We start from the raw sequence: 71606 nt of genomic DNA, 5'->3' as shown, positions 1-71606 counted from the left end.
TCAATAAAATGATCTCTTTCACTCAAACAGATTTTTGCCTACAATCTGGAAGGAAGGAGCAACCCCAGTAGAGAAGTAAAATATACTACCCGTCCAGCTAGGCCTGGATGCCCTAATAAACCACACGTAGTGGGAACGATCCATGCCCGCCAAGTGACAATTGGATGGGGTAAATAATGCTTCTCTGTGGAAACTTTGTTCTCTCTATACTAGTATTTACTATTGAGAAAACGTCTTCCTTCACTTTCACTAAGCAAATAGTCTCATTTGCAAGGGAACTACTCTGCCCTACAAGTGAGTTTACTTGTAACCCCTATAATGTCTTTATAATTTAATATAGAATTTCCTATTGATGGCTTAACTATTCACAAGTGAGCAAATTGTTGAAGTTTATATCAGTCTGTGGAAAACCATCATCCAAGTAAGATGTATTTATATCCAAAATAAGGACCATGGATAGAAGTATGTGTAACAGGTGAATGTCAACTTAACCAGAATTTATATTTATACAAATTTATTACCTATAAACAAGGTAAATGTTAATTATTCACTATATGCTTTTTATTTTAGTTCCTTCATCAAAATTTGGAAATGGTTTCTAAATGCTTGATGGTTGATAATGCATGTATATAGATTCTATTATGTTTAGGCATTATTATTATAGAGATAGTAATATAACAATTTTTGAAAAGTTATAATTTATGAGATAAAATTTTTATGAACATTTATGATTGAAAGTATCACTTAAATTTATTTCTTCTGTTAGATTTACCAAAAGATAATGGTGAAATGAAAATTTCAAGTTACAGTTTAGAAGTTTGTGAAAATTCAGATGCTGGTAAGTCAACACAAATTTTAAAAGATTTTATTTTGAAATAATCTTATAATCATGTAGAATTTTTTCAAAATATAATTCACAGGTCCAGTACAAATATTTCACTTGGATTCACCAAATAGAGGTGTCTCGTGTGAACATGGGACAATTACCAGTACAAGAAAATCTAGTTTAATCCACACTTATAAACCAAAACCCAGAACATATTTGGATTCCTTTGGATTTTAATAAGAAATTACTATTTACTGGTCACTTACAATTTTTCTTTAACTATTCTGGAAAGAAATTATTTAACAATTATAAAAATATTATTGGGTTGGGTCTGGAGAGATGCTCAGTGATTAAGAGTACTGACTGCTAATGCAGAGGTCATGTGTTCAATCCCCAAGTCTCACAACCATCTGTAATGTGATCTCGTGTTTCTGAAGACAGTGAGTATACTCAGATACATAAAACAAATAAATCTTTAAAAATACTATTGGATCCACTTATTTCCCAAACTGGTTGTTTCTTAGCATACATATGATATACAGATTGCATATATATATATATATATATATATATATATATATATATATATATATATAATTTATACCATGCATACATTAACTATTATGGTGACCTACAACATTTATACATGATTGATGAAGGAATTGAACCAAATTTCTCTTCTTCCTTCAGGGAATCTCTGGAAAATAATCTACAGTGGCACACTGCAGGAATTCCTGTACGATGACCTCCAACCAGGCACCACTTATAAACTTAGGGTCTTTTGCACTTCACCTGCGGGCCAAAGCCGTGTAAGAAACCACAAAGCAAAGTTCTCCAATGGAGAATTGAACTAAAGTGTCCTATCAGTAAATGTTTTCTGACGCTGATCTTGAATTTAGTACAGTAGTAACAACACCTTGTGTTTCTCTCAGCCTTCAGATGTATTGACAATTCAGACACCTGCTCTTCCTCCTGAGTCTTGCAGTTCGCAGCCCTTACATAGTAAAAGCAAGGGAAGGGATGCCAACCTTCTTGGTGAGTAAGGCTTCCTTATATGACTGACAACTGTCCCTAAACTTCCTATCCTGTGACTTTTGATTGGTGCGCATATGTTAATGTTAGCAAGTAGGGTTTCCTGTTAGAACAGAATTGAATAATTCTGAGCACACCAATCATTGGTAATTGACAACCCAACATTTTAATGTCAAAGTCAAGTTATGAAGTTACTTGACACAGTTTTAAAGAGTTGTCTTAACTCACTGTACAATATGTTTTATTGTTTTAAAGAAACACTGCTAAATCCTAGGGACTCCGTATGTAACCAAATGATGGTATTTGTGTTTAGTATTCACAAAACACTGGGTTACATCACTAGTACCAACCTAGATTTGAGGAGAAAAGGGAAACTGAGTAGATTTTACATATTTTGTAGACAATCGTTCTGTTAATGGGAAGTCTGAAGCACCTGTGCGAGGCAAAAAAGCAAAAGGTACTCATCATGACAAAAAGGAGTGCCCCAGCTCTGAAAAGACATGTGCAGTAAGTAAATTGATTTGTGAATACCAATAGTTTCTGGTTAAAAATATAAAACAGAAGTAGAAAAATATACTATGCAGGGATCAGGAAACGTTGATATATACAGAGAAAGGAGTCAGTGGGGCACATCCAGGCCCTGAACATCTAGGCCAACCCACAGATAGACCATTCTATTCCTCAGGGTGACAAAGTTTTTGTCTCAGAGATACCCTTGGCACTGGATGGTAGCATCCCCTTTGGACAATATGAATGCTTCAAGGAGGAGAGGGGAAAGCCTCTCACTGGTTATGGTGGTGACCATTGGTGTAAGGAAACTGCCGTTATCTAGGAGACAGAGTGAATGATGCTATATGTAAGTAGGTATAGAGACTCAGGGTAAATGAACACTGCAGTAGGACCCTGGCAAGTGCCATCTGCCTGCTTAAGGAGAAGGAAGTTTGCCTCTTCCTCTCAGAGAAGGGAAGCAGTTGAGATTCTCATGACATCCCTCATCAATGGGATTCAAACAGTGGGGTGTCTTTGAGGGAGCTACCCTCAATGAACCAATCCAGGGTCCCAGGAATTGGGGTGGAATTGAGCTGGTGGGAAACCTCAAGGGAGTCATCTACTGTCTCTGAGTAATGGTCAGATGTGTGTTTGTCACAAGAAGGGAGTTGTCTGTAGCTAGGAGCAGAGCGTCAGGGATATGGGAGGGAAGGGCTGTCTAGAGCCTGCAGGGTAGAAAACATATCAGACAAGACTGGAGGCAACAGACGAAATAGAGGAGAGGACAGGAAAAAACAACGTAGTAGGGATAGATTGAAGGCTGTGACGCACGACAGGAACAGGCTTTGCCTGAAGTTAGAAACATAAGGTGCCAGCTCTGATAGTTGCCATGAGTTCCTTTAGACAAAGACTACAGGCAGGAGGTAATCAGAGCAGTTGGGCTAGAATGCCTAAGGCCTGCTTGCAAGCACTGAAGAGGTAAAGGTGAAAGGCACTTAGAAAAGAAAGCACCCTTGAGATCGAACAGAGTGAAGTCAGTTTTTGAGGGGTCTGTGAGGTATGAAGGCAGTCAGAGTAAGAGGCCTGGGTTCATCTCCACTAAGAAGAATGTATAGAAATCACTAATTTCCGGATGAAAACAGCATTATTTTTACAAACAGAGAATAATTTTACATATATAAATGTGTACAAATGAAACTAGTCCTCAAAAGTTAAAAGTTCTAAACCTGAGCCTAGGTGATATAAATAACCCTGAAGTGATAAAGGAAATTAATTCTATATATTAAAAACACTCAGGGAGTTGGGGATTTAGCTCAGCGGTAGAGCGCTTGCCTAGCAAGCGCAAAGCCCTGGGTTCGGTCCCCAGCTCCGGAAAATAGAAAAGGAAAAAAAAAAACACTCAGAAATTCCAGGCCCCAAAAGGATTCACTAGAGAATTCTACAAATCATTTAATGATAAATTAACAGTGAGTTTAACAGTCTTCCTTTCCAGAGAATAGACACTAAAATAAAACCAGAAACCAAGGCAAGCAAAATGGCATGTACACGGAGTCTCGACTACTACTCAAGGTTGAAATTCTAGGATCCCTAACACTCAGAGGATTTGCTCCAACCTGAGGAACAGAGCAAGAAGCTCTGTCTTTAAACTTTTACTTCTCTACCGTCAAAACAGGATGAAAGTGAACTTAAAGGCTGGAGGATTATACTTGTGAAGTACGTGTGTGTGTGTGTGTGTGTGTGTGTGTGTGTGTGTGTGTGTGTGTGTGTCACAAAGGAATAGCACCTAAAAGTATAAACACCTCTCCAAACTCAACAGTGAATTGAAACATCGTTAGGAAATGGGTAAAGATTAGTGAGCAAAGAGAATATACAGATGGCAAATGAGTGCAAGAAAAGAGGGTCAGCAACATTGACTATTAGGGAAATGCACCAGGAAACACCTTTCCATCTCTTTCAGACCGCCTAAGCTAAGGAGTAATTAATGGTCCAACGAGTGCTGCCTGAGACATGAGGAAATCGATGTTACCAATGTGTTACCAATGAAAAGTATAGCCCTTCCCAAAGAGAGCACAGTAGCATCTAACGTTTACTTGTAGGACATAAAACTAAATGTAGCTCATACATCCTTCAACAAATGTGTGGTTAAATAAACTATGATACACCTACACTATGACACACTGTTCAGTAATAAAAGTGAATAAATTATTAGTATACACAATTGCTGAAAGCTCTCCACACCATTGGCATAACTGGAAACTGAGCCTGCATCGAAGTTTATCTGTAGCACTTTTTAATTTATATACTATTCTGAAAATGTCAAAATTGTAGTAATGATGGCTAACAATTAGTGGTTTCCAGAGGTGAGGAGATGGACAGTATAGGAATATTCTGTGGCTATAAGAGAAAGACACAGGAACCTGTAAGGAAAACTTCTTAAAATTGAGGATTGGGGATTTAGTACAGTGGTAGAGCGCTTGCCTAGCAAGCGCAAGGCCCTGGGTTCGGTCCCCAGCTCTGAAAAAAAGAAAAAAAATTGAAGTAGTCCTAGTCACTGGATAAAACTTAAATACTCACACAAGGGAGTGCACACAATTCTGACTAACACGAGTGGGTTTTATCAATGGCGATTTCCTGGTTGTGGTGTTGGTCTATACATATTGAAAACATTGTCTCCAGAAGAAAATAGGTACAGAATATATATATATATATATATATATATATATATATATATATATATATATATAAAACTATAATGTCAAACAACATGATAATGAATGCTTTCCCAAGGAAACTGAAATTGATTAACTGGATGGTATCGAAACAGAGATAGAAACTCAAGCATGAAGACTAATAGTGAACAGCTTAGTGTAGTGGTAGGTGACATTTTAGAGGTATAGTTTTCCAAAAATATCCACATCAACACCCTCAACTTTCTTTCCCTGGTGTGCTCACTTCTCATTCCTAAAAATGCAGCTTGCGAGTCTCACCTTTTATTCCTGCAGCATAGAAACAAAAGGTTAGAATATGAGTCTAAGACTCATGGTTTCCCTATGCCACAAAATGGTCCATGCACAGAAAATGGTTGAAGTGAATTGCTAACAAAGCATGTGTTTTTCAGGCTGTAAATATAGTTGGGGTTGGAATGTTTGGAGGAACTGCAAAAGTGACAACACCTGGAACGGTACCAGCAATGGTTCCAATGTTACAAGAAGTTGAAAACAAAGTGCCTGCCAAGCAGTCATCAACTTGCATAGCTATCCGGTGGGAGGAGCCAGACTGCCATGGCTCTCAGATCACTGGATATAACATTGAATATGGAGATAAAAAAATCGTGACTGTCAAAAGGGTAACCGAGTATGTTCTGAAAAATCTACAACCTAATACTACATACCGGTAAGTCACTATATCTTATTTTGGGTACATGAAGAGAGTGTTGAGAATTTTGAACACATACACATTTGTGTATTTCATACACTTCAGATGCCTTTTGAAAAGAGTTCTACTTAATTGGTGAGAGTTGATAGCAACAAGAGCCCATGTCTGCTTGCCATCAATATTCTCAATAGTAATTACTTCTTGGAAATCTGTCTTGTACTCAGTACCATCATCATTCTAATATAAATAGAGTGGGTTGGCGTATATGAAGAAAATAATTTTATTTACTAAATATCAACTCATACGTTTTACTTTTACCACTAGAATCAGAATTCAAGCTATCAATCATTATGGACTAAGCCCTTTTAGCCCATCAATAAGATGCAAAACCAAACCACTGCCACCAGAGCCTCCACAGCTTAATTGTGTGGTCTACGGACACCAGAGTCTCAGACTCAAATGGGGCACAGTCTCCAGCAAAAAGTCACGTGCGATCTTTATCAGCTACAACTTACTAATGGAAGACCGATCTGGCAGGTAAATACACTTCCCAATTAAAATCTACTGCAGTAGAAAGAAGATTAAACTGTTATATCCTGTCGGGCATGCTAGATCTCTCTTTCTCTGTCTCTGTCTCTCTCTCTGTCTCTGTCTCTCTCTCAATCTCTCTCTGTCTCTGTCTCTCGCTCTGTGTCTCGCTGTCTCTGTCTCTCTGTCTCTGTCTCTGTCTCTGTCTCTCTCTCTCTCACACACACACACACACACACACACACACATGCTACCATATTGATTTCTATTGGCCTTTTTGTTGTTCAATACTGGCTTAATTAGACTTCTCTGGGCTTCAGTGATGACTATAACACTGCCCCCGATCTTTATCTTCTTTCTCTCAGGTTTTCTGTCATTTACCGTGGGACAGATGTGACTCACAAAGTGCAAAAACTGACTGAATATACACAATACAAGTTTAAAATCCAGGCGTGTAATGAAGCCGGGGAAGGACCAGAGTCTGACATCTACACTTTCACTACAACCAAGTCCCCACCAACTGCACTTAAAGGTAAATGGAATACACACAGTAGCCATTTTACTGGTGCTTCTACAGAACATACATTGAATTGAGACGTAATTAGAAAATAGGAGATTAAGAGAGGAGACCCGGTTCAGAAAGACACAGGCTACATGTACTGTCTTATGAAAACTCTTCCTTCTGAACTTTTATATCAATGTGTTTAGGTGACAGTAATTCTTGGTAGAGGCCAGGACACTAGAAATCATAAGGTAGAAGATAGGCTCTCAGGAAGGGGTACTGAGGGCATCAAACACATACTATGGAAGGGGGAAGGTTGGAGGTGGAGACGTCCCAGTAGCATGAGAGAGTAGGAAGCTGGATGAACAGCAAATTAGGAAATTAATCAATTCTAAAAGGGCATGAGAAGGCCATGAGGAAACCTGTTATTTTGTTTGCTGACTAAAAATTAAATCTCATGGCTGGAGGGTTGGATCAGTGGTTAAGAACACTGGGTGCTCTTCCAGAAGACCAGGGTTTGATTCCCAGTGCCTGCCTACTTGGAAGATCACCAGTGTCTTAATTCCAGTTCCAGGGGACCTATTTACCCTTCTGGCCTCCATAGATTCGTGGCACAAAGGTGGTGCAGACATTACCTTTCATGCATACGAAACACCCACACATGTGAAATAAACAGTTTAAAATTTTAAAAATTAAATCTTACAATAAAACTAGAAGTATTTTTTTAAAAATTCACTACTAGGAAAATTCCACAAAAATATGCTTAACTGGGGATTTAAAGGGCAATGTAAGATTCTTGAAGATTTCAGCCCTGGTAGTGGTGGGGCATGCCGTTAATCCCATCACTCTGGGAGCCAGTCTCATCTACAGAGTGAGTTCAAGACTGCCAGGGCTTCACAGAGAATCCATGCCTTGGGAACCATAAAAAATGGTTTAATAAAACTCCCACAATCAGTATTTTTAAATATCTTAGAGATCATCTACTTTCACCATTACACTTTTAAAAGTAAGACATGGAGCTGAAGCAATGTCTCAGACTTTAAAAGCACTTGTTCCTCTTTCAGAGGACCTGGGTTCGATTCCCATACCCACTTGCTGGTTCAAAAATATGCATTCATTATTCCAGTTCCAGGTCATCTCCTGCCCTCTCTGACCTCTGGGAACACCAGCATACACACTGCTACCCATAGATATCTGCAGGCAAACACACATAAAATAGAATTAATGATTCCAATAAAGCTTTAGAAAAAGTGTGAGACATTGAGTCCCACAGATGGGAGACACTCTGAGGAGTAAAGTGCGATATGTATCACACTAACAATGAGTACGAGTCTGCAGTTCTCAGAACCTTGGACTTGAGGATTGCTTTTCCATTTCCCAGTTGGGATGTCTGCTTGATCCTGTCTTTCCTCATGAGTCGACTCATTGTTTATATTTACTCCTTGTGTATTAATGTTTCCCTTCATTTACAACTGTGAGAGGGTGACAGATCCCCTGTAACTGGAGTTACAGACAGTTCTAAGCTGACATATGGATCCTGCGAATTAAACCTCGGTTCTCAGAAAGAGGAGCCAGTGCCTTAACTTTGGACTCATCTCTCTAGGCCCCAAGTTCAACACTGATATGAAATCATTCCTCTTTAGTATCCTGCTAACTGAAACACATTCAATTTAAATAATCGTGCTTAGATGACAATAATGCCTTCTTCTGTTCTGACTACCGTCCCTATATGTTTAAGTTCCTTTTTCTTAAAATATATAGAATAGGGGCTGGAGAGATGGCTCAGCGGTTAAGAGCACTGACTGCTCTTCCAGAGGTCCTGAGTTCAATTCCCAGCAACCACATGGTGGCTCACAACCATCTGTAAAGAGATCCGATGCCCTCTTCTGGTGTATCTGAAGACAGCTACAGTGTACTTATATATAATAAATTAATAAATCTTTAAAAAATATATATATATAGAATAACATCATGAAATAAATTATCCGCTCCTTTCTGTCTCACATAATTGCTGAACCCCTACAATAATGCTTTTATTAATACAAAAACACTTCTAAATGTACAATGTACTATATAAATACAATGCAGATTATTCTAGAATTAAAGAGGCACTATTAAACTTTGTATAACTTAAATAGAAAAGCACTATTAAGTTATAACTTTGTTAAGGATCTTCTACAATTATGGTGCTTCATGGTATAACAAAATTATTTCCAATAATAATTATAGTTTATAGGGTGTGCTAGTACATGCCTTTAAAGTCCGCAAAAGATGGGCAAAGGCAGGTGAATATCTGTGACTTCAAGGCTGGTCTGGTCATCACAGCGAGTTCCTGGCCAGGCACTACAACATAGTGAGACATTCGCTCAAAATACATAAATATCTTTCTAAAGTATGTCTATGTACTTTATATATTAGGTCTAATTGTTATTGTAATGATTGTGTGATTGCATGAGTCTTTTTGCAATGTATTCGAAATCATTTAAGAAAAAAATAGAGCCTTCTAAAATGTAATATTTTCCCCAGCACCCAAAGTACATCCACTGAATAACAACTGTTGTGAGATCAAATGGGAGACTTTGGAACCAATTAAAGGTGATCCCATTGTGTACTGTCTTCAAGTCAATACCGGAAAAAAGGCTCATCAGGTATATTGTCTCAAATTTAGTCTTTAACATTTTGCCAGGCATGGCAGTACTTTTCTTTATCCTCAGCACTTGTTGCGTATAGGCAGGAGGATACAGACAGCTTTTCTTGACTACCTAGCAAGTCTGAAGGTAGAGACCTTGCCTTAATAAAATGCCAGGTTGCTGGAGGACCTGCCTTTGATCCGAGGATTTGAGAGGCAGAGGCAGGTGGACCTTGGATTTGAGGCCAGCCTGGCCTAAGGAGTGAGGAGTTATAGGATAATCAGGATTAAGAAATTGAATTATAGTTCTATGTCCGGTTGAGGGTTGCCCTTTTGGCAGAGAGTAAGTCATTTCTAAAGGTGTTCAACTAAATCTTATCCCAAATTCCATCTCATCCATAAAATGTATGTCTTTATTTGGAGACAACTAACTTACTTATTTCATTGAATTATGCAGTATCTCTTGCTTGATTCCTACTAGCCTTAACCCATGGTTCACATATATAATGTATTTAAGCTTTAAAAGTTGTAGGGTTTGCTCTGCTTTGTTGAATAAAATTATCTAAGCAATATTGAATCCCCTCCGAACATTAGAAATATTGAGTTAAATTTTTCTTTATAATGAACATATTCATGATATAATTTTCATTTTGCTTGTTATAAAATTCTATCTACTTTGAATTGAAAAGGAAACCATAATTTTCATTTGATCCTTTTTCCCTAGATTTACAAAGGACCGAACACTTCCTTTTCCTTTTCAAACTATGATGCAAATTCACGCTACCGCTTCAAGGTCTGTGCAGGACGCCAATATGAAACCTCCAATGGTCTCCAAGAGCTGTGGGGGCCATATAGCCCCAGTGCTCTGTTCTCGACCTATAAGCATCACTCAGGGCATGGCAAAGGCAGTGGGGGTAAAGGAAAAGGCAACCACAGTGAGAAAGGGGAAAAGTGCAAGGTAGGGTTTGCACTTATTGCTGTTTTGTGTGCTGTTGCAATTCAGTTCTTCTCATTCATCTAGTCTATGATTAGGAAAAAAGAAAGCAAACTATATCACATTTAGAAATCTTAGAGACATCTTAATGCTCACGTGTATACTTAATGCTTATAGTTAGAAAGTAGATACATCTCAATGATTAATCATATACTTAATGCTTATTGATGCAAAGTAGTAGCAGAAAACAAACAAAACAGAAACCAAAATATTTTTAAAAAAGCACAAAAACCGCTATATTCACTTTACAAGCTTTTATGACAGTAGAGAGATTTCTAAGGAAACATGTACCTTCAATTTTACCATTTCCATTGTTCTCTCAACAAACATTGCCTTGTTATATAAAACTCAGTTATTTGTGGAAAACACTTTCTGCCTTCATTTTCAAGTTAATATTTTCAAAGAAAATTAGGACTATGAAATGACAACACTATTTTGAAACTATTTTAGAACAAAATAAGAAAGATCACTTCAATCTGTCCTGTTAACGCCCACATGAAGTAATAAAAATGTATCTACCAAACTTCTTGTGTATGCTTATTTGTTTAAAATAATACATTCAGCCATTGTTTTCTACTCTGATAAAGACTTGGGGAGTTTGTTAGGATTCACTAAAGAACAAACCTTGCAAAATATATATTCGTGCACACACACACACACATACACACAGAATGCCTAGGAGCATATGTGGTCTGGATAGTCCAACACTGATTGTCTCCTGACAAAAACGTCAAGAACTATTAGTTCATCCGCAGGGCAGATGTCTCAGCACTCTCAGTCTGGTGCGCGTGTCCCTGAGGATTCCAAGAGAGCTGCTGGATTTCTGATTGCATTGGAATCATGAAGAAGTTGAATTTAATATCAGATAGCAACAGGATAGATAAACTTGCCAGAAAGAGTAAGAGAAGGCAGGCAAAAGAAAACAACACTTCCTTGTCCTGTGTCCTTTGGTGTAATCTGCCACCAGAAGGTTTGGGCAAAAGCTAGGATAGGTCTACCTGCTTGAAATAATCTAATTAAGAAAATGTTTCCCGGGAGTACCCAGCACCTTGGGTTTTACTTGACTCAAGATGCAGTCATTGTGACGACCAAGATTAGCCTTCATGCATTGTAGTGGGGAAATAGTACTTTATAGCACTTTGCTGTAATAGAAAGTAGGCAAAATGGAAAGGAAAATGTAGAGAATAATTCTATACCATTGTAAGCTCTTTAAAACACCCTGTCCTGGCTACCTCCCCATTGCTATTGTCAAACGTTGTAGACATGCACAATCATATGCATTCATATAGACACAGAGTGTTATCTTTGTTTTCTCTTACCATAAATGGATTCGCATCCACTTCTAGTTAGACACAAGCATCTCACCACCGTTCCCACAGTTCACCCTCCATGAACTTTTCTCAGAATAGGTCAAGAAACTTACAGTCCTCACTGAAAATGTTTAAGATGCTATTTCCTATTTCAGTGGTTTTAACACTGTATGTCTTAAATTCATAATGAAGGTATCAGTGTATCTGGTTTTATGTGGAGGTACTTGATCTACTTGGACTTGTGTACAGCAAACCCATAGCCAACATCAAACTAAATGGAGAGAAACTTGAAGCAATCGCACTAAAATCAGGGACTAGACAAGCCTGCCCACTCTTTCGCTACCTATTCAATATAGTACTCAAAGTCCTAGCCACAGCAATCAGACAAAAAAATGAGGTCAAAGAGATACCAATTGGAAAGGAAGAAGTCAAAATACCACTATTTGCAGATGATATGATAATATAGTTAAGTGACCCCAAAAATTCCACCATAGTACTACTAGCCCTGATGAACAACTTCAACAGAGTGGCTGGTTGTCCTCTGTGCTGGGAATGCCTTAGCTGCTACTCAAACTGACAAGTTGGACTGCTTTTTACTACTGCCTTGTTGCCAGCTATCTGAGTGTGAGGATGCAAGCCGAGGGTGCTGGCTGTCCCATATCACAGGCATGGCGGGTGGCAGCCCAGACTGAACCAGAGCCTCACTTGGACATGAGCCAATGTAATAAAAGCCTACCTTGCCTAAAAAAAAGGAGTGGCTAGATATAAACTTAAATCATAGAAACCGGGGTTGGGGATTTAGCTCAGTGGTAGAGCGCTTGCCTAGCAAGCGCAAGGCCCTGGGTTCGGTCCCCAGCTCCGAAGAAAAAGAAAAAAAAATCATAGAAACCAGTAGCCTTCTTCTACTCAAAGGAAAAATAGGCTGAGTAAGAAATTAGGAAAACGACACTCTTGACAATAGTCACAAATAACATAAAACACCTCGGTGTGTCTCTAACCAAGCAAATGAAAGATATATATGACAAGAACTTCAAGTCTCTGAAGAAATAAATTGAAGATCTCAGAAAATGGAAAGATCTCCCATGCTCATGGTTTGGCAGAATTGATACTGTAAAAATGGCCATCTTTCTGAAAGCAATCCACAGATTCAATGAAATTCCACTCAAAATTCCAAGTCATTTCTTCACAGAGTTAGAATAACAGAAAAAATCCTGAAAGCAAAAACTATTCTCAACAAAAAGAACTTCTGGGAGAATCACCACCCCAAGCTCAAGTAGTATTACAGAGGAATAGTGATTTTAAAAAACCGCATGGTATTGGTACAGAGACAGGCAGGTAGATCAGTGGAATAGAATTGAAGACCCAGAAATGAACCCAAACAGCTATGGTCACTTGATCTTTGACAAAGGAGCTAAAACCTTCCAGTGTAAAAAAAGATAGCATTTTCAACAAATGGTGCTGGTTCAACTGTAGGTCAGCATGTAGAAGAATGCAGATCGATCCATTCTTATTGCCCTGTACAAAGCTTAAGTCCAAATGGATCAAGGACCTCCACATCAAACCAGATACACTCAAACTAATAGAAGAAAAAGTGGGGAAGAATCCCGAACACATGGGCACTGGAGAAAATTTCCTGAACAAAACACCAATGGCTTATGCTCTAAGATCAAGAATCGACAAATGGGATCTCATAAAACTGCAAAGCTTCTGTAAGGCAAAGGACACTGTGGTTAGGACAAAATGACAACCAAAAGATTGGGGAAAGATCTTTACAAATCCTAAAACAAATAGAGGGCTTATATTCAAAATATACAAAGAACTCAAGAAGTTAGACCGCAGGGAGACAAATAACCCTATTAAAAAATGGGGTTCAACCCGCGGATCCCAGCCTGCAGCAGCTCTCTGCTCCCAAACCCCATGGGAGAGAGACCTCACCGCCTGGTCAGGTGGGCACTCCTGAGGCTGCAGAGCGGAAGAGACCACCAACACTGCCCACCCCTGCCCACATCCCCGGCCCAAGAGGAAACTGTATACGGCCTCTGGGTTCCCGTAGAGGAGGGCCCAAAAGCAGCAGGACCGCTGCGCCTGAGACACCGCCAGAACCTGAAGAGAGCTACTGGATAAACATTCTCTGCACCCAAATCCCGTGGGAGGGAGAGCTAAACTTTCAGAGAGGCAGACATGCCAGGGAAACCAGAAGAGATGGCACTCTGCACACAAATCTGACGCCAGAGGAAAACACCCCACGAGCAAACATGAGCCTCGGGACCACAGGTAAGACCAAGTTTTCTGCAGCAAGTGAACTGCCTGGTGAACTCCAGACACAGGCCCACAGGAACAGCTGAAGACATGTAGGTGGGAAAAACTACACGCCCGAAAGCAGAACACTCAGTCCCCATAACTGGCTGAAAGAAAACAGGAAAACAGGTCTACAGCACTCCTGACACACAGGCTTATAGGACAGTCTAGCCACTGTCAGAAATAGCAGAACAAAGTAACACTAGAGATAATCTGATGGTGAGAGGCAAGCACAGGAACCCAAGCAACAGAAACCAAGACTACATGGCATCATTGGAGCCCAATTCTCCCACCAAAACAAACATGGAATATCTAAACACACCAGAAAAGCAAGATCTAGTCTCAAAATCATATTTGATCATGATGCTGGAAGACTTCAAGAAAGACATGAAGAACTCCCTTAGAGAACAAGTAGAAGCCTACAGAGAGGAATCACAAAAATCCCTGAAAGAATTCCAGGAAAACATAAATAAACAAGTAGAAGCCCATAGAGAGGAGTCACAAAAATCCCTGAAAGAATTCCAGGAAAACACAGTCAAACAGTTGAAGGAATTAAAAATGGAAATAGAAGCAATCAAGAAAGAACACATGGAAACAACCCTGGATATAGAAAAACAAAAGAAGAGACAAGGAGCTGTAGATACAAGCTTCACCAACAGAATACAAGAGATGGAAGAGAGAATCTCAGGAGCAGAAGATTCCATAGAAATCATTGACTCAACTGTCAAAGATAATGTAAAGCGGAAAAAGCTACTGGTCCAAAACATACAGGAAATCCAGGACTAAATGAGAAGATCAAACCTAAGGATAATAGGTATAGAAGAGAGTGAAGACTCCCAGCTCAAAGGACCAGTAAATATCTTCAACAAAATCATGGAAGAAAACTTCCCTAACCTAAAAAAAGAGGTACCCATAGACATACAAGAAGCCTACAGAACTCCAAATAGATTGGACCAGAAAAGAAACACCTCCCGTCACATAATAGTCAAAACACCAAACGCACAAAATAAAGAAAGAATATTAAAAGCAGTAAGGGAAAAAGGTCAAGTAACATATAAAGGCAGACCTATCAGAATCACACCAGACTTCTCGCCATAGACTATGAAAGCCAGAAGATCCTGGACAGATGTCATACAGACCCTAAGAGAACACAAATGCCAGCCCAGGTTACTGTATCCTGCAAAACTCTCAATTAACATAGATGGAGAAACCAAGATATTCCACGACAAAACCAAATTTACAAAATATCTTCCTACAAATCCAGCACTACAAAGGATAATAAATGGTAAAGGCCAACATCAGGAGGCAAGCTATACCCTAGAAGAAGCAAGAAACTAATCGTCTTGGCAACAAAACAAAGAGAAGAAAAGCACACAAACATAACCTCATATCCACATATGAATATAACAGGAAGCAATAATCACTATTCCTTAATATCTCTCAACATCAATGGCCTCAACTCCCCAATAAAAAGACATAGATTAACAAACTGGATACACAATGAGGACCCTGCATTCTGCTGCCTACAGGAAACACACCTCAGAGACAAACACAGACACTACCTCAGAGTGAAAGGCTGGAAAACAAATTTCCAAGCAAATGGTCGGAAGAAGCAAGCTGGAGTAGCCATTCTAATATCAGATAAAATCAATTTTCAACTAAAAGTCATCAAAAAAGATAAGGAAGGACACTTCATATTCATCTAAGGAAAAATCCACCAGATGAACTCTCAATCCTAAATATCTATGCCCCAAATACAGGGGCACCTACATATGTAAAAGAAACCTTACGAAAGCTCAAAACACACGTTGCACCTCACGCAATAATAGTGGGAGATTTCAACACCCCACTCTCATCAATGGACAGATCATGGAAACATAAATTAAACAGAGATGTAGACAGACTAAGAGAAGTCATGAGCCAAATGGACTTAACGGATATTTATAGAACATTCTATCCTAAAGCAAAAGGATATACGTTCTTCTCAGCTCCTCATGGTACTTTCTCCAAAATTGACCATATAATTGGTCAAAAAACGGGCCTCAACAGGTACAGAAAGATAGAAATAATCCCATGCATGCTATCGGACCACCACGGCCTAAAACTGGTCTTCAATAACAATGAGGGAAGAATGTCCACATATACGTGGAAATTGAACAATGCTCTACTCAATGATAACCTGGTCAAGGAAGAAATAAAGAAAGAAATTAAAGACTTTTTAGAATTTAATGAAAATGAAGGTACAACATACCCAAACTTATGGGACACAATGAAAACTGTGCTAAGAGGAAAACTCAAAGCGCTGAGTGCCTGCAGAAAGAAACAGGAAAGAGCATATGTCAGCAGCTTGACAGCACACCTAAAAGCTCTAGAACAAAAAGAAGCAAATACACCCAGGAGGAGTAGAAGGCAGGAAATGATCAAACTCAGAGCTGAAATCAACCAAGTAGAAACAAAAAGGACCATAGAAAGAATCAACAGAACCAAAAGTTGGTTCTTTGAGAAAATGAACAAGATAGATAAACCCTTAGCCAGACTAACGAGAGGACACAGAGAATGTGTTCAAATTAACAAAATCAGAAATGAAAAGGGAGACATAACTACAGATTCAGAGGAAATTCAAAAAATCATCAGATCTTACTATAAAAGCCTATATTCAACAAAACTTGAAAATCTGCAGGAAATGGACAATTTCCTAGACAGATACCAGGTACCGAAGTTAAATCAGGAACAGATAAACCAGTTAAACAACCCCATAACTCCTAAGGAAATAGAAGCAGTCATTAAAGGTCTCCCAACCAAAATGAGCCCCGGTAAAGACGGGTTTAGTGCAGAATTCTATCAGACCTTCATAGAAGACCTCATACCAACATTATCCAAACTATTCCACAAAATTGAAACAGATGGAGCACTACTGAATTCCTTCTATGAAGCCACAATTACTCTTATACCTAAACCACACAAAGACCCAACAAAGAAAGAGAACTTCAGACCAATTTCCCTTATGAATATCGACGCAAAAATACTCAATAAAATTCTGGCAAACCGAATCCAAGAGCACATCAAAACAATCATCCACCATGATCAAGTAAGCTTCATCCCAGGCATGCAGGGATGGTTTAATATACGGAAAACCATCAACGTGATCCATTATATAAACAAACTGAAAGAACAGAACCACATGATCATTTCATTAGATGCTGAGAAAGCATTTGACAAAATTCAACACCCCTTCATGATAAAAGTCCTGGAAAGAATAGGAATTCAAGGCCCATACCTAAACATAGTAAAAGCCATATACAGCAAACCACTTGCTAACATTAAACTAAATGGAGAGAAACTTGAAGCAATCCCACTAAAATCAGGGACTAGACAAGGCTGCCCACTCTCTACCGACTTATTCAATATAGTTCTTGAAGTTCTAGCCAGAGCAATCAGACAACAAAAGGAGGTCGAGGGGATATAGATCGGAAAAGAAGAAGTCAAAATATCACTATTTGCAGATGATATGATAGTATATTTAAGTGATCCCAAAAGTTCCACCAGAGAACTACTAAAGCTGATAAACAACCTCAGCAAAGTGACTGGGTATAAAATTAACTCAAATAAATCAGTAGCCTTCCTCTACACAAAAGAGAAACAAGCCGAGAAAGAAATTAGGGAAACGACACCCTTCATAATAGACCCAAATAATATAAAGTACCTCGGTGTGACTTTAACCAAGCAAGTAAAAGATTTGTACAATAAGAACTTCAAGACTCTGAAGAAAGAAATTGAAGAAGACCTCAGAAGATGGAAAGATCTCCCATGCTCATGGATTGGCAGGATTAATATAGTAAAAACGGCCATTTTACCAAAACTGATCTACAGATTCAATGCAATCCCCATCAAAATACCAATCCAATTCTTCAAAGAGTTAGACAGAAAAATTTGCAAATTCATCTGGAATAACAAAAAACCCAGGACAGCTAAAACTATCCTCAACAATAAAAGGACTTCAAGTGTGAATGCTTCACTCCTTCTTTAAAAGGGGAACAAGAATACCCTTGGCAGGGAAGAGAGAGGCAAAGATTAAAACAGAGACTGAAGGAACTCCCATTCAGAGCCTGCCCCACATGTGGCCCATACATATACAGCCACCCAATTAGACAAGATGGATGAAGCAAAGAAGTGCAGACCGACAGGAGCCGGATGTAGTTCGCTCCTGAGAGACACAGCCAGAATACAGCAAATACAGAGGCGAATGCCAGCAGCAAACCACTGAACTGAGAATAGGACCCCCGTTGAAGGAATCAGAGAAAGAACTGGAAGAGCTTGAAGGGGCTCGAGACCCCATATGTACAACCATGCTAAGCAACCAGAGCTTCCAGGGACTAAGCCACTACCTAAAGACTATACATGGACTGACCCTGGACTCTGACCTCATAGGTAGCAATGAATGTCCTAGTAAGAGCACCAGTGGAAGGAGAAGCCCTGGGTCCTGCTAAGACTGAACCCCCAGTGAACTAGACTGGTGGGGGGAGGGCGGCAATGGGGGGAGGGTCGGGAGGGGAACACCCATAAGGAAGGGGAGGGGGGAGGGGGATGTTTGCCCGGATACCGGGAAAGGGAATAACACTCGAAATGTATATAAGAAATACTCGTGCAAGGCCCTGGGTTCGGTCCCCAGCTCCGAAAAAAAGAACCAAAAAAAAAAAAAAAAAAAGAAAAGAAATACTCAAGTTAATAAAAAAAAAAACAAAAAAAAAAACAAAAACAAAAAAAAAAACACCCCTTTTCCAGTTCAGTAGGAACTAACACAATAACACAATGAGTCTTAGGTTTAAAATAGGACCGATCATGCCATGTAATAGGCTGTCACTAGAAGTAAGTGATGCATTTGTTAATTCCTCTGTGCATTTTGTACATTTTTAGCATGCAGTCATCACCTAGAGTTAGCCTATCTAACATATACTAATAAGAAAAATACAAAGGACCTTCCTTTCTGTGCATTCCTTACATGTGACTGGTGTGCTAAGAACTTCATGAGTATGGAATGAAGGTGACAGGAGTCTTCCCTGGGGATTGACAGTAGAGTCACTGGCATATGGCTGTTAACATTTATTTATCTGCACTTATAATAGGCAGTATTCGAAATGCTTGGGGCATTTTACTTCATTAAACATTGTCACTGTTGCTGGGACAGTTCAATGCCATTATCTTCATTTCAAGATGAGGAAACTAAGGTACAGAGAGAAAGTCATCTGTTCATGATCATACTGGTCAAATGAGAAAGTGAACGTTGAGGGAAGGTATTTTAGGCCTCTTTTATCCATAACCTCACACAGAGTGGCTGTAAGTACTCATTCTTTGAGTGTGTAACTGCCTTCTTTAGTTTAAATTTAGTTGTGAGACTCGTCCATGCAGCCAGTGTCATTTCTGCATGCTGAATTGTTCCCAAAGGCCAGAGTATATTATTTACTCTCAAAATGCAATTAAAAATAGTGCTATGCTTCATACAATGATCAGTAATTTCTCGCCATTCATAGATATTACTCTGAAACTCAGCCTGTAAACTCTATACTTATGGGCTTGTACCCTTATGGATCGATTAAACATGTGTGTGTGTGCGTGGGTGCGTGCATGCATGCATGTGTGTGTTGTGTGTACAATATCATATGCAACCTCACAAGCATAGACTGCTATTTAATATATTTAATAGATTCTCTCTGTGCATTATAGCTGAGAGAGAGACATATCATCCCAATATTAGCAAATAATTAAAATCTGTGCCAAATCATTGCTGCCATGATTTGTGTTTGCAATCTCTGAAAGTCCTTAAAACCCTACAAGAACTCAGGAATATTTCCTTTTACTAACTTCCTTTTCCTATGTCCAAAAGGCTAAGTAAGCTTCATCTGTCTCTATCAATATAAATCCATTCACTTCCTTGTTGTCTCTGATTCTCCATCCAGCTTCCCTCTATCATAGCAACAGCTGCTTGATTGAGCAAGGAAAAATGAAACAGAGTAAGGAATGCTAAAACACAAAAAATAAAAGAAGTATCCTACAAAAAAAAAAAAAAGGACTTCAGGGGGAATCACTATCCCTGAACTCAAGCAGTATTACAGAGCAATAGTGATAAAAACTGCATGGTATTGGTACAGAGACAGATAGATAGACCAATGGAACAGAATTGAAGACCCAGAAATGAACCCACACACCTATGGGCACTTGATTTTTGACAAAGGAGCCAAAACCATCAAATGGAAAAAAGATAGCATTTTCAGCAAATGGTGCTGGTTCAACTGGAGGTCAACATGTAGAAGAACGCAGATCGATCCAAGCTTATCACCCTGTACAAAGCTTAAGTCCAAGTGGATCAAGGACCTCCACATCAAACCAGATACACTCAAACTAATAGAAAAAAAACTAGGAAAACATCTGGAACACATGGGCACAGGAAAAAATTTCCTGAACAAAACACCAATGGCTTATGCTCTAAGATCAAGAATCGACAAATGGGATCTCATAAAACTGCAAAGCTTCTGTAAGGCAAAGGACACTGTGGTTAGGACAAAACGGCAACCAACAGATTGGGAAAAGATCTTTACCAATCCTACAACAGATAGAGGCCTTATATCCAAAATATAGAAAGAACTCAAGAAGTTAGACCGCAGGGAAACAAATAACCCTATTAAAAATGGGGTTCAGAGCTAAACAAAGAATTCACAGCTGAGGAATGCCGAATGGCTGAGAAACACCTAAAGAAATGTTCAACATCTTTAGTCATAAGGGAAATGCAAATCAAAACAACCCTGAGATTTCACCTCACACCAGTGCGATTGGCTAAGATCAAAAACTCAGGTGACAGCAGATGCTGGCGAGGATGCGGAGAAAGAGGAACACTCCTCCATTGTTGGTGGGATTGCAGACTGGTACAACCATTCTGGAAATCAGTCTGGAGGTTCCTCAGAAAATTGGACATTGAACTGCCTGAGGATCCAGCTATACCTCTCTTGGGCATATACCCAAAAGATGCCCCAACATATAAAAAAAGACACGTGCTCCACTATGTTCATCGCAACCTTATTTATAATAGCCAGAAGCTGGAAAGAACCCAGATTCCCTTCAACAGAGGAATGGATACAGAAAATGTGGTACATCTACACAATGGAATATTACTCAGCTATCAAAAACAATGACTTTATGAAATTCGTAGGCAAATGGCTGGAACTGGAAAATATCATCCTGAGTGAGCTAACCCAATCACAGAAAATCACACATGGTATGCACTCATTGATAAGTGGCTATTAGCCCAAATGCTTGAATTACCCTAGATGCCTAGAACAAATGAAACTCAAGACGGATGATCAAAATGTGAATGCTTCACTCCTTCTTTAAAAGGGGAACAAGAATACCCTTGGCAGGGAATAGAGAGGCAAAGATTAAAACAGACACAGAAGGAACACCCATTCAGAGCCTGCCCCACATGTGGCCCATACATATATAGCCATCCAATTAGACAAGATAGATGAAGCAAAGAAGTGCAGGCAGACAGGAGCCGGATGTAGATCGCTCCTGAGAGACACAGCCAGAATACAGCAAACACAGTGGCGAATGCCAGCAGCAAACCGCTGAACTGAGAATAGGACCCCCATTGAAGGAATCAGAGAAAGAACTAGAAGAGCTTGAAGGGGCTCGAGACCCTATATGTACAACAATGCCAAGCAACCAGAGCTTCCAGGGACTAAGCCACTACCTAAAGACTATACATGGACTGACCCTGGACTCTGACCTCATAGGTAGCAATGAATATCCTAGTAAGAGCACCAGTGGAAGGGGAAGCCCTGTGTCCTGCTAAGACTGAACCCCCAGTGAACTAGATTGTTGGGGGGAGGGCGGCAATGGGGGGAGGATGGGGAGGGGAGCACCCATAAAGAAGGGGAGGGGGGAGGGGGATGTTTGCCCGGAAACCGGGAAAGGGAAATGTATACAAGAAATACTCAAGTTAATAATAAAAAGAAAAAAATGGGGTTCAGAGCTAAACAAAGAATTCACAGCTGAGGAATGCCGAATGGCTGAGAAACACCTAAAGAAATGTTCAACATCTTTACTCATAAGGGAAATGCAAATCAAAACAACCCTGAGATTTCACCTCACACCAGTGAGAATGGCTAAGATCAAAAACTCAGGTGACAGCAGATGTTGTTGAGGATGTGGAGAAAGAGGAACACTCCTCCATTGTTGGTGGGATTGCAGACTGGTACAATCATTCTGGAAATCAGTCAGGAGGTTCCTCAGAAAATTGGACATTGAACTACCTGAGGACCCAGCTATACCTCTCTTGGGCATATACCCAAAAAATGCCCCAACATATAAAAAAGACATGTGCTCCACTGTGTTCATAGGATCCTTATTAATAATACCCAGAAGCTGGAAAGAACCCAGATTCCCTTCAATAGAGGAATGGATACAGAAAATGAGGGACATCTACACAATGGAATATTACTCAGCTATCAAAAACAATGACTTAATGAAATTCATAGGCAAATGGAAGGAACTGGAAAATATCATCCTGAGTGAGGTAACCCAATCACAGAAAAACACACATGGTATGCACTCACTGATAAGTGGCTATTAGCCCAAATGCTTGAATTACCCTAGATGCCTAGAACAAATGAAACTCAAGATGGATGATCAAAATGAGAATGCTTCACCCCTTCTTTAAAAGGGGAAAAAGAATACCCTTGGCAGGGAATAGGGAGGCAAAGATTAAAACAGAGGCAGAAGGAACACCCATTCAGAGCCTGCCCCACATGTGGCCCATACATATACAGCCACCCAATTAGACAAGATGGATGAAGCAAAGAAGTGCAGGCAGACAGGAGCCGGATGTAGATCTCTCCTGAGAGACACAGCCAGCGCATGTCCAATACAGAGGGCAATGCTAGCAGCAAACCACTGAACTGAGAACAGGCCCCTGTTTATGGGAATTAGAGGAAAAACTGGAAGAACTTGAAGGGGCTCGAGACCTCCTAAGAAAAACAATGGCAACCAACCAGAGTTTCCAGGGACTAAGCCACTACCAAAAGACTATACATAGACTGACTATTCATAGGTATCAATGAATAGCCTAGTAAGAGCACCAGTGGAAGGGGAAGCCCTTGGTCCTACCAAGGTTGGACCCCCAGTGCAGGGGAATATGGGAGGTGCAATAAGGGAAATGTATAGTGGGAATACCCGTATGGGGGAGGTGCAGGGGAGGGAATGGGGGCTTATGAACAGGAAACCTGGAATGGGAATTACATTTGAAATGTAAGTAAAGAAAAATATCTAATAAAAAATAATACAGCATTTTCCTTAAGTAACTGCATTTTTATTTAATGCACAGTACGAGAAATGAACTTGTAAATCAACTGGAGTTTATGGAAAATGAAATAGCAAATAAATAAGTCCCATGTTTAACACAGAAAGTCAGCTACATGTCCAAACTAAGGCTGTCATGGACATGTCATTTGCACAGTCTTCCTAATAATTTGAGGTCTTTCAATATAACTTTACTATGAACTGCTCCAGAGTCCAACAGCAAATGGGAATGCTTAACAAGGGTGGTGATCTGGGACACTACTTCATTGTTACAGGCTCTTTTCCTGGGGTTCCTCTGGCAAGCTTTGTTACAGCATCAGCCATCTGCAACTCAAAACAACCTCCTCCATAAACTGTTCTCAAGAAGTTAGACTCCAGAGAATCAAATAACCCTGTTACAAATGGGGTACACAAGATAAAATCCACAGACAACATGAAGCTCAAGAAGAAAGAACAAAGTATGGATGCTTCAGACCTTCTTAAAAGAGGAAACAGAAATATTCGTAGGAGGAGATATGGAGACAAAGTTTGGAGCAGACACTGAAGGAATGGCCATTGAGAGCCTATCCCACCTGGGGATCCAGCCCATATATATACAACCAGCAAACTCAAACAATATTGCTGATACCAAGAAGGGAATGCTGACAGGAGCCTGATAGAGCTGTCTCCTGAGAGGCACAGCCAGAGCATGACAAATACAGAGGCAAATGCTCACAGCCAACAATTGAACTGAAAACCGGGTCCCAACTGGAGGAGTTAGAGAAAGGATTGAAGGAGCTGAAGGAGTTTCTAACCCCATAAGAACAACACCACCAACCAACCAGAGTTCCCAGGAAATAAACCACCATCCAAAGAGTACACATGTACAGACCCATGGGTCCAGCTGCAAATGTAGCAGAGGATGGCCTTGTTGGGCAACAATGGGAGGAGAAGTCCTTGATCCTGCCAAGGCTGGACTCCCCAGTTTAGGGGAATGTCAGGGTGGGGAGGCAGGAGTGGGGGGAGATGGGTAAGGGAGCACCCTCATAGAAGAAGGGGGAGCAGGAATGGGATAGGGGGCTTATGGACAGGAAACCGGGAAAGGGGATAAAATTTGAAATGTAAATAGAAAGTATCCAATACAAAAATACACACAAAAACATAGGTACAGAGACAAAGAGTTCTCAACTAAGGAATACCAAATGTCTTGGAAGCACCTAAAGAAATGGTCAGCATATTTAATCACCAGGGAAATGCAAATCAAAATGAACCTGAGATTCCACCTTACAACAGTCAGAATGATGACAAAGATAAAAAACTCAGATGACAGCAGATGCTGACAAGGATGTGGAAAAGAGGAACACTCCTCCATTGCTGATGAGATTGCATGGTGGTATAACCCCTCTGGAAATTAGAGTGGTAGTTCCTCAGAAAATTGAACACAGTAATGCCTGAGGACCTAGCTATACCATTCCTGGGCATATACCCAAAAATTGCTCCAACAACATATCAAGGACAGGTGCTTTCCTATGCTCATAGAAATCTTTTTCATAATAGTCAGAAGCTAGAAACAACCCAGATGTCTCTCAACAGGGGAATGAACAAAGAAAATGTGGAATTTACAAATAGAGTACTACTCAGCTATTAAAAACAATGACTTTGTGAAATCTGCAGGCAAACGGATGAACTAGAAAATATCATCCTCAGTCAGGTAACCCAGTCACAAATGAACACACATGGTATGCAATCACTGATAAGTGTATATTAGCCCAAAAGAAGCTTGGAATAACCACAATACAACCCACATAACACATGAATCCCAAGAAGAGAAAAGATGACAACAAAATGTGGATGCTACAGTCCTACTCAGAAGGGGGAAGAAAAAATTCTATAGAAATAGAGAGAGAAAGGGATTTGGGAGGGAGACAGACACAGGAGGCAAAGCAGGGACGGTTCAGATACAGAAGATAAGAGCGAAATATAAAAGATGAGGAATTTGAAAGTAGGTGCGTAGGAGTGGGGGAGGGGATGTAGGGGTAGCCACCAGAAAGTCCCAGATGCCAAGAAGCAAGAGGCTCCCAGGACCCAATGGGGATGACATTAGCTATAATACACAGCAAATGGGAAAGAGAAACAATAGAGTCCATTTACAGAGTTTCAACATGGCTCCCAATTGTGGGATAAGGCCACCTCCCGATCTCTAAAATTTTAACCCAGAATTGCTCCTGTCTAACGGAATACAGGGACAGAGAGTGGGGCTATCCAGAGACTGCCTCAACTGGGGATCCATCCCATATGCAGACTTCAAACGCAGACAATATTGCTGATGCTAAAAAGCACATGCTCACAGGAGGCTGGTATAGCTGTCTCCAGAGAGGCTCTCTCAAACCCTGACAAATGCAGATGCTGATGCTCGGATAATTGCAGCCAACCATCTGAATAAATGTAGGGACCCTAAGGGAAGAGTTAGGGGAAGAACTCGAGGAGTTGAAGGGGTTTGCAATCCCATAGGGAGAACAAAACTATCAACCAACCAGAACCGCCTGGAGGCTAAATCAACCAAAGAGTACATATGGAGGGACCCATGGCTCCAGGTGCATATGTAGCAGAGGAGGGACTGTGTGGCATCAATGAGAGGGGAGGCCCTTGGTCCTGTGAAGGTTCAATGCCTCAGCATGGGGGAATGCTAGCGTGATGAGGTGGGAGTGGTTTGGTGGAATGGGGAGCACCCTCATAGAAGTGGGGAGAGGAGGAGTGGGAGAGGGAGGCAAATAGGAAAGGGGATAACATTAAAAATGTAAAATAAAAAATATCTCATAAAAGAAAAGAAAAAAGTATCATAGCATGCATGAACATATTCATCATGAGCTCACATGGAGCACTGACTAAGGGAGACCACATTCTGAGCCACAAGACAAAACTAAAACATTTAAGTTGAACCTCAACCAATGTATTTGGTCATATTCATCCATCAATACCTCTCTCCAATTCCCCATAGGGCTACTACCCACATCTCTAATACCGTCATTCCTCTTTTGTTACTAAGAACTTCTTGAGTCCAATGTGTGCTTCATGTATGCATGGATGTGGGGCCAGCTCCTGGCAGATGGGCAACCTACCAGCAGCCATATAACCCAAAAGAGAGTTAACAGCCAACAACTATCAATTGTTGCACCAAAAAGAGGAAATCCAGTATGGAAGTTTTAACTGACTTAATGTTGTACAGATAGGCATGGATGGTGTGAGCTATTGTATTTGTGTGCAGTAGCCATGACACACCCAGGGGTCAGCTTTTCATGACTCTCTTATTTCCCAGTTCTTACATTCTTTCCATCCATTCTTCTAAGAGACCTGCATCAGGAAAGGTTTATAGAGAGGATTCATCCACAGCAGATTACTGGACATTCACCCTCAGTTGTCTGTCCATGGCACTGTGCCCCTTAGGATCCTCTGTTGCAAAAACAAGTATCTCTGACCAAATTTAAGAGCAACACAAATTGAGGAGTATAGATCTAAGGATATAAAAAGCAGTTTGAGGGGTTGGGGATTTAGCTCAGTGGTAGAGCGCTTTCTAGCAAGCTCAAGGCCCTGGTTTCGGTCCTCAGCTCTGGGGGGAAAAAAAAAAAAGGCCGAACACTAAAAATCAGTTTGATAGCATGACCATTGAATAGCAACATTAGTTTCTCATAAAGCTTGTGATCTGCCTAGTCATGAGCTTCTGACAAGGTCTGAGATACCAAGCAGGAAATTGCTCCTATGGGCAAGGGCTCATATCCAATCACAAAGCAGTTAGTTACCCCCCCCCCAATACCATCATTCTAATTTTGAATATAATTCAACCAGGAAAGTAATAAAGTCGCAAAGGTCAAGAATAGAGAAAATAATATAAAAAATAATAAAGTTGAAGATTTCACATTTTCTCAATTTCAAAAGTGATTACAACCAGTCATGGTGGCAGAAGCCTTTAATTACAGCACTTGGGTAGCAAGTGGATTTCCATGAGTTAAAGGCCCACCAGAGCTCCACGGTGAGATCTCAAAAACATGATTAGAATCCTACAATAATCAGGACAGTGTGATAATAACATAGGAATAGCTATATGGATGTTTGATAGAAAGTAGAAACTAAACACTCTCAAATTTTGCTCAATTAATTTTCAATAGAGACTAGCAAACAATCCAAGGAAGAAATTACTTTTTGTCAACAAATGGCACTGGGACAATTAAATTTCCACATGCAACAAGATGAGTTTTAGATTATTACTACACACAATACACTAAAAAGAATATAGCTTTAAACGTGAAGGCTAAAACTATAGCACTTTTAAAGGAAGTGTTAAAAGAGCTTACAGACCTTCAGCCAGATACATCCACTTTGTATATGCCACTAAAATGCATAATATATTTTAAAATGGCAGATTAGATTCTTTCTAAGTTATTTTCTGAGCCTTAGGTGCTGGGACCACAGCTACATTGGTAAAGTACTTACCTTGTAAGCACAAGGAACTACTAGTGAAATCCTCAAAATCATGTAAAAACTGTCAGGTGTAGTCTAAATATTTGTCCCAATGTTGGAGAGACAGAAACATGCAGATACCCATTCTAACATACTTTATGAGTTCAGTGCTAGTGAGAAATTCTGCATCAAAAATAAGTTGGCAGCATGTTAAGAATTGAAAGACCCCCAGACTTGGGGAGACTCTCGCTCCAGTCACGGGTTGAGGTACCCCCAGGAAACACGAGAAGCCGGTCTTGATGTAATCAACAAGAGGCAGTTTTATTTACGAGATCTCGGGCTGACACGTATCTCACACAGGAGATTGAGTCAAGCCCCGAGCCTCTCTAGGCAGGAGCTTATATAGGGAAAACCAGGGGTTTCCTGTGAATACACATAATTGGCTAATACAGAGGGTGCACAGTTACTTTTGGCACGGAGTTACATCAACAAAGCATACGTGTAATCTAGCATCTCAGCAATGTGGGCAGGGCAACTCATCTCACTGCAGCAGGGGGATGACCCATCCTCAGGGAGTGAAGGAAGGGGAGGGGGTGGCTCCAGATGGCCAGTGTCCTTGGGAGCTGATAGTCGGGCCAGTGAGCCCTATCTCAAATTCTCTCAGGCATGTCTGGACTTTGTTCATGACTAACTTTTAGAAGTTTTAACCCTTCATTATGATATCCAAGGTTGTCCTTTTGCCTCCACATGCATGCTCATTCACTCACACACACACACACACACACACACACACACACACACACACATGCACAGTTGCAATTTTAATTTTTTCGAAGTCTACTTTTCATGATGTTTCTTAAGTGCTTTAACCTCCCTTGTAGCCCACCACCCACCAGAGGTAGTGAAAAAGAATATGGGGGGAGTGGACCTGTTTAGAAAGGTTCTTTGGAGCAACTCCACTCTGTCTTCTGGAAATCAGCAGTTCCGTTCACAGGTCAGCAGCAGCAGCCCAATCCACTCACAAGTACTTCACAGACACACCGGCAGGCCAGTTCCGTAGAGTCGGGATAGGAAACAGGAATCAGCAGTGGTGGCACTACCTAGCAGAGACAGCCAGTCGGCAGGAAGGGGGTGGAGGGAGGGGGCACAGTAGGAGAAGTTCTCCACTGAGTTTCTCTCAGGGAAGCGAAGATAAGTGAAGACTTAAAAGGATTGAATGGCTAGCTGTCCTAGCAAGCCAAGCTGTCTCCATAGTCGCTCCATGGAGTCCCTTTTATACTCTCCAAACATCACGTGTCCTCCACGTGCCTTGCCTCAGCACGTGCATGTCTCAGCTGACATCACTGCCAATGAGCCCGAGTCTGCAGAAGTGGCAAGAAACGGCAGCACTCCAGCAGAAGTTTTTTTTGGTGCATTGCTTTCTATGTAGCTGAAGTATGAAATAGAAGGTGGGCCAATACATGCGTGTTGTTAGCAATCCTTCATCATGTGTCCTTTCATACGCTTGCTTTAGGAGAACGTCCTCTCTCCTGTGTCTCCTTCAGCTAAACGTTCCTTCACGAGTCTGCCTTAGCCCTTCACCTGTGTCCACTTCAGCTAAATGTTCCTTCACGTGTTTGTCCCAGCCAAACACCATCTAATCAACTTTCCAAAGAACCTTTAAGTTTCTACTTCATACACTCATAAACACACAAACGCACACAAATGCACACACAGTAAAACTGAGAACACAGACTAGGTAATATTTGTAAATGTGATAGAAAATTTGTATTCAAAATATAAGAGGGTCTTAAAACTCTGTTTAAAAAAAAACCTCAGCAATGAGTTAAAATGATGAACTACTTCACTAAACAGAATATGCAGATAACAATGCCAATTTCCTTTGAGTCCGTGTACATCAAGAACATGACAATAATGAGAAAAAATTGTATTTGCTTCTTGTAGCAAGAGAGAGCAAACAGGGCTGGAGAGATGGCTCTGTGTTTTAGAGCACTGACTACTCTTCTAGGAGGACCTGAGTTTGATTTCTAGAACCTACATGATGGCTCAAAACCATCTGCACCTCCAGTCCTGGACGATTCAATGCTGTCTTCTAAGCCCCATTGCACTGTACACATGTGGTGCACAGACATGCATGCAAGCAAAAAATCCATACATAAAGTTTTTTGTGGGTGAGACAGGGGGGCATGCAACACAGGTAACTTATGGGAACATCTCAAAGTGCTGTCAGAAGGAGAAGCAACTTTACAATTGAGATTCATGATAAATCTCATATTCATGAAAGAAGGGCTTTCAAGAGTTAAGTTGTAATGGGTAGCATGGGAGCTACTCCAAAAGAGGCATTTACTATTTGTCAGTCCTAATGACCTTTGTTTTTTGTTTTGTTTTTGTTTTTCGTGGATTTTTTGAGACAGATTTCTCTGTAGCCCTGGCTGTCCTCAAGCTCACTTTATAGACCAGGCTGGTCTTGAACTCACAGAGATCTGCCTGCTTCTGTCTCCCAAGTGCTAGAATTAAAAGCATGCAACACCACTGCCTGGCTGATTTTTCAGTTTTTAAATTTTTATTTTATGTATACAGATGTTTTGCCTGTATGTATGTGCACCAGGTGTGTTCATGGTACCAATGGAGATAGAAAAGATTTTGGATCCCTGGAATTGAAGTTACAGATAGTTGTGAGCCACGAAACTGCTCTCAAGTACTGAACTTCTCTCCAGCCCCTGACCTGGATTTTATTCTGGGTTTGGATAAAGTTATAAAGGGATTGTTGTCATGTCTTTTTTATAAGACTCTGAATTAGTGTTCCTTAATATTATTGCCAATAAGAAAATGATATGGACTCCCTTCCCTTCCTTCCTTCCCTCCCTTACCCTCCCTTCCTCTCTTCCTCCTCTCCCTCCCTCTCTCCCTCCCTCCCTCCCTTCCTCCCTCCCTCTCTTCCTTCCTAGGGAGGGAACAACATTCATGTGAATCTGGCATTAATGGGAGGAGAGGCCCTTGGTCCTGTGAAGGCTCGATGCTCCAGTGTAGGGGAATGCCAGGGCAGGGAAGTGGGAGGGAGTGGGGGTGGGTGCGTGGGGGAGCACCCTCATAGAAGTAGGGAGAGGGGGTATGGGAGAGGGGAGTCCCAGAATGGAAACCAGAAAAGGGGATAACATTTCAAATGTAAACAAAGAAAAATCCAAGAAAAGAAAAGAAAAAAGAAAAAGAGGGGTTGGGGATTTAGCTCAGTGGTAGAGCGCTTGCCTAGCAAGTGCAAGGCCCTGGGTTCAGTCCCCAGCTCCGGAAAAAAAAAAAAAGAAAAAAAGAAAGAAAGAAAAAGAAAATGCCTTACAAGTGGATCTTATGTAGGTGTTTTCTCAGTTGAGGTTCCCTCCTTTCAGATAACTCTAGCTGCTCTCAAGTTGGCATGAAAGTAGCTAGCACATGGGGCTACTTGCTGGGTTATACTGGATGGGGTCCAGCACTGAACTGTAATACAGGCTATTATCAGAAATGAAATGCTTAGTTGTTCTTGTTACAGATCTCAAAGTCAAGAACTTATGAAACATGGCTTACTAAATTATGCCCCCAAATCCAAATGGGTCTCTCTTAGAACGTCAATTTGGTTTTTTCTTTCTTCATAGTCTCCGACTACTCTGCTTGTCATATAGTGTTTGTCTAAATATGATGTAAAGTATTTGCCATAGTACAAATTTTCATTTGACTATCCAAGGGAAATTAAGAGCTATGTGACTATCTATTGTAACAATTTTAGTTACTGAATTACACGATTGTTATTTATTATTCTTGTTTTTATCATAGATTATGGATTTAAACTAGCTTGTTCAGGCTTCCAGAGCAAAACAATACCATGTATGACTTCTGCTAGCTGCAGAGGGAAACAAAAGGTCCCATTTTAGTTATATTATTCTCAATGAGGAAACTGCAATTCACAAAGTTTATATGAAGAGAGAATCATCCTTTGCTCCTTGAAGTTCTCCCAAATGACCTGTATTTTTGGTTCATTGAAAAGAGCTTCAGGGTCCTGACGAACCGCCCCTCCTGCCCATTAGTGCTGTGGAGGAAGGAGCCACTTCCTTTCTGTGTTCTCCGTAGACCCGTGAGCAGAAACGGCCTCGGTATGCAGAACGACGCCGGCGAGTTTGTGGACCTGTACGTGCTGCGGAAATGCTCCGCGAGCAACCGCATCATTGCTGCCAAGGACCACGCGTCCATCCAGATGAATGTGGCCGAGGTTGACAGGAGTACAGGCCGATTTAATGGTCATTTTAAAACCTACGGCATCGGCGGGGCCATTTGCAGGATGGGCGAGTCAGATGATTCTATTCTCCGATTGGCTAAGGCTGATGGAATTGTCTCAAAGAACTTTTGAGCCAGAAGAAATCGGGAATAATTTGTTATAAATAAAAGTGATAATAAGTAAAAAAAAAAAAAAAGAGTTTCAGGGAGGCATTCTGAAGAAAACATGATCTACTGGATGGTTCCCAAATCTTTTTGACATAAGAAATCCTAGATATTGGATGAAGATGGCTGAGTTTTAAACAACAGCCAAATAAATAAAGGGTAAAACAGCACTGTCTTTACTGTCACTATAACACAGATGATCGGCTTTTTGTAGTGACTGTCACTGCTTTTTCCCATACATATAAGCCTCACCTGAATCTGTCATGGCTCAATGGAAGTCTCCTGGAGCTGTTTCTGGATGTCTGATGTGGCCAGGATTAAAGCAAATTTTCCTGAAGCAAACCCAAGTGAAGTGGCCATGACCAATATAGTGGTCTAAATTGCTGGAAGGAATTGCCCTTGGGTCATCTGTAATTAGAGCAGGTGTCTGAGCTGGATCATATTTTCCAGGCAGTTGTGAGGAAAGCAGTCAGAGCTGTTAGGGTGACAGTTGAAACAATTACCTAAGAAAAAAGTGTTGGATTAATAGTTTGCCCAGCCTCTGAGAAAATGTCCAAGCTGTAGATGTGCTTGTCACCATGCTAATGGACATGCACTTCTAGAAGACTTGAAAAACATGGACAGTTTTAATTCCAATCTGGCCTCCATTTTGCCTTCAATCTGGGTTAGTCACTCGAGTCCACTCCATGAAAGTTGCCTGTAAGGCAGGGCATCAGAAAGGAAAAATCAGATAGCTGGCCAATTGGATTGGCCAACTGTTGGTGTCTGAGGGTTTTGGTCACTTAAGAAGAAAAGAAAACAGGCGTTAAGAGATGGCTCTGCCATTGAGAGCACTTAGTGCTTATAGGTTGTATGTAGCACCCATTCAAATGGTTCACAACCACCTGTAACTCCCATTCTAGGAGGTCCAATATTCTCTGGCCTTCACAAGCTCCTATACTCAGATAATACATACAATCATGCAGGTACACATAAATAATAAATCAATCCTTTAAAAAGAGAAAAAACACTAAGGGATTCTGTCGACCAATACAAATCTGAAAATAACATAATTCTTCAATAAATTTTACCTAATAGTGCTTAACTTCTAGCCAAATACTCATGATGGTGGTTGGGTCCTTCTGATCTTCCAGGACACATACTAGATTAGGAAGGACAACAACAAAAAAAAGCATACTTCATAGTATACAGAAAAGAATATAAAATTGGCCATGGTAGAAAGGGAAGTAGAAAGACATGTCCCGATCAAATCCAGTTTGCTCGACTCCCAGCAAGACTCCAATATTGAGTTGAAACAACTGCACACAGATGTGACAGTCAATGTCTGTTGTAATGCAGCACTTGGGCAACTGAGACATAAAAACCACAAGTTTAATGCCTGCTTGCGCTATATGATGAGTTCAAAGCCGGACTTGAGCTATATAACCTCACACTATAAAAGAAAGTCAAGAAGTAAAGAAAAGAACAGTTGTTGAAATAGTTTAGACATTCAAAAATAGTCAAGTGAGTCAGATCTTACTACCAATCATACTTTCTACAAATGTTCCTTCTCATTTTTAGAAATGTGTACTTGAACACAGTTTCATGCCTACTAAATGGATTCATAAAGATATTAATAAAATTGTAGAAAATATATAAGAAAATGCTGCTATTTTGTCCAAATATAAAGTGCAGTTTTCTTAGTTGTGTTCATAGTCAAATAACATGCAAATATATATTATAATATGTTCATTCCACTCAGTTCATAAACTACTAGCAAAGAAAATCACAAGACATTAACCAACTAGGTGTACTATATGCAAATCTATAATTGTGATGAATGAGGATGTGATTTTCTTGTCTAGGATATTAAAGATTTCATAATGGAAGTTTCTAAGTGCTTTTCAGTTTTCTTAAAATGAATGGAGGTACCTGAAATGTACCTTAACTTACTTAAGACATGTGCCTGCAAAGTGATTCTCATAACAATTGGCCATAGAAAAGATATAAAATGGGGTTGGGGATTTAGCTCAGTGGTAGAGCGCTTGCCTAGCAAGCGCAAGGCCCTGGGTTCGGTCCCCAGCTCTGGAAAAAAAAAGATATAAAATGTTGGACTGCCATAAATTCAAACTTTTATCAAGGTGGGAAAGAAAGAAATGCATTTAATTTGGAAATACACTGGGGATGAGACTAGAAAAAATTCAAACGGAGATTTCTATCTATGCTGTTTCTCCAACAGAGCTTGATTTTGGAAGATATGACGAAACACCATGACCAAAGTTAACTTAGTCTAGAAAGGATTTTTTCGTCTTACAGCTGTATTCCATCATTCGGGGAAGTCAGGTCAGGGACTGAAGTAGAGTCAACAGAGGACTGCTGCTTGCTGCCTTGTTTCCCATTGCTTGCCCAGCCTGCTTTGTATACAACTAAGGACCATCTGCCCAGCAGTGGACCACCCACAGAGGCCTGGGCCCTCACATATCAATCATCAATCAAGAAAATACTCCAAAGCCTTGCCTAACGGCCAGTCTTACAGAGGCATTTTGTATGTTGAGGTTCCTTCTTTCAGATGACCTTGACTTGCATCAAGCTGTCAAAAAAAAAACAAAAACAAAAATCACCTAACCAGCACAGACATTATGCGTAGGTTGTGAGACAACTCTCATTCAAGAAAGAAAAAAAGGGCTGTATTTGAAAATAAAATAGCTTCAGAGCACTTACAAACACACACACAGACACAGAGACACACTCACTCAGAGGTACCAGGAAAAGCATCAGGGTGAAACAGGACTCTCATTCCTTTACAGTAATCTCTCTAAATCTGTTTTTTTCTTTCCACAATTTCAATTGCCTGTTGTCAACCACGGTCCAAACTTATTAAATAAAAAATTCCAGAGATTGACAATTCATGAATCATAAATCACAAGCTGTTCTCAGTAATATACTAAATTCTTGTGCCGTCCCATATTGAGCCATCCCTTTGTCTAGTGCATTCCAGCTCTATCCGGATTCATTCATGAGTCAGTAACTATTTCAGGTGTCATATGAAGTGCTACAGTGCATGTGGGCAAATAACTGTTATTTTACTTAACAGATGGCCCCAAGGCACAAGATTAGTAATTCTGGAAATTTGGATATGGCAAAGAAAAATAAATCACACTGGGAAAAGACAATAGAAACAAGATACTCCCTACATTTTATGTAGACAATTTTTAAGTCAAAACTGTGGGAGTCAAACAATGCTTTTTCTTTTTAAATTGTTATACATTATGTACAAACTACTCATTTATTCGTTTCTACTAGTTTGTTAACAGTTTTGAACATTGGTCAGCTGATTTAAGAGTAGGGGAAAGACGCTATGGAACAACGAAGGTTCCCACTGGAAAATAAAACATTGCTAAGGCGCAGGGTGCTGGGGGCCGGGGCAGGGGCGTGGGGGGCGCGCGTGGAGGGGGCGGGGCACGGGGCGCGGGGGCGGGGCTCAGGAACCGTTAGTGTGTGTCCCGCGGCAAGAGCATCAAAGTTCAAGATGGCTGAACAGGAGTCAGCTGCTTCTGACCAGATCGTTGAGGCGTCGGAGGTTGTTGAGGCGTCAGAGGTTGCTGAGGCGTCGGAGAATGCTGAGGAGTCAGAGATCGTTGAGGTGTCGGAGGTCGTTGAGGTGTCGGAGGTCGTTGAGGCGTCGGAGATTGCTGAGGCGTCCGAGGTGGCTGAGGCCTCCGAGGTTGCTGAGGCGTCCGAGGTTGTTGAGGCGTCACAGGTCATTGAGGCGTCGGAGATTGCTGAGGCGTCGGAGATCGTTGAGATGTCGCAGGTCGTTGAGGTGTCGCAGGTCGTTGAGGCATCGGAGATCTTTGAGGTGTCGCAGGTCGTTGAGGCGTCGGAGATCGTTGAGGTGTCGCCAGTCGTTGAGGCGTCGGAGATCGTTGAGGTGTCGCAGGTCGTTGAGGCGTCGGAGATCTTTGAGGTGTCGCAGGTCGTTGAGGCTTCGGAGATTGCTGAGGTGTTGCAGGTTGTTGAGGCGTCGGAGATCGCTGAGGCGTCGGAGGTGGTTGCGGCGTCCCAGATTGTCGAGGGGTCGGAGATTGTTGAGGCATCGCAGATTGTTGAGGCGTCAGATGAGGTAAACTGCCCTACCCAAACTGAAGGGTTCGCTAAGCCCCGAAATTTTAAATTAATATGTGATGGATACTATCGGAGAATTTTAAGTAAAACAGTATTTGTTATAACTAAGAGACCCCCCCTTCAGTCCTGAGGAACTGAAAGGGCCTTGTTTGAGCGGCCTAATTCTATAATCTTAGTAAGCCGTCAGCATAAAGATGTTACCATCATAGCTCTTGAACTAAATACCAAAGAGATGTAATGTAATTTTGTGAAGTCACCCTGATAGGACTTGTTACTAATGACTGGGCCTGGTTGTGTTTGATTTAGGTGTCATGGCAACCTTTTTGAAGGCAGAAAAGATTAGAGCTGTTGATAAACGTAGGAATGGGATTCTCTGACTCATTTCAAACCAGAGACCGTTAACTGATGCCTTCAAAATCCTAAGGGTGGGGAAGTAGATGCAGTGGCGTGAATGCCTTGGTACCAGCATTTGTAGAGGTCAGAGGTCATCAGACTTGGCCTGCCGGAAGAGCGTTTAACTGCTCTGATCCTCTCTTTTCTGGTCCCTATGCCTATCATATCCTGAAAAAAAATGGAATCTGGGAGGCCAGAAAGAGCCCAGTTTCCACCTTAGAGGTTAGAGCCCCTCAGACCTTGAGGACTGAGGGAAGCAGGTGCTTCTGTAGGCTTGACCAAATCCCTACGGTGTGAAGGATAGTGCCTATTGCAGTAGTTTTCAACCTTGAAAAATGCTGTACCCTTTAATGCAGTGGTAACCTGCAACCATAAAATTATTTTCGTTCCTACTTCATAACTAAAATTTTATTACTGTTATGAGTTGTAATGTAAACAACGTAAATATTTTTGTTTTCAAATATATGATATGCGACCCCTGTGAAAGGATGGTTCGACCCCGAAGGAGTCGCAACCCACAGATTGAAAACCTCTGGTCTATTGGGTAGGGTTGCCAGATTTGCAAAAGATTTCATAATGTAGAGTTAAATTTGAAGGTCAGCTAAGCAGCAAATATTTTTGTGGTATGGCCTGTGTCAATGTGGTGATACACATTTGTTGTTAATGTGATATTCAAATATAACGGGCTGTTGTGTTTGCCAGAACCATGTTCACCCAGAGACAGAGTGGAGGAAGGGCCTCTGAGGGAATTCCAGGAAACTCAGAGGACCAGTGGTCTTTAAGGGGGAGTGAGGATGATCGGAGCGGGCCTGGAGGTGCAAGGTCTCTGAGCGTTGCTAGGGTGACTTCTCTGTACCTCTCCACCTCAGAGCCTGCGTGGGCCCTGGGTAGCCAAGCCCATACAGGTGGGGGCTGGCAGCTGGGAAGCCGCCCAGGCTGGGGAGCTGCACGCTAGGACCGCCTTCCATCCCCCACAGGGGTGGAGCCTGGTCGAGGTGGAAACCGCCTGCAGCTCTATCTCGGCGGTTGAAGAGCCGGTAGAGAAAATGGAGCCCAGCAAGATGGCGCCTCTCAAGAACGCTCCGAGGGATGCCTTGGTAAGCGCGAGGGGAGCGGGGCCAGGCGCACTCGATGGCATTGGAACCTGCGAGACAGGCCAGACCGAGCGCCTGGCGTGGGGGGGGCGAGTAGTGGGGCTCGCGCGCTGTTTGCAGCTGGGCGACGTGGCCAGGAAAGGGCAATGGGGTTCCCCTGTCTCCCGGGTGCTGTCCGTGCTTCTGGGGAGCCCCTCCAAAGGGCTGCCGCGGGGCTTTGTCTCGCTGGCGCGGGGCCGCCCCCACCCCCAAGTCTGCAGCTTCCTCGCTTCACTATGAGCCCTGACTGCGACATAGGTTCTGATGCTAGCTTCCCTCACTGACAGATCCGAAAATGACAGCCAGCTGGACCCACCCCTACCTCCTCTGCCTGGGAAGCCACTAAAGGCCATTCTTGTGCCTTTGCTCCCACCCTTGCTAAAAGTTTTCGGCATGAGCCTATGTCTGATTTTGTGTGATCACTGACAGATAGGCACTGGGAGAGGCACAAAGAGGAGCAGTTTGCTGCTTATTAAAATATGCCTTCAGCCCAGCCTTGATTTCTTTCACTTACATCGCGCGTCTGGCTTTTTTGTTTTTATTTGAATCCACAGGTGATGGCACAGATCCTGAAGGATATGGGAATCACAGATTATGAGCCAAGGGTTATAAATCAAATGTTGGAATTTGCCTTCCGTAAGTTATAAAGAAATGCATAAATAAATAAATAAATCCACCCAAAACCTGACCTCATGAATTAGAAAAGATCCTTTACTTTAAAACAAAATCACTTTAAAACAAAATCAGCTGTTACTAATCTAGAACTGAGTAAAGCAGTAAACAGGAGCACAAGCTAAGGGGCAGCAGTATTTAGATATAGCATGTCCATTTAAATAAAGTATGTGAATGGGACAATTAGTTATTAAAGCCAAAAATCATAAAAGTTCCAGAAATTAGTGGAACCTTTTAAAACAAGGAGTCATAAATAGTAAGATGCCTTTAGGTAGGGTTAGGGTTAGGGTTAGTCTTGGTGATGCACACTGTAATGTAGCCCTTGAGGAAAGGCAAGATGATCAGGCACTCCAGGCATCCCTTGGTTATATAATGAGGCTGGTATGGGCTACTTAAGATCCTGCCTTGAAATGTCTTCATTCACTAAAAAAATATTTTGCTCTTAAAGGATATGTGACTACAATTCTGGATGATGCAAAAATTTATTCAAGTCACGCTAAGAAACCTACTGTGGATGCAGATGATGTGAGACTGGCCATCCAGTGTCGGGCTGACCAGTCTTTTACCTCTCCTCCTCCAAGAGATGTGAGCAAACGTTTATTTGCAGTTATTCTTACTTACACTTTAAAAATTGTAGTCCTAATGAGGATTTTTCTCTTTTAGTTTTTACTGGATATTGCAAGGCAGAAGAATCAAACCCCTCTGCCGCTGATTAAACCATATGCAGGACCTAGATTGCCACCTGATAGATACTGCTTAACAGCTCCAAACTATAGGCTGAAGTCCTTAGTTAAAAAGGTAAGATTTTCTGGGCAGGTGTAGTAGCTCCTGCCTGTAATTCCAACAGTGGGGATGCTGAGGCAGTAGGATTAGGAGTTCAAGTTACATGAACTGCTTATGTCAAAACGAGAGACAAAGGAGTTTCAGTTAGCTTATGGAGGTTTTTTTTTCATTAATTTATTCACTTTATATCCAAGCTCCCCTCCTCCAAGCCCCCACACACACAGCTCCTACTCCCCCTCATCTCCCCTCCCCTTCTCCCTGAGAAAGGAAGACCCCTGCCTATCACCCCACCATGGCACATCGAGTCACTGCAGGACTAGGCGCATCCTCTCCCACTGAGGCCAGACAAGCGGCACAGTTAGAGGAACAGGATCCACAGGCAGGCAAGTGATTCAGGGATAGCCCCTGCTCCAGTTGTTTAGGACTCACATGAAGACCACACTGCACATCTGCTACATGTGTGGAGGGGGCCTAGGTCCAGCCCATGCTAGCACTTTGGTGGTTCAGTCTCTGGGAGCCTCCATGGGTCCAGGTTAGTTGACTCTGTCTTCCAGAGACCCTATCCCCTTCGGGTCCCTCAAGCTTATGTTTTTTAAAGGGTGAAAATAATAGGTAAACTTACAAAAAGCCAAATTCCTGTAGATGGTACATTAAAGGTTAAAATAATTCTTGGATTTTTTTTTCAGAGCTAGAAGAAATTTTATTATTTCATCTAACACAGTGGGGATTTTTCTTATTGTACAACTGAACCTGAGCTCATGGAGTCAGGGACAAAACTAGGACTGATTCCCAGATCTGGTAGCTAACAAACTTTCCAGGTCACCATAGCCTTTTGTGTGTGACATCCAGTAATGAAGGGAAGAAATGCCATTCATGACTAGATTTTTTTTTTTCAGACATATGGCCTAAGGCTCTCTGAGCACTGAAAAGAGAACTCTCCATATTGGGCCAACCTTGTTTTCTAAATTCTACTGTAAGTCAGTCCTAAATAAGACAGAGTTAAAATCCAGTATTATAATCCAAGTGAGCATTTGTCTACATTCGTAAGACTCTACCTTAAATATATAGAATTAATAGTGTCATGTGTATGTACATATGGATGAATGGATGCAAAATTCCGAATAATTGGTTTTAAAACAAGAGTTTGGTCCTCAGTGGTATGATGAAAAGAAAAAGAAAATACAATAAAAGCAATTATTTTTGCATTTATCATCCACTAATACCTCATATCAACAGTTATAATTTCCCTCTTCATCAGGTTTAGGTGTCAAATTGTTACCATCAAAACTAACTTGTTTTTAAATCCCCTAGGGACCTAACCAAGGAAGACTAGTTCCTAGATTAAGTGTCGGTGCGGTCAGTAGCAGACCTACTACTCCTACTGTAGGTGAGTGAAGCCTTTCTAAACAGTCAAAACAGCCTCTCAGCATTTGCTTTTGAACTAAGTCAAAATGAGAGTCATAAACTCCAATATGTTTACCACTGACAATTTTGCCTATCCTCTAGTTAAAAAAAAATATGAACATGTGTTTTAATCAAATTCAGTGGGAAAAAAAAAGCAGAAAGACTGACCTATCCAAAATGACATTAGGCCAGCCCTTGTTCATATAAATGTGATTCCAGAAACCCTTTACTCTTAGCTGTTTCCACCTTCTAATGGTCCAGGCTCCAAACACACCCAGGCCCACTACCTACATTGAGACATCTAAGCAAATGTCTCAATAAAGTGGGTACAGGTTCAAAGAAGCTTGGAATATACAAAAAGTTCAACATTCTTATTCTTTAATACTTACCTTTTAAAAAAGGACAAGGACCAGCCTGCGTAACATAGAAAGACCCCATCTCAAAAAAGAAAATCATACTAATTCTCCTATATTTGTCAGTGAGAGCCCTTGAAGCTGTGTCCTGAAATCAATTTGATAACTCTCGATCGTACTGTGGATATTTCTGACATATGATGTTCCAAGCCTCTTATATTTCTATGTCCAAGTTTTAGAATGGAATAATTCTCCAAAGATCCTTCTGTCTTTTTAGTGAATTATTTGTAGTGTTTTTTTTTAAATAAGGAGCTGGGCAGTGGTGGTACTCCAGAAGCAGAGGCAGGCAGGATTGTTCTGAGTTCAAGGTCAGCCTGGTCTACACAGAGAAAACCTGTCTCAAACCCCTATCCCCCAAAAGAAAAAAAAATTAAGTTTTCTGATTTTTTTCATGTTTTTAATTTAAAAAATCCTCCTTTTTACTTGTATTAACTTCACAACTCTTACTGTCTTTGAGTCTTATAAGTCTCATTATAGTTCTAGTACAAGACTAATTTTTTTAAAACTGGGTCTTACTCTGTGACCCAGGATAGCCTTAAACTTGCTATCCTTCAGCCTTCTGAGTGTTCAGATTACACTTGAGGAATACTGCCCAGCTAGCATTTGACCTTTAAGGTGTGAACGATCTCTCCATATTCTCAGGATATAAATTTACATGCCAGCATTTTTAAACTGTTAGGTGTGTAGCTCCAATAATCTACACATGACCTCCTGTGAACAGAAATTGGCATATAAAATCTGTGTAACTTTTCAGTCATACACTACTTACCTGGGTATTCACAGTAATTAAGGGAATATCACATTTTTGCTTATTTTGGAAGTTATCTTTGTTGCCCGGGCTCCTCTAAAATCCTAAACTCAAGTGTTCCACCTGCCCTGCCTCCAGAGTAGCCGCGCTAGACGGAGTGTACTGCTGCACTTCCAAACAACACAGCACAGTGATCAGTTTCAGTACCAGTTGCTCTTTTACATTACTTAGCCATCTGTGAAACACTTAGACTTTAACCACCTAGAATCCAAGTTTTAATCCAAACTTTCTACTTTAATGATGCCACCTTTAAAATTAAGCCAACTTACTTTTTCGTGTTTTTGGTTTTGTTTTTATTAATTAAAACACGTCCCCCTCCCCTTTGCCTCTGAGAGGGTGCTCACCTACCCACCCGTGCTTCCCCCCCAGCATCTCCCTTCCCTGTGACATCAATTACTTTTTTTCTTTTTTTTTATTTTTACATTTCAAATGTTATCCCCCTCCCAGTTTTCCCTCCCACAAGCCCCTATATCCTATCCCTTTCCCCTTCCCCGCTCCTCCCACCTCGATGAGGGCACTCACCTACTTGACCACCCACTCCTGCTTTAGCGACCTATGCTGGGTCTTCGAGCTGCCACAGGACCAAGGGCCTCCCCTCCCACTGATGCCAGATAAGGCAATCCTCTGCTACATATGCAGCTGGAGCCATGGTTGGTTGATATTTTAGTTCTTCCTATGGGGTTGCAAGCTCCTTCAGTCTTTTCCCTAACTTCTCTGTTGGGGTCCCCACGCTCAGTCCAGTGTTTAGCTGTGTACATCCGCATCTGTATTGGTCTGGCTCTGGCAGAACCTCTTAAGGAGACAGTTATGCCAGGCCTTTGTCACTAAGCAGTTCTTGGCATCAGCAAGTGTCTGAGTTTGGTGTCAGCAGACAGGATGGATCACTAGGTGGGGTGGTCTCTAGATGGCCTTTCCTTCAGTCTCTGCTCCATGCTTGTCCCTCCCTGCATTTCCTTTTGACAGGAGGAATTCTGGATTAATATTTTTTTTTGGTTCTTTTTTTCAGAGCTAGGGACCGAACCCAGGGCCTTGCGCTTCCTAGGCAAGCGCTCTACCACTGAGCTAAATCCCCAACCCCTGGATTAATATTTTTGAGGTGAATGGGTGGCACCATCCCTCAACCGGAGGCTGTGCCTATCCACTGGATATGGTCTCTACAGGTTCTATCTCCCCTTAGTTGGATATTTCCGCTGATGTCCTCCCTGTTGGGTCCTGGGAACCTCTTGGGTCCCTAGCATCTGAGACTTTCTAGTGGCTGCCCCCAGTCCCCCCTCCCTCACTGCTTCTTTCAAATCCCTGACCTTCTGTAGTTCCCCTGCAACTCCTCCAGTATCTGAACTGGCCCCCCTTTTCCCTCCCCTTCCTCTCTTCCTCCCAGATCCCTCTCAATCTACTTCCTGAGATTATTTTCTTCCCCCTTCTGAGTAGGACTGTAGCATTCATACTTTGGTGTGATCTCTCTTCTTGGGTTTCATATGGTCTATGATTTATATTGTGGTTATTCCAAGCTTCTTTTTGGCTAATATTCATTTATCAGTGAGTGCATACCATGTGTGGTCTTATGTGACTGGGTTACCTCACTCAGGATGATATTTTCCAGTTCCCTCCATTTGCCTATGAATTTCATAAAGTCATTGTTTTTGATAGCTGAGTAATAGTCCATTGTGTAGATGTACCACATTTTCTGTATCCATTCCTCTGTTGAAGGGCATCTGGGTTCTTTCCAGCTTCTGGCTATTATAAATAAGGCTGCTATAAACATAGTGGAGCATGTTCCCTGCAGCATCAATTACTTTTTTTAGGCACACAAAACATATTTACACTAAGGAAAAGTGAGGAAAACACTCCCCAGAATGAAGGGTTACGAAGAAGAATAGCCATTGTAAAAATCTTAAATTACTGTGCCTTCATCTCTGATGATACCTTCTCATCTCCCATGAGCCCTGGACTTTGAAGGTGGATTCCTATAAGCTATGGACTATAGAATATGAATGTGTACTCAGTCATCTAACTAGTACAATCTGTTCTTTTCAACTATAGCACCCCCACAAGCAGTATCTGTCCCAAATAAGGTTGCAACTCCAGTGTCAGTGACAAGCCAAAGATTTGCCGTGCAGATTCCAACTTCTCAGTCCACGCCTGCCAAACCAGGTAACATGGTACAGAGGAGGGGGACGGAATTCATGAAAAATTCTTAATTATGCAACAGTTTGTACTGCAGGGAGACTTTTTGTTTTAGCGTCACAACAGGAAAGTGACAGGTAAAGCTGCGAACCAGGGTTCTTCAAGCAAGGTCTGTACAATTGCATGAAGTTTACATATACCTAAAATTTCAGGATGAGGGCGATATATTGAGGTTCTCATCAAATTTTAAAATACTAGAAACTAAAGAAATGGGGGTTTGCAGATCTAAGATGTCTTCAGGGAAAAGCACTTTGAGTAAAACTCAAAAAACTAATAGTTTAGTCATGCATGTATGTGTATGATCCCAATGGCAATGTGGATGAAAATATGCCTTTATCCATGTCATAGGTGGCAGCTGGGGTTGGAATAATATAAATGGAAATAACACAGCAGTTTACTAATGTGTATGTTTAGACTGCACATCTTTTGAAACATATCTCCATAAAGAGACACCTTACATAAAAGTCGGGGCAGCAAGATGGCTCTTGGGGTAAGGGCACTTGCCACCAAGCTTTATGATGTGAGTTCAGTCCCCAGGACCCACAAGGTATAAAGAGAACTGACTCCTGAAAGTTGTTCTCTGACCTCCATATGTGTTTCATGGTACATACACACCTGAGCACGTACCTGCACACACAAGTCAATAAATGCAATTGGTTTGGAAAATGCCCTATAGGAGAAGCATGCCTCCTGGCCTTGCACGTGAATGCAGTGTGTTGAATGCTAAGTAAAAATGTAGACAATTAAAAATAAAACAAAATTTTGTTAATTTTGTAGTAGGTTTAGGGAGTTTTAATATTTATGTATACATACACCCAAACATCCTTATGCCTGGTTAATATCACTATTGGAAAATTTAAGATAAAAATCTTTCAGATTGAATTCCACTGTTAGTAATTACCCAAGTCTCTTCTATGATGTAGTTATGTGCTGTGCTATTGAAACTTGTCTAAAATTACATTCTGCTTTGTTGTCTATTTTTGGATCATGGGTAACTCATATCTGGGCTGTGGGGGGGGGTCTCTTCTGTTTATAGCTCCTGCAGCGACTTCAGTCCAAAATGTTCTGATTAATCCTTCAATGATTGGGTCCAAAAATATTCTCATTACCACCAACATGGTTTCCTCACAGAGCACAGCCACTGACTCAAACCCACTGAAGAGGAAACATGATGATGATGATGATGACGACGACGATGATGATGACAATGACACTATGTAAGGAATAAAGTCTGTTCTGTATACATTAAAATTTTCCTGTGTTTGGGCCCATATGGTGGACTCAACAGCTTAGATCTTATAAGTTTTATCTTAGAAATGTAGTAGGAATATTTTTCACATTAGTTACATCGGGTAGGTTTTGTTACAATGAATATGTTTTCTCAGTAGGCTTCAGGTATACAAGCACTTGCTTCTAGACAGCTTCATTAATGTCGAGTCTTACCATGGCAGCTCTATTTTTAGAAGCAGTTTCTGCTATGTGTCACTGACAGCGGCACTTGGATTTCAGTTCCTGGTCTCCTCTATATTAAAACAGGACTTTCTTTTGATAGTGAACTATTCACACTGTCACTTTTTTGACCAAATCTCTCAGTTTGGGAAACTTTTTTTGTGAAACGGTGGATTTAGAAGTGTGCTAAATCCATTTTGAATGTATTTGGACTTTGGTCTTTTCTAATTCCCTATCTGGATCCCATTTGTTTTCTGTTCCCACCTCTCATCGCCTTAAGTCATTTGCCATTGCACTTAAATTTAATAGACTGTGACTAGAATTTGTAATATGCCCTAGATGCCTAGCCTTCTGCAGTCCCCTTGAACCTGAGTGTCGGCATTTACTCTTCTTCACTCGGTAACAGAGCATTTGGGTGTCAGCCCTTGCCTTTAACTCCTGTTAAGCTCTTCTCAATGACAGGCAGTTTTGCATCAGTTACATGCAGTTACCATGCATTCCAAATTGCTAGCTTCACAGTCTTTCATGTTTTTAATTTAAGATATAACTTTTAACCTGCCTTGATAAGTAACTTACACTGGACCCAGACAAAACCACTTAAGAGCTTTGTTTTTACCACCTGCATTCATTGATTTCATTCAGATCACCTTTCTAGCTTGCTGCTAAGGGTGTCATACCTAAGACCAAGCCTGAGGTAGATTTTAATGATTCTCTTTTCCTGTCAAGCCAGGAGGGAAAACAGATTAGTGTCATCTGACTCCAATTAGGTGTGCCCTACAGAATTTCCGAGCCATGTTTCTTTTTTTTTTTTTTCTTTTTTTTTCAGAGCTGGGGACCGAACCCAGCGCTCTACTACTGAGCTAAATCCCCACCCCCCCCTCCCAGCCATGTTTCTATACACCTTCTCCTACTTTGTTTTTATACATACCTACATGACTCATTGGAAACAACAGCAAAGCTTTTGTCAGAGTATAAAAAGTACCATTTTGATTGTATGTTGCACATAGCCAACATTGGAAAAACTTTCTGAAACCTTCATGAAACTTAGAATTTATAGCCATGGAACATCAAAAACTTACTAAGTATCAGCATAGGATGTTGTTTGACATGTGAAATAGATCAGTAACAAGGGAGAAATATTTTGTGCCAGTTTGAATTATCTAGGAAGGTTAGGGAAAGCTGATCTGATCAATATCATAAGAGATGTGCAGTATACAACACAATGTCAGGACTTGAATGTTCTCAGGGAGGCAGAATATCAGAAAGCCTAGGTTCTAGTATTAAGTTTCATTTACCAACAATGTGACCTTACTTTACCTCTGAGCCTTGTTCTCACTAGTAGTAGGGAAATAACATCTACCCTGCCTACCTCACAGAGATGTGAGGTTTTAGCTGGTGTGTGTGAAAGTTCAAGATTGTAAAAGCTATATAATTATTAATGTATTTGTTCCAACAATTATTAATAAAAATTTAACTTTAATCAGTGACCTTTCATTCTTTGACTGAAGGGATCCAAGAAAAGTAATTAAGGCAGCCATCTAGGAATTCAGATCTACTGATGTTGACAGCCTGTTTTTGCTGGGAATTAGCATTTGACTCATGGTAAAGAAAATGATGAAAATCAAAGAATATGGCTTTAAATCTTACAAACTTAAGATACTCTTTAGTGGGGATTTGTATATGTAGAGTTCTGTACTGAACTAAAACTAGTTTCAGGAAGGTTGCTTCTGGGGAGGGAAGCCAGGAGACAGCTAAGATGGTACCTTAGCTGATGGTATCATTCACTAGATACCCCTTTTGAGAACATATAAACCTGTATCCCATGGTGTACTGGCTGGTTTTGTGTGTCAACTTGACACAAGCTGGAGTTATCACAGAGAAAGGAGCCCCAGTTGAGGAAATGCCTCCATGAGACCCAGCTGTAAGGCATTTTTCTCAATTAGTGATCGAGGAGGGCCCAATGGTGGGTGGTGCTGTCCCTGGGCTGGTGGTCTTGTGTTCTATAAGAAAGCAAGCAGAGCAAGCCAGGGGAAGCAAGCCAGTAACAAACATCCCCCTCCATGGCTTCTGCATCAGCTCCTGCTTCCTGCTCTCCTTGAGTTCCAGTCATGACTTCCTTTGCTTTGAACAGCATGGAAGTAAGCTGAATAAACCCTTTCCTCCCCAACTTGCTTCTTGGTCATGTTTGTGGAGGAATAGAAACCCTAAGATACATGGGTTATGAAAAAAGCAGGAAACAATGAGCACTGGGGGTGGGCATCTGGATGGATCAGGATATGTTTGGGGCTAGGTCAAATAGTCTTGTAAAATTCTTGCCATTCTACACACACACACACACACACACACACACACACACACACACACGTGCGCTCATTCCTCATTTATAACATGGGGATAAGGTAGACATACATATTCAAGGTGATTTTATAAGCCTATAACATTTAACATTAGTAATCCTATATTAAATCTGGAAGCACGTCCTTGTCAGCCTGGGCTACATAGTAACTCCAGAAAAAATGGAGGGGAAAATGGAATCAAGGGTTTCCGCCATAAAAACCCCCGCAACAACCTATCCAATGTAGGGCAGCCAAGAACTGAAACAGAGGCACTAAGGATTCCAGCAGATGTCTAAAACCTATCTGATATGTTCACATAATGTTCATACACTTAGTGGGTGTTGGAATGAATCAGTAGCATAAAAAACTGGGGAAATTGTTTTACTTTTCTGCTTTTTAAACAGGTCTCACTCAGTAGCCTTGGTCAGTATTGAATTATGTGTTAGGATCAAAGTGCACCATGCCCAGCAAAAAAAAAAAAAGCTATGAAGGAAATTAAAATGGCAAAAATATAGCATACGACACACATAAATAAGTGCAATAATAACTTAAACATTAGGGCTCGAGACAGGGTCTCATCCAGACCAGACTGAGCAAACTAATTATGTAGCCAAAATTATGTGACAAAACAATCCTGAGGATGAATTGTATATGGATCAGAGGCTGCTGATCTCATTCTTCAGGATATGAAACTGACACACATTTGAAACCCAGTACCTAGGAACCATGAAGTGGCAATCAAGAGAAAAACAATGGTCCCATGAGAATACGAATGGAAGGAATGAGCTGGCCCTTAATTTGCTTTTGCTTGTTTATAGGCCTTGACTTTTCAAATTATGACCCAACTATTAAGACATCATAAAGCAATAGAGTAGGCATTCAATAAGGAGCAGGCACTTTTATCTAATCTCACCCCACCACTACCACTGCAGCCCCAATCCTTCCATTCAAAATGTAGGTGCTCTTCTGTTCGCACCATTCCTAACCAAGTATGACAGGAAAAACTTCAGTTTCAGTGGGCATCTTTATTGTTCAATAGATCAACTCCAAACCTACAGCTGGAATCTCACCGTTATTTCCATGCTGTCATGAACAGTGACAAAGCTAACCAGAGGCTACATACAGCGAAGAGAGCTAAGCTTTTACAGCTCACTTCCTTTCACAGGCAGAGTATAAATAGATGCCCTCTACAATGCACAATGGTTTTAGTCACTAAGGAATTTAAATGGGATCTTGAACGTAGTAGATGAATCCCGATGCAGTAAAGACGAGCTGAGATGCTGTGCAGCTGCTTAGGGTTCCTGGTGCTGCGTCTTGGCCACTAGCTGCACTAACACCAAATGGAGATGCGGAAAACACTAGGTCGACTTAGGGGCTGTGCACAGGAACCAAAGGCAGGAAAATACTAAACATTGCTGAGAGCATCCACCCCAGGAAGGACTTTACCTGTTTGAGAAAGCACACACAGAAACAGCATTATTATAAGTCCCACTAAAGGTACATCTATCTGCCAGCTCTTCATTAGGTTATAGGGCAGAAGTTAAAAACTTCTGCATTCTGGGTCCCAGGTCAACTAGACCGTGCTCCTACCTTCCCTCCCACCAAGTAGAAGCAGGAACTTTATTTGTGCTACCTCGTTCATGTGAATGCTAGTGACAGCACTGCCCCAAGCTCTACTCTGCCCCACTTCTCAGAATGCAGTCCTCACCCTACTTCAAATAAGCCAAAACCTGGAGAATAACCTCACCTTCCAGGAGCTCTAGACTGGCGCCGCCCCCAGTGCTCACATGGCTGACTTTATCCTCTGTGTTCCATTTGGCACAGCAAGTGGCGGTGTCTCCGCCTCCTGTTGAATGAAGAACAGAGGCGAAATGTTCTTGGCACCAAAACTAACAGTGTGGTTCCCAACCCAAAATGCAGTTAATGAACCACTCCCCTCCCACCAAGAGAATCCCCTATGAATGACACCTCTATGGGCTAGCAGAACCAAGAGACCCGGAAAATGCCTTCCCCTGAACATAACTCTGCCACATGTCAATGGGAGTTTAGTACAGGACCCCTTACCTATGATAGTGATGCAGCCCCTAGACGTGGCTTTCACCACCTCATCCATGAGGGACTTGGTTCCCCTGGCAAAGGCTTCCCATTCAAATACCCCAACAGGACCGTTCCAAACAATCTGCTTAGCTCGAGCCACAGCCTCAGCATATTTCTTACTGCTCTCAGTACCACAGTCCAAGCCCTGGAGGGTAGAATTAAGAAGATAAATGTCAAGAAAAAGTTACTGGGAACAATTATCACCTCCACCGAGACCATAATGCAAGGCCAAACATCCATAAATAATGATGCACACCCTTAATCCCAGCATGTGAGAGGCAGAGGCAAGCACATCTGAGATCAAAGCCAAACTGGTCTGTAGAGTGAGTTCCAAGACAGCCAAGGCTACAGAGAAACCCTGCCTTGGAAAACAAAGTTCTTAGTAGAATCAAAATGTACCCTTTAAGGCCCTTTAGCCTATATGTATGTGGCCTTTGACATAAACATTCAGTGGTAATCAAGTAAGGGAAAAATCTCATGTTGCTTAACAAAGACATTCTCAATGGCACTGTGACAACCAAGAGCCACATCAGTGGTTCTCAAGCCACAGTGATTCTGCCTATCAAAAAGTATGTGCCAATGTCTGAGGACATTTTTGACTGTCAATTTGTCACAACCTGGGGTATACACTAGTGACACACTGTAACTAGTGGCACTTTACATGTCACAGCTAGAACTCCTTGGGATTCCAGTAGAGACTGAGAAACACTGAACCAGATCAGTTGTGTTCAACCCTCCATGTATCAGATCTCCAGGAAGCCATGCTCAGTGTGTTGGATCCCACTCCCATCACCTTTTTTTTTGGAGACAGGATTGTATTGTATACTTTTGACTGGCCTGAAATCTGCTATATACAAAGCTAGCCTTAAATTCAGACCTGCTTGCCTTTGTCCCCAAATACAGGAATGGTATTGAGTGGCATCATGCCTGGTCTGTATGATTTATTTTTATTTCCATGCATGTGTGTATGGTGACCCACAGAAGCCAGCAAGAGCATTGGATCCCCTGGAACTGGAGTTAAAGTAGTTGTGAGTCACCCAATGTGGATTCTAGGAACCTAACTCTCCCCCTAACCGCTAAGCAATCTCTCCAAACCCCAGACCCCAAATCTGCCTATTAAAAACAATTTCCCAAAATGATGATTGAGGAACACACTGAGATCACCATGATATGACTTTATATAGTTATCAAACTAAAGGTCTAATGGCACACCAGTAGTTAATAAGTAATTACTAAGTAGAGGCAGGGTATTAAGTTTAAGGTCCACCTAGGCTATACAAATCTAGACCCCTATGAAGATGAAAATGAAAAGGTATTTGGTACCAGACTATAGTCAATTTTAAACCTTTCATATACATATATTTTTCATACATTCCTTACAATTAAGCCTATTTTCATTACCTTTTTTGGTTTTTTTTCTTTTTTCTTTTTTTTTTTTGGTTCTTTTTTTTTGGAGCTGGAGACCGAACCCAGGGCCTTGCGCTTCCTAGGTAAGCGCTCTACCACTGAGCTAAATCCCCAGCCCTGTTTTTTTTTCTTTTAAACAGAGTTCCTATCTTGTTCCCCTGGCTGTCCTGTAGACCAGGCTGGCCTCCAACTCAGAAATCCTCCTGCCTCTGCCTCCCAAGTGTTGTGATAAAAGGCAAGTACCACCACTGCCTAGCCACTTTGATTATGTTTTGAGGAAGTTTTTAACTTTTATCTCTTATGATTATTGTTATTGTGGGAACATGTACATATCATGTAGAAGTCAGAATGACTTTTGGAAAAGCTTCCTCCTTCCAGTGCAGGTCCCACATATATAGCTCAGGTCCGGCAAGTCATCTCACCGATCTGTTTACAATGGCTTGTGGCCATTAGCACTGTGATCCAGAACAGTTCAAACCATGAAAGTACACAGTACTATCTCCAGCACACAGTGCTAAATGTGCACTGAAAAAGAATCAAGTGGGTTTGCCCTCTCATTGAGGAAAACAGCAGCCATCTGCTAGCACTGCTTTTACCCTTTGCCCTTGGGTGCCCATTGTTCTTGGACAGTTCCCATGGAGACTAAGTAACATGCATGTTAGAGGGGAGAGCTCAGTGGTAGCTCACTTCATAACATCTGAGGCCCACAGATGGATCTCCAATGCCACAAAAAAAAAAATCTGTTAAGATGAATGAATGATACCAAAAATTTCTGATCCCTTACATAAGCAAACACCAGCTAACTCACCATCCAGCCAGCAGGTATACCAGAGGCCACAGTAGCTTGGCCAGTCTTTGCATTCTCATCAAATTTGTCAGCAGTGACAAAGTCAACAGGCAAGGTAATCTTCACACCATTTTTCTCAGCTTTGGCCATGAGATCTTTGACAATCTTGGCTCCCTCTTCATCATACAGAGATGTGCCAATCTACACGAGAGGCAAGGAGATGAAGCGCTTATACAGGAACACAACTGACTCATAAAACTGAGAGGAACATAACACACTATAAAGCTGTGATTCTCCACCTTCCTAATGTTGAGACCCTTAAATATTGTCTTTGCTACTTTATAATTGTAATTCTGCTGCTGTCGTGAATTGTAATGTAAATATGTGATGTGCAGATAATCTGATCTGCAGTCCCTGTGAAAGGGTCTTTTTTTTTTTAACCCACCCAGGACTCACAACCTATAGGTTGAGAACCATAGCTATAAATTCAGGGACAAAAGCAACTTCAGACAGAAGGAGAAGGAAAATCTTCTTAGGATTCACATTACGTTTACAAAACGGCTCATTAGCAAACCATTTCACAGCCACTTGCCATTGGCTCCCTACCTCCATGTTGTTGAGCACCTTAAGGAAGGTAAAAGCCATTCCCCCACCGATGATCATCTCATTGACTTTGTCTAGCATATTATTGATCAGCTGGATCTTGTCTGCAACTTTAGCTCTAGAAGAGAAAGCAAGAATCAGCAACGCAAGCACAATCGAGTGGACTGCTAGCACGCAAAGCCACAGCAGGATAGCAACAAAAGCAGTGCCTAAATGTGCCATGTTTCTCTAACCCTCTGTACTTGGATCCTAAACGTGCCATGTTCCTCTAACCCTCTATACTTGGATCCATGTATAAAGCCCTGGGTTATCCTCAGCACCATAAACAGAAAAGCAAAACTTCCCTATCTAAACAACCATGCTCCAATCCAAAATTCACAAAGCCCAGGTTGCCAGATTAGTAACTGAGGGTATGAATGAAAATAGTCTCTGTAGACTCCTATTTGCACGCTTAGTCCACAGTAGAACTGTCTGGAAAGGATGAGGTGTGGCCTTGTTGGGAGGAATGTCACTTGGCTTTAAGGTTTCCAAATCCTATACTAGGCTATGTGTTTCTCTGCCTACTGCCTATAGATCAGGGTTCATACTATCCTTCAAAATCTTTCAATAGATCCCCTGTGGTAAGACTGCTGTTTCATTCAGGCTTATTCTGAAATCTGAATACCACCAGCAGGGGGCATTCACTCCCGTATTCCAGATTCCCATATTCAGAACAAAGCCAGATAGCTCAAATGTTAATGTGAAGAAGCCAAAGACCAAAGTCTAATGCTTTTAACTCATTTTAAAAGGTTCAATGTTTCCAGGATTTTAAAACACAAAACCCTATACCCATCTTGTTTTCTCTAAGGAACCTGAAACATAGCTCATGAAGTCTAGAGAGCAACTATGTTATGTGAAACTGAAACAATTCTAGAGCATTTCATCAGGAAATGCTGAGTATACTTTAGTCATGGAGGGTGGGGTGAACAGTCCAAGGGTCATGGACCTCTAATACCTAACAGCTATGCTAAGTAAAATGAAGCTTTCTCATCCAAGCAGGTCAAGTTCCTTGTTCCTCTACCAGATGATCAGTCCTGCATCGCTGACTTTAGTAAACAGTCCCTTTTTAAAATTGCCCTCCATTACCCAATGTTATAGCCACTACCAGGCTAATATTATTTAAAGTATGATCCAAAAGTTTTCTTCATACCCTCCCAAGATAGCCAGGAAGGGTCGCTCTGGACTCTCCAAAGCCTTGGCAAAGTAGTTCAGCTCCTTCTTCATCAAAAATCCACCAGCCTTCTGTGGCAGATTCACACCCACCATGGAACTAGGGAAAAACAGGAAAAAAAATGTATTCAAAATCCAGCCAAATAATACCATTTCCCCACCCAGAATGCTTTCATCACTTCTAAGATACTAAGAGACTACGGTTTCATTCTTAAATTGCAATAAAGCCACTTATATCTTAGGTAACTTTCCTGACTAATAATTTACAATCAAGGATAAAAAAAAACAATGGAATGAGGTAGAGTTTAAGATACCCAGGTAAAGGGTTGGAAAGATGGCTCAGCAGTTAGGATCATTTGCTGTTCTTGCAGAGGACCTGGATCAGAACGCAGTACCCAAAACAAAGTGCAGCTCAAAAACTCTACAACCCCCAGGCAAAAAAAAGCCCTCTTCTGGCCTCTGAGGGCACTGCATGAACACAGTGCAGAGAGAGACAAAGGCAAAACACAATAGTAGGAATAGTTTTTAGGGGCTGGAGAGTTGGCTCAGTGGTTAAGAGCACTGACTGCTCTTCCAGAGGTCCTGAGTTCAATTCCCAGCAACCACATGGTGGCTCACAACCATCTGTAATGGGATCTGATGCCCTCTTCTGGTGTGTCTGAAGACAGCTACAGTGTACCCACATACATAAAATAAAGAAATAATTCTTTGAAAAAGTCTTTAATAGGTCAAAGATTAAATCAGTATATAATCAACATACATGTTTTCAAAGGTAAAAAAATTCTACACAAGGAATCCAAAGTTAGAGAAACCTATTCCTGAAGTTATATAAGCTAATAATTATCACTCAAATTTTATCTCTATTTCTATTTGAATCAGGACATTTAAAGGGCCATATAGCTCTACGTAGAGATAGAAGTTAAATATATATCTCCTGGTTTTTTTTTTTATTGTTAACTTAAGACAACCTAGAGTTCCCTGGAAGAGGGACCTTCCTGCTCAAAATTAGCCTGTGGACATGTTTGTGAGGCATTGTTCTGATTGCTAAATGATGTAGGAGGGTCCAGACCAAGACGGATGGTACCATCCCTAGGCTGTTCATCCTGGACTATATAAGAAAACTGGCTGGCACTGGTGGCATGGTAGTCGATGCTTTTAATCCGAGTTCAAGGCCAGCTTGGGTCTACATAGTCAGTTCCAAGGTAACTAGGGCTAGAACATGAGACTGCCTCAAGAAATGAAAAGGTAGCCAAATATGAGCCACTGAATAAGCCAGTAAGCAAAGCCTGAATTCTGTTCTTGGTTTCTTTCAAAGATGGATTATGATCTAAAGGCTTACGCCAAGTAAACCTTTCTTCCCATAATTTGCTTTTGAGTGTCTAAATCACAACAGACACAATAGAAGATGGTAATCTCTAAAAACAGCCCAGAATTTGAATGGCTCGGGTGCCCAATATCATTCAACTCTGCATAGTACTGACAAGGTTCTTTTCGGTACCTGTGGGCTCTGTGTGCAGTCCCAAAAGCATCATTGACATAGACATCTCCAAGTTTGGACAGGGAGGCTCGGAAAGCATCAATTTTAGCTGGCTCAGCTTTAACCTGCAGAGAAAAATTTAAAAAGGAAAATCCTATGTAGAAAATGTTGATGACTCCAAAAAACTTCAAAAGCATTTCAGGCCACCAACAATCCTCTTGAACACTTTTAAGACCCTGAGTTAGTAGGACAACAAGTTTTACAGCTGGCAACATGGTCAGTCCTTTGATTTTTTTTTTTTAAAGATTTTACTTATTATTATATGAGTACCCTGTAGCTATCTTCAGACACACCAGAAGAGGGCATCAGATCCCACTACAGATGGTTGTGAACCACCATGTGGTGGCTGGGATTTGAACTCAGGACCTTTGGAAGAGCCACTAGTGCTCTTAACCGCTGAGCCATCTCTCCAGCCCCCTATGATTATTTATCCCCTGAAAACTATGCACATGTGTACATAACATATGCACACACACTAAATACATAACAAAATTTTCAAAACAAAAATGTTTGAGGGAAAAATAAGACAAATTGAAAGCTTTTGATGAAAAAGATGCCATAGAAACAATCAGGACAATCCTCATTTTTGACCTGTCAATGGGTACAAGGAAGGTAATATTAATTCTAATAATGTAGACACACTGAATAGCACTCAATTGAGGGTGGACAGATGGCCCCGTGGTTAAGAGCACTTGCTGCTTCTCCAGAGCTCCACATGAGCTCACAATTGCCTGTATCTCCAGTGTCCCAACACCCGCCTGTGGCCCTCTTCATGCATGTGTAGACACATATGCTCATACATATACATAACGAAAATAAAATAAACTTTTTAAATTGAATTGTCCTCGTATTTGTGTCCAGTTTGAACTTTTAGGCATTCTAAGCCATTAGACTCTGAATAGCGACTGACTCAACTCAGACACAAGTATAGTCAGTTCATTGATTCCTGAATAAACTGATCATTCTGCATCAACTTTCCAGCTGCTCCTGCCATTTCTAAGCACAACAGTTTTTGAGTCTTGAGTTTCAGTTTAAAAGGGCACCAAATTTTAGGTCAGCATTTAACTAGCAGTACTGTAGCAAGCACGCCAAAGCAGGATAGGGCCAAGCTCAGGGCCAGTGCTGCTAAGAAAAGAAACTGCTTGAATGCAAGCACTCAAGATGCCTTAAGAAATGTCAGAGGTCAAAGGGGAACTGATGCCTCAAAGCCACTTGTTCTCATACCAAAAGAGAAAATACTAGGAAGGGCCACTAAGTGTCCCTTCTAACCAAAGGGTAGATCCAACATCATGCTCAAAAAGGTGCTTTTAACAGTTTTAGTAGTTGAATTCTGCTGTCAGGCCTAGTAACCAGTGCGGTGGATTATCTACAACAGCCTTTCTCGGATAATGGCAGGGGAGTAGATCCAAACTGTATACAGATGACTACATGGCCCAAGGTCTACAACATTTACCATGTGGATCTTTGTAGGAAAAGCTTATGGATCTAATGGGCTTCATAAACTATAAGCCCAGCAACAGTGACTTCAGCAAAATGACTGCCTTTCTGAAGCCCCTTTCTTTAGCAAATGAGGATGCCACCTGTGCCTACTTATGTTAGAGACTCAATGAAAACACTGTACTTCATTTTAAAATGCCTTCAGCCAGGTGTGGGAGGAGATCACTAACCCTAGCACTAGGAATATGGAAATGAGCAGGAGTTCAAGGTCATCCTAGGCTATATCAGTTCACCACAGGACCTACATAGAGACCTTATCTCAAACCACACCTAGCCAGGTCAAAACAGAAATGCCTTAAGGTCATCTCACTGTTACCATTACATTCACTCGATATTTGTATTATCCAATCGAATTCATGTGGTTTTCTCAAAGGCATTTCAACTGTGAACAGAGAGCTTCTGCACTGGTCACATGCCAATACTTGACCAGACCAGATTATGCCGTTCGTATACTCTGGTAATCCTGAATAGCTCATGCTGTGCTTTTATACAATTGTACCCAGCGCATTGTTCACTGCCACTGAGCCACATCAGAATCCCCCATCTATTCTTTCCTCAGGGCCTCATGCAAATTGAGGCCCTAAGGCCCAATAATATCAAAACCACAGGTCCTACCTTGTTCCCAGAAGCATCTTTTCCCTTCCCTTCTTCCTCTACATGAAAGCGGAGGTTCTCCAGGAGGATGACAGTCCCAGCCGCTGGGTTGGCACAGGCATTCTCTACTTCTGAGCCCACACAATCCTTCAAGAACAGAACATCCCTGGGGGAGGGGAGCAAGAGATGAAGAGGCTAGAGTCGCCTGAAAGCTGAGAACCAGTGGCAGCCTGGTGAGCATCTCACCTCCCAGCTCGCCAGTACCCCAGCCCTGGACTCACTTGCCCAGCAGAGATTTGAGTTCTGCAGCAACTGGCTCTAAGGAGTACTTGTCGGGCATGGGCACACCATCAGGACGGCCCAGGTGGCTCATAAGCACAACCGACTTGGCTCCATTGTCCAAGCAGAATTTGATGCTTGGGACAGCAGCCTTGATCCTATAAGCAAGGAAAGACAGAAGACAAAACAAGTTATTCCTAGGAATTGGCAGAAACTATTTTAACTCATAACTTCATAAAATAAAGCCCCCTTTCTTCTCCCAAGTTTCCTCTAGTCACACACTTGCAGAATTCTTATGAATTCACACAAGCCTGCCACCTGGACTTACATAGTCTCACTGTGGATCTGATCTTCATGCAGAAAAGAACTTAGCAAGCCAGAAGCTGCTGTCTCTAGCAGCACCTGTATGGATTAGCTGATTTAGGAGCTGGGGATGCACCTCAGTTAGAAAAGCACTTCCCTGGCATGCACAAAGCCCTGGGACCATCAGCAGTACCACAAACTGCACACAGTGATGCACATCTGTGATCCCAGCACTTGGGAGGTAGAGGAAAGAAAGGCTCAGAAGTTCAAGATCATCCGCAGTAAGTAACCGCAACTTTGAGGCCAGCCTGGGATACATAAGGCCATGTCTGTAAACGAATAACCTCGGCTTTTAAAGTGTCCCCTCAGTTCTGGTAACAGCTGTCCACTGTTTCTATACTCTGTATAAGTGAGGTAATCAGGATAACACCTGCTCCCTAATTCTAAAATGAGTAGTTGCTAGGTAGAGGGTACCTTTGAGACCAGAGCCACTTATTCAGACCCAAAGGAAATGAAATTAACATACAAAAAGATACCTGTAGCCTAAAGTTTATTATAGCATTGTTCACAATGGCTAAAACAAGATTCCACCTCACTGCCAATCAGCAGATGAATGGAGAAAACAAGGTCCCATTCAGTCATAAAAAAAAAAAAAAAAAAAAACAGGGTTGGGGATTTAGCTCAGTGGTAGAGCGCTTGCCTAGGAAGCGCAAGGCCCTGGGTTCGGTCCCAAGCTCCGGAAAAAAAGAACCAAAAATAAATAAATAATAAAAACACACACACACACACACGTTTATAAATAAATATTTTTTAAGACTTATTCATTTATTATATATAAGTACATTGTAGCTATCTTCAGATACACCAGAAGAGGGCATCAGATCTCTTTACAGATGGTTGTGAGCCACCATGTGGTTTCTAGGAATTGAACTCAGGACCTCTGGAAGAGTAGTCGGGTGCTCTTAACCCTGAGCCATCTCTCCAGCCCCCCCCCCACACACACACATGTTTAAAATGTAATTGAAAATGAAGAGCTGGGCTATGTAGAATACGCCTTTAACCCAGCACTTGGAAGGCCAAAGCAAGAGGATCCCTAGCTCAAGCCCAGCATAAATGCAAACAATAAAATAGTCTTTCTTTTCTCAAACGCAACAGGACTATTAACCTATCTGGGCTATTTAGAACAAACCCTGGTAAAACTATATGTAACCTTAAAAATTACTAATATTAAGTTATCTTACATAGCTTGTTTTGTAAGAAAAGAGAATTCGCACTTAACTTCAATGTTCTTTTTTAAAAAGTAGTAACTCCAAGTCCCTTAAAAATTTTAAAACAAGGATTCTCTCAGGATGTTTTTGCTGGTAGTAAGTGAAGGGTTATTTCTGGAGGCTGGGGTGAGGTCTGGAATTTTCTGTCTAGTTTTGTTTTTGTTTCTTTAATTCTTCAAAGATTTCATACAATGTATGTTGACCCTATTCGCCCCTTACTTGCTTTGGTTCATTGAGACACGTTTCTGTATATAGCCTAGCATGGCCTGAAACTGGCTTTGTAAAAACTGGGGCTGTTTTCTACTTCAACTCATGGTCCTCGTCAATCCAGATTCCCAGGCGCTAAGATACACCATTCTAACAATCTAGGTTTCGGGGGTCGTTTGTTTGTTTTGCTTTGTTTTGAGAAGGCGCTAAGATACACCATTCTAACAATCTAGGTTTCCGGGGGTCGTTTGTTTGTTTTGCTTTGTTTTGAGACAGAGTCTCTCTATAGACCTGGCTATCCTAGGGCTCTTTGTGTTAAGTTGTCTTTAGTCTCAAGATATGTCTGCCTCTGCCTCCCAAGGGCTGGACTACCTATACGTCACCACACCCTGCTTAGGATCGTTTGTTATACTATGTTTTTGTAAATTTAGAATATTAATTCCCACACTGGTAAGCAAGGTTAGTAAATCAAAACCATGGCTTCAATTGCTATACTGGCAGTGTGAAAAGAAAGGAATCTGTACTCCATATACTCAACTTAAACCTAAGCTGGGTTTAAAAGGAATCTTACCTTTGGTTATTCGTTATCTGGTTGTTCTTCATAGGAACATTGAAGTCCACCCTAGAAAAGAAAAAGGCTTCAGTTTCCTAGCCATGATCATCGATGCAGTTAAAATAAAAGATAGAGGGTTAGCAAGATGGCTTAGGGTACAGGCACTTATTGCTAAGTTTGACACCCTGAGTTCTATCCCCAATACCCATGGGAAGAAAGCAAGTTACCATCTGAGCTCCACAAGTGCCCGAGCTTAATTCTCTGTTCAGCATGATGGTACTTGTACCAGTCTGAGGGGGTGACGGAGGCTAATAAGTAACACCACACCTGGATCCCAATTATTTTGCTACTGCTTCTGGCTCCCTGTGAAAACATCCCCCAAAGAAAGGAAATCCGAAGCACACCAAGAGAATCCTTTCTAGAGAATGCCTGACACATTAATAATAGGAAAAACCTAGGCTCCAGTACCCAATTTACACAATGCTCTTCAATATAAAATAAGATAACTGACTTTCAAAAATCCTGAGGGAAAAAAAGAGATGGGCCTCAGCCCATTGACAAACAGGCAAGTAGGAGGCATGATCCAAATGCAAGCTAATACATTGAAGCTGTCCCTTTTGACCCAACAGATAACTGCTTTTTTTTGTGGTGGTACTAGGGATTGAACCTGGGGACCTTAGCAGACACCCCCAGCCCTGTTTTACCATTAGAAACCAATTCTGAACACTTTCCGCACAGTGGCTGATTTTAACGTCTCAGTTCTGTCTGCCATGATTGAGACACACTCATTCTGCCATGTAGCTGGCTTTCATTCATCTCCTGAATGAATACTGAGATCAGTGTATACCAAGGCATCCACCCTAAGACAATTTTAAATGAACTTTTCTTAAATCTGTGAAATGATTATAGTGTCTGCCTCATAGTTGAAAATGTCAAAAGGCTTAGAAGTGGCACACAGTACCACAGGTATTAGTTATTATATGCCATTGATTCCCTAAACTAGAACTGCTATTTGAAAAGAACCGTAGTATAAGCACTACTTTTGGTAGCACTCACTGAGGGACTGCAATAAGGGGTCAAGACTGCTACTGTCCTTCATTGTAGAACTGTTTCCCTCTGCCTTTTTCACTGGTCTTTCCTGTCTGCAGCAGTGACCACAAATCCTGCAGCTCACTGGCTGAACACTAATCTACCTCACCAAGGAGCTTGAAGGACAGACTTCCTGATTCAGACTTAAGAATGCCTTTAAAATTAAAAGGCAATGTGCCTCTAGTTGGTTTCAGGCACTTAAGGCATCCTCTTTAAATATCCTAAGCAGGCCCCTGCTAGCCTTGAAGTGCAGCCCAAAGCAGATCAAATATCCTACTACCATGACTAAGTTCCCCTCTTGCAGCCTCTCAGTAAAGCTAATGGACGAAAGGGTTAACTTAAGGGCACAGGGTGAGTAGTGCCGCTCCCTGCACCCAGAACAGGAAGGAATGCCTTTGGGCTAAAATATCCAACCATCTGTGGCTTCTGTCCAAGCTGTGATGGCATCGGCTTACTGATGAAACTGGATTAGTTCTCACTGACTCTTGATTACCTTTGACCTTCACACTCCTACACTTACAACTTGGCCTTTAGCTTCTCTTCTGAAGACTCCAAAGCAGGAACAGCATTACCTGTACATGTCTTGTTCACGTGTGTGTGGGTGTGTGTGTATGTGTGTGTGTGTGTATACACATACATACATGCTGAGTATATATACATCCTTATACATAAATGCTGGGGAAAACTGACTTTCTGTACAGTCTTTGCAATCTTCTACAACTTTGTAATTACTACAAAATAAAACTTTTTCAAAGTGGAGAGGTCGTGGCTAAAACATATATCACACACCTTTAATCCCAGCCCTCAGGAGGCAGAGACAAGTTTGAGTGCAGCCTGGTCTACATACAGAGTTCCAGGACAACCAGGGCTAGAGTGAACCCCTGCCTCAAAAAAACAAAGAAATAAAACAAAAACTTCACAGATAACATTAAATTACAACATCAAGTCTCTGTGGAAATCTCAGGATTCCAGGCCCTTTCCTTCTAAAACCTCAATGGAACCATGCCCGCCATTGACTCGTGGTCTGATTGCTAAATTCCACTGGTGTGAAGATGTCTGCTCTCCATTTTCTTCTCTTCCCACCAGGGCTATTGCTTTGCAAGTCCCAAAAGAAAACCAGTGGGGTTGGAGGAAGAAAGAGGACAAGAAAGAGAAGTACTTTTACCAGCAAGCAAAGGATGACTAGGAGCCTATGGGTGAGAAGAAAGGAAATGACATGACAGAATCAGCAGGAAATGTACTCACATGGCCTTGTAAAATCAACTAGGGGGAGGCGGAACCTGTTGGGGTTTCTGGCTACTGTTAAAGTTTCTCCAAAAGGAACTGGGGTGTGACTCAGTGGTAGAGTGCTCAAGCACAAAGTAGCTAGTGTTTGACTCCCTAGAACAAAAACTAATAAAAGTTACCAACACTAGTGAGAAGAGTGCCCTTCTACAGGACAGAAAGGAGGCAAGTGAAACAACCACCTCTCAGGAGGCCCCATTTCTGAAGGAAGCACTGCCAGCAACTACCACAAAAGACACTGAAACAAAACGGTATTGAGTTCACCCAGGCATGGCTGCCTAGACTCCTCTGAGAATTAAGCCTACAAGGCAACTCCCTATTCAAGATGCATTAATCTGGAAACAAAGCAACTTCATCACTGTGGCCTAAATACCAACAAGTACAATGTATCCATATTACAAAGGACTGCAAACTCCACCTACCTATCTCAACATGGCCCTGGCTCATCATGTTCAAGTAGCTAAAGAGACCGAAATTCTAGTCCTGGCTCTGCTACAAACTTTCTAGAGTTCAATAACCTTCAACATGCCCTTTTCCGTCAGTAAAACTAGACTAGCCAATCATTTCAAGACTCAAGGTTAACCTAGGAAAAGTGATTTGGGGCAAAAAAGAAAAACTGTTTCCTCCTGTCTCACCCCCCCCAACCAGAGCTAATTCCTTTAAGACAGTTTCCCTGTGTTAGATAGCATAAATCCCGGAACTGCAATTACAGAAAGGCGACCAGCACAATGTCCTACTGTCTTTCAGCAGCTGCATGCATCTGGCAAGGTCAGTCTCAAGCCAGTAATGATATAGTTTAAACCTTTTAAGCTAATTACAAGCCTACATCTACCTGTCTTGGTTTTCACAGGATCAATCTTTTCTCCTTAGAACAGAATGAAAAGCTAGGTAGAACCTCCCCTTTATCTATGATTAGGGTGGCTGGGATTTCTAACTCCATCCTGATTACAAGGGCCTATCCCATTTGGGGCAACACTGTTTTGCATGATAACACACTGGGTTGTTTCTGATTATCAGCACAGTAAGAGAAAATCACCTATCAAGTAATATGTGGCTTTACAATTCTCTAACTCTGGTGCAGAAGCAGGAGAAACTGTTGTGTTAGTATCTAAAGGATGCCCTCACTTGAACTGGCCCAAATTGTCAAAGGGAATAGGATTACACCGTTCACGTACTACCAATCAATCAACCGCTTCCAAAGGTCAGGCAGGCACAGTAGTCAGTCACTGCGACTATCTACGGCCCTTAGAAATTACCATCCTTCGGTCCTATACTTGTCACATGAACAGCCAGGCCCTCCAGTTATGTATCTAATCATCCGTCACTCCTGGCAAAAAATATAGATTATGAAAGGCAGAAATGTAGAAGATGCATGCACGCCAGTGATTCTGTCAGGTAAGGGAGAAGCCAACTTAATCAATGACCAGGGAATCCACATGTGCCGACTAAGAGGGCGCCACGTGCGTGGGAGCCTTCCTCACTTCTGACATCCTGCTTCTCTAGCCACCTCTGAGGGTGAGGTTACAGGCCTCCAACTCCCGGCGGCCACACCCTGCATGTGTCACAATCCTGATGCAAACCCCAAGGCCAGGAGTCCAACGGCAAGGTAGGGCAGCAGAAGCCTGTTACATAAGCTATACCGAGCTTCATCCAGTGGGCCTCACCCTCCCACCCACAATTCTTTGGGGAATGGGACCTCCACTCCAGAGCATTTTGACCAACATCTTTTGGGAAAGAAATCATTTTACCAGGACGAATGAAACGTGGGCGGTTTCGAGTTCGTCACGAATGGTCCAAGGATCTTGGGGGAAGGGAAATTAGCCAAATGACCTTTCAAGGTCCCTCAACTGGGGCCTAGAGATTTGCAGGATAAGCATTAGGTCCAATCTCACTACAAGAGACGAAACCACACTTCGGAAATGGGAAAAGGATTGAGTCCTAGGGATCTGAGCCCTTTCTCGGTTGGATCCACTCCCTAAAGGACACTATTGGTCACTTTTTATGCTATGAGAAGAGCAGTTAGGAAGCATCAAACTCAGGCAGTCTCCGCCATGAGAAACAGCCCTGACCTCCAAACCCAGGACCCCCGAGAGCCAGTTGAAAAGTAAGCACAACTTAGGGTGAACGGAAAAATGTGCTTGCCAAGGCCAAAGCGACTGTGGCCCCGAGGGCTTGAGGGCAGCAGAACAGAATTACCTCATCACGACCCGCTTCCCCTTCACGTCCAGCTTGTCCAAAGTCAGCTTGTTAGAAAGCGACATTTTGGCAACACCGTGAGGTCGAGAGGCCCGGAGGAGAGGAAGAGGAGAACACTGCAGCAGACGTGCGCTTTTGAAGCGTGCAGAATGCCGGGCCGCGGGAGGACCTAAGGGTGCCTGCCCCGCCCCTAAGCCGGCCCCGGGCCCGCCCCTTCCCAGCCTCTGCTTCCAGAAAGCGAAGCAGCAAAGCTGCTATTGGTCGCTGCCCCAAAGGCCTGCCCGATTCCATTGCTCGGCGGTGCTGTCCATCTGCACGAGACTAGTGGGACGTGCGACTTTCATTTGTCACGTCCAGCACGACGCGAGCTGCAGAAACTTCCTGACTAGGGGAGGAGTAGAAGGTGGCGCGAAGGGGCCCCTAAAGAAAGGAGCCGGTTGGCGCCTACCGGTGGATGTGGAATGTGTGCAAGGCCAGAGGCCATTCCAAGTGCCCGCGCGGCTGCTAAAGCGCATGCTCCGGACTGCCTTGGGAAAAGCGCCGCCCCCACCCGGTAGAATTCCCAGGCGCCTTTTCTAGACCTCTGCAAATGTCATCCCCTTTTGGATTCCTCTGCTTTCTCAGCTCCCAAATGGAAGTCCACTTAAGGCCTTCTTGGTAATCGAAACCTCTCAGAAGTCAAAAAAGGACCTGGTCTTCCCCCCGCCCCTTATAATAAAAAGTACAATATAATTGCTGTGGTTACATTATTCATAATGACGAATACATACAGCATGTGTCATGTTAACTAACAATTAAAATTCCTAAGTACGTTCTGTTATTAAAGTTGAAGTAACTGATAGAGAAAGATTTAGTGTCTTCTCAAGACTGCAGAGCTTGTAAGTGATCATTGCAGTCCTGGGCCACTGGGATTTAGACTGCTCTGTGAGTGTAGCTCAGCCGTAAATTGCAGGCCAGAGGCTGTGGATCCAACCTCCGGCACCGGTTAAATTAACCAAAAACACTTTAAATCTCTCCTGACACTAATTTGGGCTAAGGATGCTGCTCAGTGGTAAAGTGCTTGCCTACACTCTGAGGCAGGACAACTACTTAGGAAATTGAAGGGCACATAAGAAATGTAAGCCCTTCTTCACTGGCCTGTTCTTTCCTTTCCACCTCTACTCACTGGCTGACACCCAGGAGTGAGTGGCCAAACCATCTCTGGAAATTACTAAGTTATGTGAAGTAACTCAGAAAGACAATCCCGTGTGTTTTCTACATATGCAGCTCCTGTATAAGCACATATGTGAAGAGGGTAGAGACAGGGCTACCAAAGGGAAAATAATTTTAAGAGAACAAAGGAAGGGGGAAAAAACTGGGTAACAGGAGGCAGTGGCATGAAAGAGACAAAGAACTGCAGCCTACAGAGGAATGCTGAGAGCCCCCATGGTTATCCAATACCAGTAGCACGCTCTGAAATCAAATACATACAAGGGACTTTACAGAGACTGAGAAGGCTGTCCTTACATATTTAGGTACATACATACACACACACACACACACACACACACACACACACACACACACACACGGAAAAAAAGCCATGAATTTGAGAAAGGAGCTGCACCTTTCCTGCTAACCAATGTCACTGACCCTGCATTTTGTCTTTGTGTTTTGTCAACAAGCTAACTGCTTCACTCTGGTGAAACTCTTTTCCATGGTGGATGGCAAGGTCTCCAGGCTCTAAGGACATTGCATAGGTCGCAGTGCCAGCAATACTGAACCAAATGTCCTGATGCCAGTGACAAATCTGTACACATAAGTACTTTTTAATTTTTAGTTTGTCTTCGAGTGTGTAGTTTTTGCCTGCATGTATGTCTGTGTTTAAGATAAACATTCGTTGTTGCCAATCATTTCCATACTTCCTTTCTTTCAACCTTACTGGAAAACAACCCCTGGAAGGTATTTCAAACAAGTCTCTGGACTTCCTATCATGCAGTAGCTATTTCATTCTGGCTGAGTTATCATTGTAGTGAGTCAAACTGTCCTCAGATAAGGTACAATTATATAGTATTGGATATCAAAGAGGAAACCATGCACACAAAGACAATGATTCTTCCCAGTTATTGAGCACTTACTGTTTGTCCAGCACTGCTGACATGACTCACTACTTTGCCTAAGAACTTTATGAAGTAGGTATTGTATCTTAAACACAAGAACACTGAAGATTATAGAGATTGGGAAGCTTTTTCCACTACTGGCCTAAAATAACAGAGAGAAACAGACAACCAACGATGAGAAGAAGTCTGACAACAGAAAAACCTGAAACATAGAGAAATCTACAATTATACACATGAGGTAGGGTAAATATGGACCAGATCCCTTGGGTGTTATACCAATGTTACAGACATTTTTTTCTCCTAACAGAACTGGACAACCCATTCAATACAGCCAGTCACCTCACCAGGAGCTAGTCCCCACCTTCCTTGCTTACAGAAATCCGATTTAATAGAGTGTTGGGTTAGTGACCAGTGCTCAGCAAAGATAGGCTTATCTCCTAGCACCAAAGGATAAATCACTGTTGACCTAAGCTGAGTCTGGTAATCCCATCCCCCACATACCCCTTTGTTACACATTGGTCTGGGAATGGGCAGTGACCCAACTTAGATCAATGAGATAAAAAGGAAAGTAAGTCTGCAGTTCTGGGAACAATGGAGATTAGTAAGAAAAGCAAGCCCTGCACATACATATATTGACCATTTCTAAGTAACAGAAGATGGGAGGTGGGTAGTACCTACGGAGATCTCTCTCTCTCTCTCTCTCTCTCTCTCTCTCTCTCTCTCTCTCTCTCCCTCCCTCCCTTCCTCCCTCCCTCCTTCCCCTCTGTCCCTCCCTCCCTTTTTTTTCTTCCTCCCTCCCTCCCTGTCTCCCTCCCTTCTCCTCCCTCCCACTTCTTCCTTCTCCCCCTTCCCTCCTCTTCCTCTCCCTCTCTGATCCTTCATTCTGGGGACAGCAGCTGCCATATCTTGGGATCACTCAAATACTTTCATGGGGTGGCCCAGATAGTGAGGAACTCAGAGTACCTTTCAACACCAGCATAGAACTGAGTCTTGCTGCCTGCAGATTTATAAAGGAGCCAGCCATCGAAGTGGACACTCCTGCCCCCAAGTCAAACCTTCAGATATCTGCAGCCAAGACATATAATTGCATATAATTACAATCTCAGGAGGTGCTTCCAACTAAAACCAGCTTAGATGTTGTCCAATCCCTGACTCACAGAAAGTCTGAGGTAATATTTATTGTTTGGAAGTGCTAAACTTTGAGGTACTTTATTATTCAGAAATACACAATTAATACAGAGTCTCCACAATGATTTTGTTCTGTAAGACAAAATCATCATCCGAACATTGAGAATGGTGACCTCAAACTACAGAATAACTGAATCCTTAATGACAGCAGCGGTTTACTGACTTAAGTAATCCCAGCATCACTGTACAACCTTCCTTTCTATCATGTCAAATAAACAAACATCTAATGCGAGTAATAATTTGCAGCTGAAACATCTCACTACAGTACAGGGGAGAATTAAATGGCACTCATATGATCAAGTTTACAGTTTTGTAAATCCTTTTTTTTATGATAAGGTCTCACTATGTGGTCCAGGCCACGTTCAAACTCATGACCCTCTTGTGTTAACCTCTTGAGTGCTGGCATTACAGGTATATACCACCACATCTGACTATACATCGTTTTTTAGATATTTCCATGCCTGCTAATATTGGAGTAGATAGTTAAGACCGATTGTCTCACTGAAAGATAATAGAAAAGCTGGATTCATTGGAGGGACAGGTGCTAGAAGCTATGCCAAGGATTGGACCCAGTGCCTCACACACTCCACAAAAACAATGTATTTAAAACAGGGTCTTGCTGTGTCTGCAGCCATGTGTATGCTCGGGCTACAGATGAGGCTTGCCTCTAGTGTCCTCCGCTGTGGTAAAAAGAAGGTCTGGTTGGACCCCAATGAAACCAACGAAATCGCCAATGCCAACTCCGATCAGCAGATCAGGGAGCTGATCAAAGACGGGCTGATCATCCGGAAGCCTGTGACTGTCCTTTCTCGGGCTCGATGCTAGAAGAACACCTTGGCCCGACGGAAGGGCAGGCATGTGGGCATAGGGAAGAGGAAGGGTACTGCCAACGCTCGGGTGCCTGAGAAGGTGACCTGGATGAGAAGGATGAGGATCCTGCACCGGCTTCTCAGGAGATACCGGGAATCTAAGAAGATTGACCGCCATATGTATCACAGCCTGTACCTGAAGGTCAAAGGGAATGTGTTCAAAAACAAGCGGATTCTCATGGAGCACATTCACAAACTGAAGGCAGACAAGGCCCGCTACTGGCTTCAAGAAGCTACTGGCTGAGGAGGCTGAGGCTCGCAGGTCAAAGACCAAAGAAGCACGAAAGCGCTGGGAGGAGCGCCTCCAAGCCAAGAAGGAGGAGATCATCAAGACTCTGTCCAAGGAGGAAGAGAACAAGAAATGAAGCTTCCCTCATGTCTGTACATAGTGGCCAGGCTGTGGCCTCTCGTGGATCAGTCATTAAAATAAAACAAGCCCTTGTCCTTGTCAAAAAAAATTTTTAAAAATTTAAAAAAAAGCAGGGTCTTATTAAAGCTGTTAAGGCAGAACTTCAACTCACTCTGCAGCCCTGACCAGACAAATTTGTGATTCCCTCTGCCCCATGATCCCAAAAACTGAGATTGCAGGCCTGTGCCCTCAGGTCCAGTTTAGCCCAAAACTTTAAAATGTTGTTTATTGTGCCAGGCACACACCTTTAAGCCCAGCACTCAGGAGGAAGAGGCAGGTGGGTCTCTGCGAGTTTCAAGGCCAGCCTGATCTACAGAGTGAGTTACAAGTCGGCTTTGATTGTTAGAAAAGAGAAACTCTGTCTCAAAGAAACAAACAAAAAAAATGTCTTCTAAAATGTTGAAAAACTACCCAGGGCAATAAGCCAAGACTTAAGAAGAAAAGTAAATCTGAGGAGAGTAAGATAGTTCTACCAATAAAAAGACCAAGTCTAAGGCCTGAATTTGAACACGGGGATCCACATGGTAAGGAAAAAAAAACCTGACTCCCCCAAGTTGCTCCCTGACCTCAAATGCATGCTGTGGTACACATGTATAGACACACACACACACACCACACACACACACACACACACACACACACACACACACACACAAACACACACACACAAAATAATTTTTTTTAAAAAGAAAGTCTGTAGTTTAGATTATTTGCCTACAAGGACACATGACAACTCCAGAAGAGGCAACTGAGACTGAAGATGAATTTAAGCTTCAGTTAGAAGCCTAAGACATCAGACTCCACCAAAGTGTAGTAGTGGTTCGAATAAGCATGGCCCCACAGGCTTATATATTTGGATGTTTAGTCACCAGGGAGTGGAATTCTTTAAGAGGACCCTTCCCCTCCCCTCCCCCTATTTCCTCTGTGTGTGTACACGTGTGTGTGTGTGTGTGTGTGTGTGTGTGTGTGTACACATGTGTGTGTGTGTGTGTGTGTGTGTGTTATGCATGAAAACACTGAGGCAGATGTCAGAGGAAACCTCCAGGAGTCAGTTCTTGCCTTCCAACTTATAGGTCCCAAGAATCAAACCCAAGCCCTTGAGGAATTTTTCCCTAACCGGGTTTAGCAGGACTCTTGCTTGCTTAAACTTGTTTCTTCAGTGAAGGAAAGTAAAGTTGGAGCAAGTTAAACAGTAAACTCTGAGGACCTTGACTGATCTTTTGGTGGAAGGAGCAAATTTGTAAATTGTAATTACCAGACGATTTGATTGGAGGTGAAATTCTCTATTCCAAGATGGTGCTCACATAGATCTTGGAAAGGGGTCTCAGTTTCTTACCAGCATGGCTCTTGCCATAACGTCTAGTGAGTGTCCTCATGACATAAGAGTTGAATACTTCTCAAATGACTGATCCAAGTGGTAGAAGGAGAAAGAAATTACAATAGGTTTTATTACTCATTCTCAAGGGCCATTGAGGGTCATCATTATCTCAGTCAGAGCCTGTCACTGGGAATGAATCACTAAATCCAATCCCCACTGAGGCAGAGGCTTACTGGGATTCATCTTTCTTTCCCTTGTTTTCACTTGGGGTTTCACCTCTTGAAGGTAAAAATTAAAGATCTTTTGACCAGACTCATTTCCTAATCCCCTTTTTGCCAAGAGCTGGGTCTGATGAGATCCCGCAGGCACACATTTCTTGGTCCATAAAGAGACAAGTATAAGGAATATCAAAATTAAGTCTCTATGACCATTGCCTACAGTTTTCTACTAATGTCTCACCTGTGCTGATATTTCTTGGAATTGTAAAATGTCTACTTAGTAACAATTCTGAAAGTTTTACAAGTTCAAACTCCTACTTTCTCTGCAGTAAGTTACCTTTGATGGTTTTGAATATCTAGGTCTATTTTTATATTCAATGATTATTATTAGATTAACTGGTACTTAGCATCTAGCTTCAATTTGAATAGTCAGTGAATTGAAAATGCATTGTTATAATTATTAGGAAACTGATATACGAAATTATGACCTGGGATACTGTAGTGAGCCATATTGGATTTGGGCCTGGCCACTTTGTAACTGTATGGCCACAGTTAAGAAGTCATGGGATTGTTCGACAGAGGCCTCTCCCATGTATTTACGACACAGGAAGAAAAGACCAAGTAGTAAACACCCAGTATCTCCACTGCATGACCTCTGCTGAGCCCCGCTGATGCACTTGGAACCAACACACCTGGACCACACCTGGGTGGTGGTCAATTTACTTCTGCCTTTTGCTTCCTCAG

General features: G+C 41.8%; 4 protein-coding genes and 1 pseudogene across 7 annotated transcripts in view; 4 read left to right on the top strand and 1 right to left on the bottom strand.

Moving 5' to 3' along the window:
* The window catches only part of LOC120099143 (fibronectin type III domain containing protein 3C1-like), a 25663-nt gene extending 13286 nt beyond the window's left edge, over window positions 1-12377 (top strand). Inside the window, 12 exon segments of the mRNA XM_039100150.1 lie at window positions 31-169; window positions 767-838; window positions 1517-1635; window positions 1759-1861; window positions 2259-2369; window positions 3413-3421; window positions 5239-5740; window positions 6047-6259; window positions 6616-6782; window positions 7562-7623; window positions 10106-10339; window positions 12300-12377. Coding sequence (XP_038956078.1) covers window positions 31-169; window positions 767-838; window positions 1517-1635; window positions 1759-1861; window positions 2259-2369; window positions 3413-3421; window positions 5239-5740; window positions 6047-6259; window positions 6616-6782; window positions 7562-7623; window positions 10106-10339; window positions 12300-12377 — 1809 coding nt within the window.
* Window positions 12378-31528: 19151 nt separating this feature from the next.
* Window positions 31529-32204, top strand: LOC100359505 (40S ribosomal protein S21-like). Its single transcript, XM_039100353.2, has one exon. It carries the CDS (start codon window positions 31889-31891, stop codon window positions 32138-32140), a length of 252 nt encoding a protein of 83 aa, XP_038956281.1. The 5' UTR covers window positions 31529-31888; the 3' UTR covers window positions 32141-32204.
* Window positions 32205-35651: 3447 nt separating this feature from the next.
* Window positions 35652-46995, top strand: Taf9b (TATA-box binding protein associated factor 9b). Of its 4 annotated transcripts, none has more exons than XM_006256994.5 (8): window positions 35652-36274; window positions 37647-37766; window positions 38357-38438; window positions 38923-39059; window positions 39138-39272; window positions 40569-40644; window positions 43923-44033; window positions 45103-46995. In XM_006256994.5, the coding sequence occupies exons 1-8, from the start codon at window positions 35681-35683 to the stop codon at window positions 45285-45287; spliced, it is 1440 nt and encodes a 479-aa protein (XP_006257056.3). In that variant the 5' UTR covers window positions 35652-35680; the 3' UTR covers window positions 45288-46995. The 4 variants fall into 4 exon arrangements, with proteins under 4 accessions (XP_006257056.3, XP_006257055.3, XP_038955366.2 ...); XM_006256993.5 differs by having other exon boundaries at window positions 35660-36274; window positions 45198-46995; XM_039099438.2 differs by having other exon boundaries at window positions 35660-36274; window positions 44122-45163.
* A 1860-nt stretch (window positions 46996-48855) lies between these two features.
* On the bottom strand, window positions 48856-64830 carry Pgk1 (phosphoglycerate kinase 1). The gene is made up of 11 exons (NM_053291.3): window positions 64762-64830; window positions 60211-60261; window positions 57864-58019; window positions 57604-57748; window positions 55453-55556; window positions 53935-54054; window positions 52749-52863; window positions 52164-52343; window positions 49916-50093; window positions 49599-49697; window positions 48856-49297 (listed from the first exon to the last, which is right to left on the bottom strand). Exons 1-11 carry the CDS (start codon window positions 64824-64826, stop codon window positions 49257-49259), a joined length of 1254 nt encoding a protein of 417 aa, NP_445743.2. The 5' UTR covers window positions 64827-64830; the 3' UTR covers window positions 48856-49256.
* A 3836-nt stretch (window positions 64831-68666) lies between these two features.
* Rpl19-ps17 (ribosomal protein L19, pseudogene 17) lies at window positions 68667-69385 on the top strand (annotated as a pseudogene).
* Window positions 69386-71606: the final 2221 nt, after the last annotated feature.

The sequence above is a fragment of the Rattus norvegicus genome, chromosome X (assembly GCF_036323735.1).
Source record: "Rattus norvegicus strain BN/NHsdMcwi chromosome X, GRCr8, whole genome shotgun sequence".
In the NCBI taxonomy this organism is placed as follows: Eukaryota; Metazoa; Chordata; class Mammalia; order Rodentia; family Muridae; genus Rattus; species Rattus norvegicus.
Note: the sequence above shows the minus strand (reverse complement) of the source record. Positions and strands in the feature narration are given on the sequence as shown.

Excerpts from the sequence above, each read along its gene's own strand:
- LOC100359505 (XM_039100353.2), top strand. The coding sequence starts at position 31,889 with ATGCAGAACGACGCCGGCGAGTTTGTGGACCTGTACGTGCTGCGGAAA.
- Taf9b (XM_006256994.5), top strand. The coding sequence starts at position 35,681 with ATGGCTGAACAGGAGTCAGCTGCTTCTGACCAGATCGTTGAGGCGTCG. Across the intron at positions 37,767-38,356 it reads ACGCTCCGAGGGATGCCTTG|GTGATGGCACAGATCCTGAA; the intron begins GTAAGCGCGAGG and ends TTGAATCCACAG. Across the intron at positions 39,060-39,137 it reads CCTCTCCTCCTCCAAGAGAT|TTTTTACTGGATATTGCAAG; the intron begins GTGAGCAAACGT and ends TTTCTCTTTTAG.
- Pgk1 (NM_053291.3), bottom strand. The coding sequence starts at position 64,826 with ATGTCGCTTTCTAACAAGCTGACTTTGGACAAGCTGGACGTGAAGGGG. Across the intron at positions 52,344-52,748 it reads AGGTGCTCAACAACATGGAG|ATTGGCACATCTCTGTATGA; the intron begins GTAGGGAGCCAA and ends CCTCTCGTGTAG. Across the intron at positions 49,698-49,915 it reads GGGCTGCATCACTATCATAG|GAGGCGGAGACACCGCCACT; the intron begins GTAAGGGGTCCT and ends TTCATTCAACAG.